The following is a 72,089-nucleotide window of genomic DNA, read 5'->3' on the forward strand; positions in this document are numbered from 1 at the left end:
CTTATTCAAGTAGGCCTTAATGCTGTCCAAAAGCTCTACATCATTTCCCATCAAAAGTATGTCATCTACATATAATATGAGAAATGCTACAGAGCTCCCACTCACTTTCTTGTAAACGCATGCTTCTCCATAAGTCTGCATAAACCCAAACGCTTTGATCATCTCATCAAAGCGAATGTTCCAACTCCGAGATGCTTGCACCAGCCCATAAATCGAGCGTTGGAGCTTTCACACCTTGTCAGCATTCTTACGATCGACAAAACCTTCCGGCTGCATCATATACAGTTCTTCCTTAAGGAAACCGTTAAGGAATGCCGTTTTGACGTCCATTTGCCATATCTCATAATCATAGTATGCGGCAATTGCTAACATGATTCGGATGGACTTCAGCTTTGCTACGGGAGAGAATGTCTCATCGTAGTCAACCCCTTGAACTTGTCGATAACCCTTAGCGACAAGCCGAGCTTAATAGATGGTCACATTACCATCCGCGTCTGTCTTCTTCTTAAAGATCCATTTATTTTCTATGGCTCGCCGATCATCGAGCAAGTTAATCAAAGTCCATACTTCATTTTCATACATGGATCCTATCTCGGATTTCATGGCTTCCAGCCATTTGTTGGAATCCGGGCCCGCCATCGCTTCTTCATAGTTCGAAGGTTCACCATTGTCTAACAACATGATTTCCAAGACAGGGTTGCCGTACCACTCTGGTGCGGAACGTGTCCTTATGGACCTACAAAGTTCAGTAGCAACTTGATCTGAAGTTTCATGATCATCATCATTAACTTCCTCTCTAGTCGGTGCAGGCACCTCAGGAACATTTTCTTGAGTTGCGCCATTTTCCGGTTCAAGAGGTAATACTTCATCAAGTTCTACTTTCCTCCCACTTACTTCTTTCGAGAGAAACTCCTTCTCTAGAAAGGATCCATTCTTGGCAACAAAGATCTTGCCTTCGGATCTGAAGTAGAAGGTATACCCAATAGTTTCTTTAGGGTATCCTATGAAGACGCATTTTTCCGACTTGGGTTCGAGCTTTTCAGGTTGAAGTTTCTTGACATAAGCATCGCATCCCCAAACTTTTAGAAACGACAGCTTAGGTTTCTTCCCAAACCATAATTCATATGGTGTCGTCTCAACGGATTTCGACGGAGCCCTATTTAAAGTGAATGCGGCAGTCTCTAAAGCATAGCCCCAAAAAGATAGCGGTAAATCGGTAAGAGACATCATAGATCGCACCATATCTAATAGAGTGCGATTATGACGTTCGGACACACCATTACGCTGAGGTGTTCCAGGCGGCGTGAGTTGTGCAACTATTCCACATTTTCTTAAGTGTGTGCCAAACTCGTGACTCAAGTATTTGTTGGGGAACGTAGCATAAATTCAAAATTTTCCTACGTGTCACCAAGATCTATCTATGGAGTCATCTAGCAACGAGGGAGGAGTGGATATACATACCCTTGTAGATCGCGCGTGGAAGCGTTCAAGAGAACGGGGTTGATGGAGTCGTACTCGTCGTGATCCAAATCACCGATGATCTTAGCGCCGAACGGACGGCACCTCCGCGTTCAACACACGTACGGAGCAGCGACGTCTCCTCCTTCTTGATCCAGCAAGGGCGAAGGAGAGGTTGATGGAGATCCAGCAGCACGACGGCGTGGTGGTGGAAGTAGCGGGATTCCAACAGGGCTTCGCCAAGCGCTGCGAGAGGAGGGAGATGTGTCATGGGAGGGAGAGGGAGGCGCCAGGGCTTAGGTGTTGCTGCCCTCCCTTCCCCCCACTATATATAGGGCCAAGGGAGAGGGGGGGCGCAGCCTTGGCCCTTCCTCCAAGGAAGGGTGTGGCCAGGGAGGAGTCCATCCTCCCCAAGGCACCTAGGAGGTGCCTTCCCCCTTTAGGACTCTTCCTTTCCCTTATCTCTTGGCGCATGGGCCTCTTGGGGCTGGTGCCCTTGGCCCATATAGGCCAAGGCGCACACCCCTACGGCCCATGTGGCCCCCCGGGGCAGGTGGACCCCCTTGGTGGACCCCCGGACCCCTTTCGGCACTCCCGATACAATACCGATAATGCGTGAAACTTTTCCGGCGACCAAAACAAGACTTCCCATATATAAATCTTTACCTCCGGACCATTCCGGAACTCCTCGTGACGTCCGGGATCTCATCCGGGACTCTGAACAACTTTCGGGTTACCACATACTAATATCTCTATAACCCTAGCATCACTGAACCTTAAGTGTGTAGACCCTACGGGTTCGGGAGACATGCAGACATGACCGAGACGTTCTCCGGTCAATAACCAACAGCGGGATCTGGATACCCATGTTGGCCCCCACATGTTCCACGATGATCTCATCGGATGAACCACGATGTCGAGGACTTAATCAATCCCGTGTGCAATTCCCTTTGTCTATCGGTACGATACTTGCCCGAGATTCGATCATTGGTATCCCGATACCTTATTCAATCTCGTTACCGGCAAGTCTCTTTACTCGTTTCGTAACACATCATCCCGTAATAAACTCCTTGATCACATTGTGCACATTATGATGATGTCCTACCGAGTGGGCCCAGAGATACCTCTCCGTTTACACGGAGTGACAAATCCCAGTCTCGATTCGTGCCAACCCAACAGACACTTTCGGAGATACCTATAGTGTACCTTTATAGCCACCCAGTTACGTTGTGACGTTTGGCACACCCAAAGCACTCCTATGGTATACGGGAGTTGCACAATCTCATGGTCTAAGGAAATGATACTTGACATTATAAAAGCTTTAGCATACGAACTACATGATCTTGTGCTAGGCTTAGGATTGGGTCTTTGTCCATCACATCATTCTCCTAATGATGTGATCCCGTTATCAATGACATCCAATGTCCATGGTCAGGAAACCGTAACCATCTATTGATCAACGAGCTAGGCAACTAGAGGCTTACTAGGGACATGGTGTTGTCTATGTATCCACACATGTATCTGAGTTTCCTATCAATACAATTCTAGCATGGATAATAAACGATTATCATGAACAACGAAATATAATAATAACCAATTTATTATTGCCTCTAGGGCATATTTCCAACAGTCTCCCACTTGCACTAGAGTCAATAATCCAGTTCACATCGCTATGTGACTAACACTCAAGGTCACATCCCCATGTGACTAACACCCAAAGAGTCTACTAGAGTCAATAATCTAGTTCACATTACCATGTGATTAACATTCGATGAGTTCTGGGTTTGAACATGTTATGCTTGTGAGAGATGTTATAGTCAACGGGTCTGAATCTTTCAGATCCGTATGTACTTCACAAATTTCTATGTCATCTTGTAGATGCAACTACTACGCTACATTTGGAGCTATTCCAAATAACTGTTCTACTATACGAATCCAGTTTACTACTCAGAATAATCTGGATTAGTGTCAAAGTTTGCATCGGCGTAACCCTTTACGACGAACTCTTTTACCACCTCCATAATCGATAAAATTCCTTAGTCCACTAGTTACTAAGGATAACTTTCACCGCTGTCTTGTGATCCATTCTTGGACCACTCTTGTACCCCTTGACTGACTCATGGCAAGGCACATTTCAGGTGCGGTACATAGCAGGGCATACCGTATAGAGCCTATGACAAAAGCATATGGGACGACCTTCGTACTTCCTCTTTCTTCTGCTGTGGTCGAGCTTTAAGTCTTAACTTCATACCTTACAACTCAGGCAAGAACTCCTTCTTTGACTGGTCCATCTTGAACACCTTCAAGATCATGTCAAGGTATGTGCTCATTTGAAAGTACCATTAAGAATTTTGATCTATCCTTATAGATCTTGATGCTCAATGTTCAAGTAGCTTAATCCAGGCTTTCCATTGAAAAATACTTTCCAAATAACCCTATATGCTTTCCAGAAATTCTACGTCATTTCTGATCAACAATATGTCAACATATATTTATCAGAAATTCTATAGTGCTCCCACTCACTTCTTTGGAAATACAAGTTTCTCATAAACTTTGTATACACCCAAAACTTTGATCATCTTATCAAAGCATACATTCCAACTCCGAGATGCTTACTCCAGTCCTTAGAAGGATTGCTGGAGCTTTGCATACTTATTAGCATCTTTCAGGATTAACAAAACCTTCCGGTTGTATCACATACAACCATTCCTCAAAATTGTCGAGGAAACAATGGTTTTTGGCATCCTATCTGCAAGATTTCACAAATAATGCAGTAATTGCTAATATAATTCCAACAGACTCTTAGCATCGCTACGAGTGAGAAAGTCTCATCGCAGTCAACTCCTTGAACTTGTCGGAAAACATCTTAACGACAAGTCGAGCTTTCTTAATGGTGATACCTACCATCATTGTCCGTCTTCCTTTTAAAATCCATCTGTACTCAATAGCATTACGACCATCGAGCCGTTCTGCCAAAGTCTACACTTTGTTTTCATACATGGATCCTCTCTCGGATTTTATGGCCTCGAGCCATTTATCGGAATCCGGGCCCACCATCGCTTCTCCATAGCTCGTAGGTTCATTGTTATCTAGCAACATGACTTCCAAGACAGGATTACGTACCACTCTGAAGTAGTATGCATCCTTGTCATCCCACGAGGTTTGGTAGTGACTTGATCTAAAGTATCATGATCACTATCATAAGCTTCCACTTCAATTGGTGTAGGTGACACAGGAACAACTCCCTGTGCTCTGCCACACACTAGTTGAAGAGATGGTTCAATAACCTCATCAAGTCTCCACCATCCTCCCACTCAATTCTTTCGAGAGAAACTTTTCCTCGAGAAAGGACCCGATTCTAGAAACAATCCCTTATTGCTTTCGAATCTGAGACAGGAGGTATACCCAACTGTTTTGGGTGTCCTATGAAGATGCATTTATCCGCTTTGGGTTCGAGCTTATCAGCCTGAAACTTTTTCACATAAGCGTCGCAGCCCCAAACTTTTAAGAAATGACAGCTTAGGTTTCTCTAAACCATAGTTCAAATGGTGTCATCTCATCGGAATTACATGGTGCCCTATTTAAAGTGAATGTGGTTGTCTCTAATGCCTAACCCATAAACTATCATGGTAATTTGATAAGAGACATCATGGTATGCATCATATCCAATAGGGTGCAGTTATGATGTTCGGACACACCATCACACTACGGTGTTCCAGGCTGTATTAGTTGTGAAACAATTTCCACAATGTCTTAATTCTGTGCCAAACTCGTAATTCAGATATTCATCTCTATGATCATATCATAGATATTTTATCCTCTTGTCACGACGATCTTTCAACTTCACCCTGAAATTACTTGAACCTTTCAATAATTCAGACTCATGATTCATCAAGTAAATATAGTCAACATCTACTCAAATCATCTGTGAAGTAAGAACATAACGATATCCACTACATGCCTCAGCACTCATTGGATTGCACACATCAAAATGTATTACTTCCAACAAGTTGCTTTCTAGTTCCATTTTACTGAAAACGAGGCTTTCAGTCATCTTGCCCATGTGGTATGATTTGCATGTCTCAAGTGATTCAAAATCAAGTGAGTCCAAACGGTCCATTTGCATGGAGTTTCTTCATGCATATACACCAATAGACATGGTTCGCATGTCTCAAACCTTTCAAAACAAGTGAGCCCAAAGATCCATCAACATGGAGCTTCTTCATGCATTTTATACCGATATGACTTACGTGGCAGTGCCACAAGTAGGTGGTATTACTATCTTTTGGCATGAACATGTTTATCACTACGATCGAGATTCAATAAACCATTCATTTCAGGTGTAAGACCATTGAAGGTATTATTCAAATAAACAGAGTAACCACTATTCTCTTCAAATGAATAACCGTGCGATAGACATAATCCAATCATGTCTATGCTCAACGCAAACACCAATATCGATGGTAGAGGGAGCGTACGATATTTGATCAACCTTGGAAATACTTCCAACACTTATCGTCATCTCACCTTTAGCTAGTCTCTATTTATTCCTTAGCTTTTATTTCGAGTTACTAACACTTAGCAACCGAACCAGTATCTAATACCCTGGTGCTACTAGGAGTACTAGTAAAGTACACATCAACACAATGTATATCCAATATACTTCTATCGACCTTGCCAGCCTTCTCATCTACCAAGTATCTAGGGTAATTCTGCTCCAGTGGTTGTTCCCCTTACTACAGAAGCACTTAGTCTCGGGTTTGGGTTCAACCTTGGGTTTCTTCACTAGAGCAGCAGCTGAATTGCCGTCTCATGAAGTATCCCTTCGTGCCCTTGCCCTTCTTGAAACTAGTGGTTTCACCAACCATCAACAATTGATGCTCCTTCTTGATTTCTACTTTTGTGGTGTCAAACATCGCGAATATCTCAAGGATCATCATATATGTCCCTGATATATTATAGTTCATCACGAAGCTCAAGCAGCTTGGTGGTAATGACTTCGGAGAACCATCACTATTTCATCTGGAAGATCAACTCCCACTCGATTCAAGCGATTGTTGTACTCAGACAATCTGAGCACAAGTTCAACAATTAAGCTTTTCTCCCTTAGTTTGCAGGCTAAGAAAATCATCGGAGGTCTTATACCTCTTGACGTGGGCACGAGCCTGAAATCCCAATTTCAGCCCTCGAAACACCTCATATGTTTCGCGACGTTTCAAAACGTCTTCGGTGCCTCAACTCTAAACCGTTTAACTGAACTATCACGTAGTTATCAAAATGTGTATGTCAGATGTTCGCAACATCCACAGACAACGTTCGAGGTTCAGCACACTGAGCGGTGCATTAAGGACATAAGCCTTCTATGAAGCAATGAGGACAAACCTCAGTTTACGGACCTAGTCCGCATAATTACTACTATCAACTTTCAACTAAATTTTCTCTAGGAACATATCTAAACAGTAGAACTGAAGCGCGAGCTACGACATAATTTGCGAAGACCTTTTGACTATGTTCAGGATAATTAAGTTCATCTTATGAACTCCCGCTCAGATAGACATCCCTCTAGTCATCTAAGTGATTACATGATCCGAGTCAACTAGGCCGTGTCCGATCATCACGTGAGACGGACTAGTCAACATCGGTGAACATCTTCATGTTGATCGTATCTTCTATACGACTCATGCTCGACCTTTCGGTCTCTTGTGTTCCGAGGCCATGTCTGTACATGCTAGTCTCGTCAAGTTAACCTAAGTGTTTCGCATGTGTTTCGAGGCCATGTCTGTACATGCTAGGCTCATCAACACCCCTTGTATTTGAACGTAAGAATCTATCACACCCGATCATCACGTGGTGCTTCGAAATGACGAACTTTCGCAACGGTGCACAGTTAGAGGGAACACCTTCTTGAAATTTTAGTGAGGGATCATCTTATTTACTACCGTCGTTCTAAGCAAATAAGATGTATAAACATGATAAACATCACATGCAATCAAATAGTGACATGATATGGCCAATATCATATTGCTCCTTTTGATCTTCATCTTCGGGGCTCCATGATCATCATCGTCACCGGCATGACACCATGATCTCCATCATCATGATCTCCATCATCGTGTCTCCATGAAGTTGCCTCGCTAACTATTACTTCTACTACTACAGCTAATGGTTAGCAATAAAGTAAAGTAATTACATGACGTTTATGTTGACACGCAGGTCATAAATAAATTAAGACAACTCCTATGGCTCCTGCCGGTTGTCATACTCGTCGACATGCAAGTCGTGATTCCTATTACAAGAACATGATCATCTCATACATCACATATATCATTCATCACATCCTTTGGCCATATCACATCACATAGCATACCCTGCAAAAACAAGTTAGACGTCCTCTAATTGTTGTTTGCATGTTTTACGTGGCTGCTATGGGTTTCTAGCAAGAACGTTTCTTACCTACGCAAAAACCACAACATGATATGCCAATTTCTATTTACCCTTCATAAGGACCCTTTTCATCGAATCCGATCCGACTAAAGTGGGAGAGACAGACACCCGCTAGCCACCTTATGCAACTAGTGCACGTCAGTCGGTGGAACCAGTCTCACGTAAGAGTACGTGTAAGGTCGGTCCGGGCCGCTTCATCCCACAATACCGTCGAAACAAGATTGGACTAGTAACGGTAAGCATATTGAACAAAATCAACGCCCACAACTACTTTGTGTTCTACTCGTGCATAGAAACTACGCATAGACCTAGCTCATGATGCCACTGTTGGGGAACGTAGCATAAATTCAAAATTTTCCTACGTGTCACCAAGATCTATCTATGGAGTCATCTAGCAACGAGGGAGGAGTGGATCTACATACCCTTGTAGATCGCGCGCGGAAGCGCTCAAGAGAACGGGGTTGATGGAGTCGTACTCGTCGTGATCCAAATCACCGATGATCTTAGCGCCGAACGGCCGGCACCTCCGCGTTCAACACACGTACGGAGCAGCGACGTCTCCTCCTTCTTGATCCAGAAGGGGGAAGGAGAGGTTGATGGAGATCCAGCAGCACGACGGCGTGGTGGTGGAAGTAGCGGGATTCCAACAGGGCTTCGCCAAGCGCTGCGGGAGGAGGGAGATGTGTCATGGGAGGGAGAGGGAGGCGCCAGGGCTTAGGTGTTGCTGCCCTACCTTCCCCCCACTATATATAGGGCCAAGGGAGAGGGGGGGCGCAGCCTTGGCCCTTCCTCCAAGGAAGGGTGCGGCCAGGGAGGAGTCCATCCTCCCCAAGGCACCTAGGAGGTGCCTTCCCCCTTTAGGACTCTTCCTTTCCCTTATCTCTTGGCGCATGGGCCTCTTGGGGCTGGTGCCCTTGGCCCATATAGGCCAAGGCGCACACCCCTACAGCCCATGTGGCCCCCCGGGGCAGGTGGACCCCCTTGGTGGACCCCCGGACCCCTTTCGGCACTCCCGGTACAATACCGATAATGCGTGAAACTTTTCCGGCGACCAAAACAAGATTTCCCATATATAAATCTTTACCTTCGGACCATTCCGGAACTCCTCGTGACGTCCGGGATCTCATCCGGGACTCCGAACAACTTTCGGGTTACCGCATACTAATATCTCTATAACCCTAGCGTCACCGAACCTTAAGTGTGTAGACCCTACGGGTTTGGGAGACATGCAGACATGACCGAGACGTTCTCCGGTCAATAACCAACAGCGGGATCTGGATACCCATGTTGGCCCCCACATGTTCCACGATGATCTCATCAGATGAACCACGATGTCGAGGACTTAATCAATCCCGTATGCAATTCCCTTTGTCTATCGGTACGATACTTGCCCGAGATTCGATCGTTGGTATCCCGATACCTTGTTCAATCTCGTTACCGGCAAGTCTCTTTACTCGTTTCATAACACATCATCCCGTAATCAACTCCTTGATCACATTGTGCACATTATGATGATGTCCTACCGAGTGGGCCCAGAGATACCTCTCCGTTTACACGGAGTGACAAATCCCAGTCTCGATTCGTGCCAACCCAACAGACACTTTCGGAGATACCTGTAGTGTACCTTTATAGCCACCCAGTTACGATGTGACGTTTGGCACACCCAAAGCACTCCTACGGTATCCGGGAGTTGCACAATCTCATGGTCTAAGTAAATGATACTTGACATTAGAAAAGCTTTAGCATACGAACTACATGATCTTGTGCTAGGCTTAGGATTGGGTCTTTGTCCATCACATCATTCTCCTAATGATGTGATCCCATTATCAATGACATCCAATGTCCATGGTCAGGAAACCGTAACCATCTATTGATCAACGAGCTAGTCAACTAGAGGCTTACTACGGACATGGTGTTGTCTATGTATCCACACATGTATCTGAGTTTCCTATCAATACAATTCTAGCATGGATAATAAACGATTATCATGAACAAGGAAATATAATAATAACCAATTTATTATTGCCTCTAGGGCATATTACCAACAGTATTCTCCTCCACGATCTGATCGCAGGAACTTGATTTTCCTGTCACATTGATTCTCAACCTCACTCTGAAATTCCTTGAACTTTTCAAAGGTCTCAGACTTGTGTTTCATTAAATAGATATACCCATATCTACTCAAGACATCAGTGAGGGTGAGAACATAATGATAGCCACCGCGAGCCTCAACACTCATTGGACCGCACACATCAGTATGTATGATTTCCAATAAGTTGGTTGCTCGCTCCATTGTTCCTAAGAACGGAGTCTTGGTCATTTTACCCATGAGGCATGGTTCGCACGTGTCAAATGATTCGTAATCAAGAGACTCTAAAAGTCCATCTGCATGGAGCTTCTTCATGCGTTTGACACCTATGTGACCAAGGCGGCAGTGCCACAAGTATGTGGGACTATCATTATCAATCTTACATCTTTTGGTATTCACACTATGAATATGTGTAGCATTACGCTCGAGATTCATTAAGAACAAACCATTCACCATCGGAGCATGACCATAAAACATATCTTTCATATAAATAGAACAACCATTATTCTCGGATTTAAATGAGTAGCCATCTCGTATTAAATGAGATCCTGATACAATGTTCATGCTCAAACTTGGCACTAAATAACAATTATTGAGGTCAAAACTAATCCCGTAGGTAAATGTAGAGGTAGCGTGCCGACGGCGATCACATCGACCTTGGAACCATTCCCGACGCGCATCGTCACCTCGTCCTTCGCCAGTCTCCGCTTATTCCGCAGCTCCTACTTTGAGTTACAAATGTGAGCAACTACACCGGTATCAAATACCCAGGAGCTACTACGAGTACTGGTAAGGTACACATCAATTACATGTATATCACATATACCTTTCGTTTTGCCGGCCTTCTTGTCCGCTAAGTATTTGGGGCAGTTCCGCTTCCAGTGACCACTTTCCTTGCAATAAAAGCACTCAATCTCGGGCTTGGGTCCATTCTTTGGCTTCTTCCCGGCAGCTTGCTTGTCGGGTGCGGCAACTCCCTTGCCGTCCTTCTTGAAGGCTTTCTTACCCTTGCCCTTCTTGAACTTAGTGGTTTTATTCACCATCAACACTTGATGTTCCTTTTTGACTTCTACCTCTGTTGATTTCAGCATTGCAAATACTTCAGGAATGGTCTTTTCCATCCCCTGCATATTGAAGTTCATCACAAAGCTCTTGTAGCTTGGTGGAAGCGATTGGAGGATTCTGTCAATGACCGCGTCATCCGGGAGATTAACTCCAAGCTGAGTCAAGCGGTTATGTAACCCAGACATAGTGAGTATGTGCTCACTGACAGAACTGTTTTCCTCCATCTTACAGCTGAAGAACTTGTCGGAGACTTGATATCTCTCGACCCGGGCATGAGCTTGGAAAACCATTTTCAGCTCTTCAAACATCTCATATGCTCCGTGTCTCTCAAAACGCTTTTGGAGCCCTGGCTCTAAGCTGTAAAGTATGCCGCACTGAACGAGGGAGTAGTCATCGGTACGTGCCTGCCAAGCGTTCATAACGTCTTGTTCTTCAGGGAGAACAGGTGCATCACCTAGCGGTGCTTGTAGGACATAATCTTTCTTGGCAGCTATGAGGATGATCCTCAGGTTCCGGACCCAGTCCGTGTAGTTGTTGCCATCGTCTTTCAGCTTGGTTTTCTCTAGGAACGCGTTGAAGTTGAGGACTACGTTGGCCATTTGATCTACAAGACATATTGTAAATATTTTAGACTAAGTTCATGATAATTAAGTTCATCTAATCAAATTATAATGAACTCCCACTTAGATAGACATCCCTCCTGTAATCTAAGTATAACATGATCCGAGTTAACTAGGCCATGTCCGATCATCACGTGAGACGGACTAGTCAACATCGGTGAACATCTTCATGTTGATCGTATCTTCTATACGACTCATGCTCGACCTTTCGGTCTTCTGTGTTCCGAGGCCATGTCTGTACATGCTAGGCTCGTCAAGTCAACCTAAGTGTTTGCATGTGTAAATCTGTCTTACACCCGTTGTATATGAACGTTAGAATCTATCACACCCGATCATCACGTGGTGCTTCGACACAACAAACTGTCGCAACGGTGCACAGTTAGGGGGAACACTTTCTTGAAATTATTATGAGGGATCATCTTATTTACTACCGTCGTTCTAAGTAAACAAGATGCAAAAACATGATAAACATCACATGCAATCAAATAATAATAGTGACATGATATGGCCAATATCACATAGCTCCTTTGATCTCCATCTTGGGGCTACATGATCATCTTGTCACCGGCATGACACCATGATCTCCATCATCGTGTCTCCATGAAGTTGCTCGTCAACTATTACTTCTACTACTATGGCTAACGCGTTTAGCAATAAAGTAAAGTAATTTACATGGCGTTTCTCAATGACACGCAGGTCATACAAAAAATAAAGACAACTCCTATGGCTCCTTCCGGTTGTCATACTCATCGACATGCAAGTCGTGATTCCTATTAAAATAGCATGAACATCTCATACATCACATATATATCATTCATCATTCATCACAACTTTGGCCATATCATATCACAAAGCACTTGCTGCAAAAACAAGTTAGACGTCCTCTAATTGTTGTTGCAAGTTTTACGTGGCTGATATAGGGTTCTAGCAAGAACGTTTTCTTACCTACGTGAAAGCCACAACGTGATTTTTCAACTTCTATTTACCCTTCATAAGGACCCTTTTCATCGAATCCGCTCCAACTAAAGTGGGAGAGACAGACACCCGCCAGCCACCTTATGCCACTTGTGCATGTTAGTCGGTGGAACCGGTCTCACATAAGCGTACGTGTAAGGTAGGTCTGGGCCGCTTCATCCCACAATACCGTTGAAGCAAGATAAGACTAGTAGCGGCAAGAAAGTTGACAACATCAACGCCCACAACAAATTTGTGTTCTACTCGTGCAAGAGAACTACGCATAAACCTAGCTCATGATGCCACTTTTGGGGAACGTTGCAGAAAACAAAATTTTTCCTACGGTTTCACCAAGATCCATCTATGAGTTCATCTAGCAACGAGTGATCGGATTGCATCTACATACCTTTGTAGATCACGCGCGGAAGCGTTCAAAGAACGGGGATGAGGAAGGCGTACTCGACGTGATCCAAATCACCGGAGATCCTAGCGCCGAACGGACGGCACCTCCGCGTTCAACACACGTACGGTCAGCGTGACGTCTCCTTCTTCTTGATCCAGCAAGGGGGAAGGAGAGGTTGAGGAAGATAGCTCCAGCAGCAGCACGACGGCGTGGTGGTGATGGAGCTGCAGTACTCCGGCAGGGCTTCGCCGAGCTCTATGGAGGAGGAGGATGTGTTGGAGAGGGAGAGGGAGGCACCAAAGGCGTGGTATGAGAGGCCCTCTTTCTTCTACTATATATAGGGAGCCTAGGGGGGGCGCCGGCCCTAGGAGATGCAATCTCCTAGGGGGGGCGCCGGCCAAGGGAGGAATCTCTCCTCCCCAAGGCACCTAGGAGGTGCCTTTCCCCTTTGGGACTCTTCCCTTCCTTATCTCTAGGCGCATGGGCCTCTTGGGGCTAGTGCCCTTAGCCCATATAGGCCAAGGCGCACACCCCTACTGCCCATGTGGCCCCCCGGGGCAGGTGGCCCCACCCGGTGGACCCCCGGGACCCTTCCGGTGGTCCCGGTACAATACCGGTGACCCCGAAACTTGTCCCGACAGCCGAAATAGCACTTCCTATATATAATTCTTTACCTCCGGACCATTCCGGAACTCCTCGTGACGTCCAGGATCTCATTCGGGACTCCGAACAACATTCGGGTTACTGCATATACATATCCCTACAACCCTAGCGTCACCGAACCTTAAGTGTGTAGACCCTACGGGTTCGGGAGACATGTAGACATGACCGAGATCGCTCTCCGGTCAATAACCAACAGCGGGATCTGGATACCCATGTTGGCTCCCACATGCTCCTCGATGATCTCATCGGATGAACCACGATGTCGAGGATTCAAGCAACCCCGTATACAATTCCCTTTGTCAATCGGTATGCTACTTGCCCGAGATTCGATCGTCGGTATCCCAATACCTCGTTCAATCTCGTTACCGGCAAGTCACTTTACTCGTACCGTAATGCATGATCCCGTGACCAGACACTTGGTCACTTTGAGCTCATAATGATGATGCATTACCGAGTGGGCCCAGTGATACCTCTCCGTCATACGGAGTGAAAAATCCCAGTCTTGATCCATGTCAACCCAACAGACACTTTCGGAGATACCCGTAGTATACCTTTATAGTCACCCGGTTACGTTGTGACGTTTGGTACACCCAAAGCACTCCTACGGTATCCGGGAGTTACGCGATCTCATGGTCTAAGGAAAAGATACTTGACATTGGAAAAACTCTAGCAAACGAACTATACGATCTTATGCTATGTTTAGGATTGGGTCTTGTCCATCACATCATTCTCCTAATGATGTGATCTCGTTATCAATGACATCCAATGTCCATAGTCAGGAAACCATGACTATCTGTTGATCAACGAGCTAGTCAACTAGAGGCTCACTAGGGACATGTTGGTGTCTATTATTCACACATGTATTACGATTTCCGGATAACACAATTATAGCATGAATAAAGACAATTATCATGAACAAGGAAATATAATAATAATGCTTTTATTATTGCCTCTAGGGCATATTTCCAACAACGTCGACGCTAGCTTCGACACAGATCTGGATGACTCTAAGTCACAAACCGGATACGTGTATATTTTGAATGGTGGGGCAGTAAGCTGGTGCAGTTGCAAGCAAAGCGTTGTGGCGGGATCTACATGTGAAGCGGAGTACATGGCAGCCTCGGAGGCAGCACACGAAGCAGTCTGGGTGAAGGAGTTCATTACCGACCTAGGAGTCATACCCAATGCGTCGGGCCCGATGACTCTCTTCTGTGACAACACTGGAGCTATTGCCCTTGCCAAGGAGCCCAGGGTTCACAGGAAGACCAGGCATATCAAGCGTCACTTCAACTCCATTCGTGAAAGTGTTCAAAATGGAGACATAGAGATTTGTAAAGTGCATACGGACCTGAATGTAGCAGATCCGTTGACTAAACCTCTCCCTAGAGCAAAACATGATCAACACCAGAATTCCATGGGTGTTCGATTCATCACAATGTAACTAGATGATTGACTCTAGTGCAAGTGGGAGACTGTTGGAAATATGCCCTAGAGGCAATAATAAAATGATTATTATATTTCCTTGTTCATGATAATTGTCTATTATTCATGCTATAATTGTATTATCCGCAAATCGTAATACATGTGTGAATACATAGACCACAATGTGTCCCTAGTGAGCCTCTAGTTGACTAGCTCGTTGATCAACAGATAGTCATGGTTTCCTGGCTATGGACATGGGGATGTCATTGATAACGGGATCACATCATTAGGAGAATGATGTGATGGATAAGACCCAATCCTAAACATAGCACAAGATCGTATAGTTCGTTTGCTAGAGTTTTTCCAATGTCAAGTATCTTTTCCTTAGACCATGAGATCGTGTAACTTCCGGATACCGTAGGAGTGCTTTGGGTGTACCAAACGTCACAACGTAACTGGGTGAATATAAAGGTATACTACGGGTATCTCCGAAAGTGTCTGTTCGGTTGACACGGATCAAGACTGGGATTTGTCACTCCGTATGATGGAGAGGTATCTCTGGGCCCACTCGGTAATGCATCATCACAATGAGCTCAAAGTGACCAAGTGTCTGGTCACGGGATCATGCATTACGGTACGAGTAAAGTGACTTGCCGGTAACGAGATTGAACGAGGTATTGGGATACCGACGATCGAATCTCGGGCAAGTAACGTACCGATTGACAAAGGGAATTGTATACGGGGTTGCTTGAATCCTCGACATCGTGGTTCATCCGATGAAATCATCGAGGAGCATGTGGGAGCCAACATGGGTATCCAGATCCCGCTGTTGGTTATTGACCGGAGAGCCATCTCGGTCATGTCTACATGTCTCCCGAACCCGTAGGGTCTACACACTTAAGGTTCGGTGACACTAGGGTTGTAGAGATATGAATATGCAGTAACCCGAAAGTTGTTCGGAGTCCCGGATGAGATCCTGGATGTCACGAGGAGTTCCGGAATGGTCCGGAGATGAAGAATTATATATAGGAAGTGCAGTTTCGGCCATCGGGAGAGTTTCGGGGGTCACCGGTATTGTACCGGGACCACCGGAAGGGTCCCGGGGGTCCACCGGGTGGGGCCACCCATCCCGGAGGGCCCCATGGGCCAAAGTGGGGAGGGGAACCAGCCCATAGTGGGCTGGTGCGCCCCCCTTGGCCCACCCCATGCGCCTAGGGTTGGGAACCCTAGGGTGGGGGGGCGCCCCACCTGGCTTGGGGGGGACTCCACCCCTTGGCCGCCGCCCCCCTAGGAGATCCCATCTCCTAGGGCCGGCGCACCCCCTAGGGGGCCTATATAAAGGGGGGAGGGAGGGGGCAGCCACACCCTTGAGTCTTGGCGCCTCCCTCTCCCCTGCAACACCTCTCCCTCTCGTAGTAGAACGGCGAAGCCCTGCTGCGGTGACCCCTGCATCCACCACCACGCCGTCGTGCTGCTGGATCTTCATCAACCTCTCCTTCCCCCTTGCTGGATCAAGAAGGAGGAGACGTCACGCTGACCGTACGTGTGTTGAACGCGGAGGTGCCGTCCGTTCGGCGCTAGGATCTCCGGTGATTTGGATCACGTCGAGTACGACTTCCTCATCCCCGTTCTTTGAACGCTTCCGCGCGTGATCTACAAAGGTATGTAGATGCAATCCGATCACTCGTTGCTAGATGAACTCATAGATGGATCTTGGTGAAACCGTAGGAAAATTTTTGTTTTCTGCAACGTTCCCCAACATGTTCCTCCGCGCAGTTGCTGCGCATGTTCGCCCTGTATCGGCGTGACAACCGCGACGCCGAATTCAAGTACCTCCATGTTTACAAGCGCATTGACAAGTGCGAGAAGTGGGCGGAAGTCCGGCGCACCCTCGACAAAGGCCAAGGAGACATACAAGCCGGACGCGCCGACACCGGGCGCGTCAGAGGGGCGGCCGGACGGCAACAAAGGGGCCAAGAAGGGGAAACACGCCGACGCGGCTACCACGCGAGTGCAGGAGTCTATCGAGCATTGCCTCGCCGATGCACAGGCCCGGGCCGTCCTGCATGAAGAGAAAACCGCGGCGCGGTGGTCGTCCTTGCTGACGAACAACGCCATCAAGCTCGACCTGCTCCGGACCAACGTCGCCGCGAAGAAGAGGAACACCGACCTGGCTTTTCTGATGGGCGGGGCGGACATGCTCCAGAGCAACGATGAGAAGCTCAAGGCGTGGTACATGGTGGAGCGCGGCCTCATCCTGAACCAGCTGCCGACGACGTCGACGCCAACTCCCTCGCCCACGCCCACGCCGACGCCAAGCCCGAGTGATGACGCCTCCACGACGCCGCCCAGCAGCACCGAAGCCGCGCCGACACCGCCCAGCACCGAAGCAGTTCCGACACCGCCGAGCCCGCGCAGGCCGACTCGCCGACGCCTGAAGCCGACCCCGCCGAGTGATTCGTTGCGCACGCGAACTTGCGGCGCTCTGTTTTTTTTTTACGCCAGATTACATCCGATCACCGAACTGTGACTTGTGATCGCTGAATTTATGGCGTCTTTTGTAATGAGCGGGAACGACCAAGTTTGAATTTTCCGCATCCTGGGGCTGGCACCTGGGGGCGTGACTGGGAGCTAGGTCGCCCCCAGAGGCCGAGCTAGCGCCGGTTCGCCCCCAGGCCGCTCTTTTTAGACGCCTTGGGGGCCGAACGGCTGGAGATGCTCTTACCCCACTCCTTCTTTATAGTAAAGTACGCACACTTGTGCGTATTTGAGAAAAAAAATAACCTCTGAGAACCCCAGAGTCACATCATACCTGGTGGAATAAATCTGTGTAAGTCTAGAAATCACACTAGATTTATTCTTTATATATACAAAATGTTATAAATTGCAGCTACATAACAACTTTGTAGAAGAATCTAGTGGAACAGTGATCTTGGTTTCTTTCCTCAAACTATCCCCGGCCACAAGCAATGTGCCAGCATCACCAACCGCAGTATTTGTTGCATAACAAACATAAGACAACCAAGATACTATATTTTCATAATAGCGATAATATACACTGGTGTGCAGGCAATCACTTATTCCATGCAGTATCACAGCATAAATGCCTAAGTATTACTTTGACACAAATAACGCCAGACCTAAAAAGCATGCAGTTGTGAGCAAATTTGTGCACAGCAGTAATATGATAATTAGTGTTCATTATCATTTTAGGAGGAACTGTATACGGTTTTTAGAGGACTCAGTTTTAGCGGATCACCTAGAGATGCTCTTACGCCGTGAGCTTCAACTGGTCACTCAGTTTGTTGCGCGAACGAGTGACGTTTCTTTCTTCTTCTTTTTTTGCGGATGAACGAGTGAGGTTTCTAGGTGACTCCTGGCCCAAATGGAAGCCGAGTCGAGGTACTCAGCTTATACATATGCCGTGCTCATCTCACGGGCAGTCGGCTTACTGTGTTGAGCGGGGTGTTTCCTCGCAAAATATTGGTACCGTCCAATTTTTTTAAATGGATTTGAATTTAAACACCCAGAACTCTTGTCAAATAATCTGTGTATGCACGTAATGTTTCAAGGCATCCCAGCTTGGTGGCGAAGCTCGACTGGGGATCAATTCCATCGGTCTGCGCCATCACTTTTACTTTTTCAATGCTACCCCAGCTTGGTGGCGAATCTCGTCAGGGAATCGATTCCATCGGTTTGCTCCACAGGTGTAATTACCACCATGTTTCAAAGGGTACTTTCCTTTCCTTAGCATGTAAGAAAACATGTACTCCCTCCATTTCATAATATAGTGCTTTCTTTATCCACGTGCTTCAATTTTGACCGTAAATTTAACTATCAAGACCGATTGCGGCGGGAGCAAAATTATATCAGTGAATTCGTATTTGAAAGAAGTTTTCAATTATATAATTTGTTTCTCCCGCCGCAATTGGTCTCGTTAGTTAAATTTATGGTCAAAGTTGAATCTCGAGAAGCGCGGGCGCACTATATTTTGGAATGAAGGGAGTAGTAGTTTCCAGCCTACTGTCTAGTACTCCCTCTGTAAACAAATATAAAAACGTTTAGATCATTAAAATAGTGATCTAAACACTTTTATATTTCTTTACGGAGGGAGTAATAGCTAGCTGTGTAGAAGTACCAGTAGATATTTTCTGGGATGCTAGTCGGTTCAATCTCCTATATAAGGAGCTGTGCTACTCTCGTTGTAATCATCCCAGCACCAGGAATCAATCGAGCCTCAAGTGTGGTTGTGTGTGTGCTGCTCCACTGAGTGTGTGCTTCGCTAGTGCGCTTGTTACTTGGCTAGTGTAGTTCGATCGGTCCTGTGGATACTAGCTAGCCGAGAGTTTTTGGGCTAACACATGTTCTTCAAGTTAGTGCATGTTTATTATTCACTGCCATGCTTTGTAAAAACTATGGCACTGCGTTGTTGGCCTCAATTTTTTTTTTTGAAAAGGGGATTCTCCGGCCTCTGCATCAGAAAGATGCATACAGCTATCTTATTAACCAAATAAAGTAGTGCCAACATGGTTTTAAAGATCTCCAAAAGTAATAAAAAACACAGAAAGCTCACATAGAGCCAATAAAGGCTAGAAACACCAACTAGCCAAGAAAAGACGCCATAACCGACTGGCTAAAACTAGATAGGGAAACTAATTGCCTATCATATTACATGACCGACATCCAAACCGGTTGAAGATATCCCGAGCTACCATCTTCCAGTGAAAAGACCCAGTAACCAAATGCTCCCTGGCCTCCGTCTGGGTGAGTAGCGACCACGAACGGATCAGAGCCGTAGTTCGGAATATGACCTGCAAAAAATGTATACATGATATTCTGTTAAAAACCAAATCATTTCTGCAAGTCCAGATAGTCCACAGCAAAGCACAAACTCCAACCCGAATATGTCTCGCTAAGTCAGGCTCAATCCCATTAAGCCATGTCCCAAATAACGCATTAACAGAATTCGGTGGATTGATATTAAAAGCAATGTGGACCGTCTGCCAAAGTACCTTGGCCAACGGGCAATCAAAAAAGAGGTGTTTCATAGTCTCATCCCGATCGCAGAAACTACACCTAGCAGGTCCTGTCCAATTACGCTTTATCAAGTTGTCCTTAGTTAAAATAACTTGTTTATGGACAAACCACATAAACACTTTTATTTTCAAAGGAACTTTGACATCCCAAACATACTTGGACGTAGGAATGGAGTTCGAATTAATAACATCAATATACATTAATTTAACCGTGAATACTCCAGACTTAGTCAATTTCCAGCGTAATTCATCGGGTTGTTGTGAAAGCTGGACCTCCATCAGTCTCCTAACTAGACGGAGCCATTCTTCCCAACGATTGTCCGCTAGCGTTCGTCGGAACTGAATATTAAGGGGGGTAGATTGAAAGACCGATGCGACGAACACCTCACGTCGTTGAACAATGCGGTATAAAGACGGATATTGGATGGCCAAGGGTGTCTCGCCGAGCCAAGTATCCTCCCAGAAACGTGTACTCGTGCCGTTTCCAATAACAAACTTCGTCTTATTAAATAAGGACTGTTTGACTTTCATTAGGCCTTTCCAGAAAGGTGAATCGGTCGGCCTGACTGTAACCTGGGACAAAGTTTTTGTCTGGAGGTACTTGCTGCGAAGGATTTGAGCCCACATAGCATCATTCTCCGATGAGAGCTTCCACAACCACTTGCTAAGAAGGCATTTATTCTTAACTTCTAGATTCTCAATACCTAGACCCCCTTGGTCTTTCGGTCTACAGGTGATATCCCATTTGGCAAGCCGATATTTTCTTTTAAGCTCATCACCCTGCCAAAAAAAACGCGATTGATAGAAGTCCAGTCTCTTCCTAACACCAACTGGGACCTCAAAGAACGATAGGAGAAACATTGGCATACTCGTGAGCACCGAATTAATCAGGATTAATCGGCCTCCGTATGACATGAGCTTACCCTTCCAGCAACTCATTTTCTTCTCAAATCGGTCCTCGATGCACTTCCACTCTCTGTTTGTCAGCCTACGATGGTGGATTGGAATCCCCAGGTAAGAGAAGGGTAACTCTCCCAACTCACACCCAAACAATTGCCTATAAGCATCCTGTTCGTCTTTGGCCCTACCAAAACAGAACAGCTCGCTCTTATGAAAGTTAATCTTTAACCCGGTCAATTGTTCAAATAGGCATAACACAAGCTTCATATTTCTCACCTTGGCCAAATCATGCTCCATAAAGATGATTGTATCATCAGCGTACTGAAAGATGGATACACCTCCATCAATAAGATGAGGTACCAATCCACCTACTTGACCATTTTCCTTAGCCTTTCCTATCAAAATTGCTAACATATCCACCACAATGTTAAACAGTATAGGGGACATCAGATCTCCTTGTCTTAGGCCTTTATGTGTCTGGAAGCAATGACCTATGTCATCATTAACTTTAATTCCCACACTACCTTTTTGCGTAAATGATTCAACCTGTCGGCGCCAGGCTTCATCAAAACCTTTCATACGCAATGACTGTTGGAGGAATGGCCATTTGACCTTATCGTACGTTTTCTCAAAATCCACCTTAAAAATTACTCCATCTAATTTTTTGGAATGGATTTCATGGAGTGTTTCATGCAGGACGACCACCCCTTCAAGGATATTTCTGTCCGACATGAAAGCAGTTTGGGACTGTTGCACCACAGAATGCGGAATCTGTGTGAGCCTGTTAGTCCCGACCTTGGTGAAAATTTTGAAACTAACATTGAGGAGACAGATCGGCCTGAATTGCTCAATTCTCACAGCATCCGTTTTCTTGGGAAGCAGTGTGATAGTCCCAAAATTCAAGTGAAATAATTGAAGTTGTCCAGAGAACAGATCATGGAACATAGGTAGTAAATCCCCCTTAATAATGTGCCAGCACTTTTTATAGAACTCTGCCGGGAATCCATCCGGTCCGGGAGCCTTATTGTTTTTCATCTGTGCAATAGCATCAAACACCTCCTTCTCCGAGAATGGGGCAACCAGAATATCATTATCGTCAGCTGATAGCTGGGGCACATCCTCAGTCCTGGACTCATCGAGGGACACACAATTATCTTCCGGAGCCCAAATAACTGCTTATAATAGTCGGTAATATATGTTTTTAGGTTATCCTGACCTAAAATAGTGCCCTCGTCTTGCTCAAGCTAAAAGATACACTTCTTTCTGTGCTTGCCATTAGCTATCAAATGGAAGAATTGAGTATTCGCGTCCCCTTGAACCACTTTGCGGACTTTAGCACGCAAAGCCCACTTCAATTCTTCTTCGCGGAGCAGTTATTTCAACCTCTTCTCCGCCTCATTTTTAACCTGAAGCTCAGCTGGCGATAAAATAGTGGATTCGGCCTGTATGTCCAGGGCCTGTATAAGAGTAAGGAGTCTATCCTTTTCAATCTTATACACACAACTGAGGTGCTTAGCCCAACCCCGTAAAAAATTTCTCAAATGCCTAATCTTATTCTGCCAACGCTCTATCGCAGTCTTGCCTCCTACACCTCTATCCCATTCCCTGGCGATCAAGTCCACGAACCCCTCACGTTCAAACCATGACATCCCGAAAGAGAAGGTGTTCTTGTTACCCACGTGGTTCGGCTCCCCTGAGTCCACGAACAATGGGGTGTGATCAGATATTCCCCTCGAAAGAGCTTGCACCGTAACCAGAGGGAACTTTTGTTCCCACTCCACGCTCGCAAGAACTCGATCAAGTTTTTCATAGGTAGGGTTTGGCAGAGCATTAGCCCAGGTAAACTTTCTACCAGAAAGCTCTATCTCTCTCAGATCCAAGCTTTCAATAATGGTATTGAACATAAACGACCATCTGCCGTCAAAGTTATCATTGTTCTTCTCCTCTCTCCTCCTGATGATATTGAAATCACCTCCAACTAAAATTGAAGCTGTTCTGACCCACAGATTCGAACAAGGTCCGCCAGAAACTCCACTTTAAGCTCGGGCTGTGCGGCACCATAAACCGCCACCAAAGCCCAGTTAAAACTATCTATCCTAGACCTGACTCGAAACTTCACCGCGAAGTCGCCCATCACTACACTTCGGACTTCAAGCGAATCGCATCTCACACCTAGTAAGATACCACCCGATCTTCCTCGCGGAGGGAGGCAATGCCAATCGAAATCAATACCACCCACAAGAGAAGAAAGAAACTGGGGCGCAAAGTTATCTCTACCCGTCTCCGATAGAACAACAAAATCTAACCTCTGCTCTAAAGCTGCCTCAGCTAAGAATCTTCTTTTAGCCAAGTCCTTCAGACATGGTGAACATATACGCAACCTGTTGACCATGAAGGTTGCCTATATGCTCACCCGGAGGCCAGCCAGCGTCGTTCCATAGTTTTTATATAGCAGAAGGCATACAGTGGCAACCTTTGACATTTCATCTCAGAACATAGAAGCTACACTTGCCCTTTCATCTCTGAACATAGAAGCTTCACCTGGACTCCCATCCCACGGCACTACGCAGCTGTCTCCCCGAAGTTAGGGATGGAGGGGCATCACCTATTCCGCGAGACCGCGACCAGGCACCGGGGGAGGCCGCCCCTACTCGCCCCTCCGCCTCGCAGGCGATGGGGGAGGAGGCCGCTGCTAAAGTTGGTGAGCCGCCGCAGCCCTGTTTGTTTCTATATCTCTCTCGATCCAGGATTCCTGGTTGGTGAGCTGCACCCCTGTTCGTTTTTCTCTTTCTATTCCTGCTTACGAATTTGTGTTTCTCTGTTGCCACCCCCGACGTCTGCTTCTGAGTTTGAGGCCACTAATTACTCTGCAGTCCTGCAAAAACAAGTATGCATCTGTGTTTTCTTCTTTCAGAATTATCAAAAAAGAGTTGTCTCCCATGCAATTCAAAGGATTTACACAAGCCATGTCAGAAGATTCTGCTAAAATGTTGCTAGAACAGCATTTTTTCTTTTCTTATCATACTTTGCTATGTTGACCGACCTCCTTAAAAACAGGTGACTGGTTGGGAGGTGAAAAATGAGGGTGACATTCTGAAGTTGCACAGGGCATGGAAGGTGAGGAACTTTGCGAAAGGGCTTGAGTTATGTTCTTCATATTCACATTGTCTTGTTGATCAGTATTCAATTTTCTTTATAAAAAAATCTGACGGAAGTAATGACCAATTGACTTCCCGTACTACCAGTCCCCTGTTGGATTTCAAGTACATCACTGTTACATACGGACCACAGCAAGTCGATGTTGGCAAAAAGTATTTCTGAATCCAACAAATTTTTACATTTCTAGAGGACATTACTCCTTGAATTGGTCAAGAAATTTTGTATTTCACCCAGAATCCAACAAATTTCTTGGCATGTTTTTTTTTTGTTTCAGTAACAATCTTGGCAAAGTAGGTTTAAATGGGTATGCTTTTCCAGGTCACCACCCAGATCTTCACCTTGTTGGTTGGAATAATGTGAAAATTGATGCGTGGACTCACTGAGTCAGTAAGCTTAAGTGTTCCACTGTTCCATATGGTTATTTTGACTTAAGATTTCACTCTAGGATGATTTCAAGTGTTACCTCTGTTAATTTCCGAGAAAAATGGAGCAGCATTAATATAGTATATTATTAAATCCCTTGGGACCTGGAAAACGAAATTTTGTATTGTGTTCTATTCCGAACGGTAGTGGTTCACTAGTTATTCATTTGCTGTTTAGGAACCCTGACGGGCTGACAATGATATGATGTAGACTAATTAGAAGTCGTTCGATCGAGCAAAATTGGCAGGTACTTGGGTGCTTGATGCCTACTGGTAGTTGGCCATTGTCGTGATTGAAACTTATTTTTCGTATAGAGGAATCCAATCAACTTAAATGAAGAGGAAAACGAGCGGCCATACAAAACTGAGTGAAAATACCAATTATAACAGTTCATTCATCGTCAACTGGTGCTTCAAACATAGGTAAAATAGAGGACTGATCGGCACGTTTGTGGTAACAGGGGGTTTAACAGATAAAGACTTCATCCTTGCTGCAATGATCAAAGAACTAAAGCCAGGAGGCCTTCTGAGCAAGATAAAAGCTACTACTACCCAGGAGTAGCGCTCAGGAATCAAGCCACTTGCTTCCATGCTCTGTGTGAACTTCTGATGTGCTGCCCCAAAAGCAGATACTTCGCATGTGATCATGTCCATTTGTCCTGGGTGACGCATTTCTTTGATGATACGAATTTGGGTCACCAATACTAGTCCGTATCTTAATATATTCAGTAGTTTGAAGACGCCATGCCTACTGTGTAGGCAATGGCATATACATGATGTACCGTGTGGCCAAACCATTTGAGCCTTTTTAGGCTCTGTATTGCATTTGTGGTGGCTTTTCGGATTCTGGGCTGTGGCCAAAATATCTCTACAACTAGTAAAGATTATCCTGACGTACTAAATTTTGCAATCCAACGCAGTTTAGCATAACAACGACACGACCGAGTTTTGCTACCAGAGCATTTTGAATCAGATAGACCACAAAAAAAAATTGTCGCAGTAGTTGACTTGCCTGCTGGGCAAGAAAAGAAGTGGTGAGAAGGTGTCACGCCTTGGTCACGGCGCGGAGGCGACCTACTATCAGGATGCGACTTGGTCACGGCGTGAGTGTGTGTGTCTGGCCAATGGGCCCTAGCTAGCAAAGTTGTTAAGTAGGCGCGGTGAGCTGTTGTAAGCAGACTATGAAAAGAAATGCGAATTCGCTCTCATCTCTCTCTGCATCTCACCTTCTCCCTCTTGCTCCTACCTCACCTCCGATCCCCTTCTTCCTCTCCCCTACTCCAATCCCCTCTTGTAAGAACTATTTCTTAGGGTCGTTACGGATTTGGTACTCAGAGCCTTTCAGCCCGCCGCTGCACCTCACTCCCTTGATCCGGCCGTAACACGCACCGCGAAGGGTGTCTGATTGTTCCGACGACTGGACGCGAAATCCCAATCGAGGTAGGTCTGATTTTGGGCGGCTGCAATGGCGCCATCGGCAACTCGATGTACACAGATGAAATTCATCCTACAAGTCATGGAGATGGAGGGAGTGCAAAAAACCTTGGACGATTTGCTTCAAAAAGAAAAAAAATATTCCCTGACCATGGAAGTGCAAAAGCTAGGCACGTAGGTGGCTGATTTCGGCAAGGGCCTTAACGCCGTCAAGAGTAAGCAGGCCACGCAGGACGTAACCGCCTATGCTGCACCCTCCACCTCCGCCACCCCCGCGGTGGCCTTCCTCGTCAGCCAGGGACCACTGCTTCTTCACCTACTAGCCCATCCACCACCTGTCCAGAATTGCTCCGCCCAGGACCGCCACGCCGACCACCGAGAGCGTCGGACTTCTCCTCCACCTTCCCAGTGCAATAGCTACCACCACAAACAACCCAAGCATGATTTGCCACACTTCAGGGGCACAGTGTCGCGTCTCTGGTTCGATTTGTGCCACACCTACTTTGATCTACCATACATCACCTAACAGAGGAGAGACGAGGAAGGTACCAGAAGGGGAAGCAGTCACCGCCCTTGGTGCCGACTTATCAGAGACGCAATTAGTAATGTCTTGTCTTGTACTCCAAGTCTCTACCCCACCATGTACTCTATATAATCCCTCACGAGGATCAGATCAATATAACACAAATATTACCCATCCTACCATTTCTACATGATATCAGAGCGGTTTGTCCAACGACGCCGATCTGAGGACCTCCCATCACTTCCGTAGCTCGCCGCTCCCGAGGAGTTAATCTTCTCTCCCCGAGGGCGCGGCAACCAATCGATCAAAAGATCACATCGGTTCCATAGAATAGATCAGTTTCATAGATTAGGTCAATTCCAATTTTCGGTGTTCAGTTAGATTGATTTCTTTTTTAGTAGCCAAATAAATTTGTATTAGATTGATCCCATCCGATGAAGAAAATCCAGCAGATCCGTGCGGCGACGCCGTTCGGCAGCCAACACATCGCCGAGCCATACAAGTCTTCCCCGAGCCATCCGAACGAACTACATCGAGCGCCCTAGTCTTCCCCGGGCCAGCCCCGCAAGCTTCATCGAGCAGACCGTGCCCGCATACATGGCGTAGCCTCCCAGGATGTGGGACGTGAAGAAACCAATAGGCCAGGTACATGCATGCATCAATATGAGCTTACACGTACGCGTCTACACACGCACCAGCGGCTTCGATCGCGATCGATCAGATCTCCCGTCGTCAGCTGTGCCTCGAGTCGCTACATCGACTTCTTCAGTTTCGGGACTACGCCAACAAACGATCGGCACCACTCCGGCAGACTGCACCGAGCGATAGAACCATCTGCACCGAGCCCAAAAACTACAATGTACATCGACTACACTGCACGCGCACGGACGCAATCCCCACCAGGCCGACTCCATCGAGCTCGTACGGCATCGACACGACCAGGTGTGCCATATGCTACGAACCGACTACATCAAGCCTGCGACGACAAACTGCACCAGCCGATCTGCACCTACACCTACATCTCCCGAGCCACGCCATGCTACATCGTGCCAAAGAAAAAAAAATCTTCGCCGATAACATTTATGAGAAGGGACATCAACATGCATCATCCACACGCCAGGCCGGTATGAAAAGCGTGCAATTCTTCATAGACTTCTCCGGTGCGACATGGCATCGACACTTCGTCGCCGTGAGGGACGCCTCCAAGCGAGCATCATCGTCGACAAGCCTCTGCAATGCCATCGCCGACACTACATAGCCAGGTTCTTCATCAAAATGGTCTTCATCAACATCATCGTTGACAAACCGCCGCCGCCTCGTCCACAAGATGGACAACTAGCGTCCTTTGACAAATTTTTTTGCAAGATGCGACCATGACGACGGCATCGACAGCTGTCATCCACGACAACACGGCTGCATCGAGACGACGTCACTACAGTGATGACCCCTACACGGCTACATGGTTCTGGCAAAATCGATGTGTGCTCAATGGGCTTCCTCCGGTCTTGGCAAAACCAATGGACTCATCATCGACGGCATCGTCTGACATCCGCAAGGTGTATCGTCCATGTCTGCAGCTCCGTCATAGCACTTTTTTTTTGCGCCTTCGGCTTTGTGCGGCTTCATCATCCACAACGACTACACCTCAACCACGAATACCTCGACCACGGCTACATCACAATCATCGGCTACCTCGACATAGACATTAATGGCTTGGTCTACAACAACTCATCAGCAACAACTCTAGTCACAGCGTCCGCGTCGTCACTAGCGTCCACGCCACTCCCGCTGTGACTGCGGGAGGGAACAGAGGAGAGACGAGGAAGGCACCCGAAGGGGAAACGGTCACCGCCCTTGGTGCCGACCTATCAGAGACAGAGTTGATGATGGCGCAGCAGACAAGACGACAGAAGCACAAGACTTCAAATTCAGTCGTAATCGTCCGATCAACTCCCGCTACAACTGAGGGGGAATGTTAAAAGTATAATGCGTTTGAGTTAGAGATAGAATTAGTAATGTCTTGTCTTGTACTCCAAGTCTCTACCCCATCATGTACTGTACACATGGCAGTGCTCTACATGGAGGGGCACGCCGCGTTATGGTGCCAAGGTTACAAACGAGTCCATTGACGACTCAGATTAGCCTATACCTTTTCGTAAGAAAGGGCATGATGGGCATATATTAGATCATAGTACCTCTATATCCCTCAACTACAAGTACTTTTATAATAGAAACCGCCGTGTACGGTGTAGACCTGTACAGCAAGCTGGCCTGCCAATAATTTTTTCTGACTGTAAGTCGGAAAAAGTGAGCATGGTAGGACTCGAAACAGGGACTTCCAGGTTCATATGTAGACGCAATAACCAAGCAGCCAGCAGCAACTGTTGTCTTCACATTATCATTCTCGTTCTTTTCTTCTGTCCTCTTTCCTCTTTCTTTCTTTTTATCTTTTATCTTTTTCTTCTTTCCATTTTTCTCTTTTTTTTCAAATGCTTTTGTTTGGTTTTTATTTTCCTTTTTGTTCTTCCTTTTCTTTTGCAATGTGAAAACCTCTTTAGTTTTATTTTTAAAACAAATCAATAATTTTTTTCAAAGTCATTGAACTTTATTCAAAAGCGACGAGCCTTTTCTCCCTAAATTGATGAACCTTTTTCAAAATGATTGACTTTTTCAAAGTTGATGATTTTTTTTATTTTTGAAAAATCATGGACTTCTTAAAAAGTTGATAAACTTTTTGCAAAATCGTTGAACTTTTTTAAAATTTGTGAAGCTTTTTAAATTTTGTGAACATTTTTCAAATCTATCATTTTTTTTCAAAATCCGTCATTTTTTTCAATTCATGGTATTTTCAAATACCCAATTAAAATTATGGACCTCTTGGATTACTTCACCAAATTTAACCAATTAGGACAACTAACTTGTTGTGTCTAATTACTTTTTTCATTCTTTTTTGTTGTGCATCTTCTCAGTCAGTTTTTTTTTCTTTTGGTTGGCCTTTTTTCTTTCTATTTTTATTTGTTTCTTCTTATTTTTCATTTTCTTAAATTCATGAACTTTTTTCAAATCTATGAACTTATTTTAAGGATGTCGAGAAAAAAGGCTCTTAGACGGAGCCTTCTGGCCTACCGGACATCCTTTCTCGAACATGATTGTCGGATTCGGGGCTCCGCAGACCCAAGATAGATTCGAACTCTGGGGTGCGTTCGAAGAACTCAACCTCCCCAGCCTGCCAACTCGTCGATCTCGCGGCCTAGCTCGATGAGCTGAAAAAGAACGAGACAAGGCAGTTTACCCAGGTTCGGGCCACCTTGCGGTGTAATTAATACCCTACTCCTGCTTTGTGCTAGACTAGCCTCGAGGTGGGTTGAGGATGAACTGGTACAAAGGAAGAACAACCTCAAGACTCCGTGCCTGCGCTTGTCTCTTTAGCACCAAAGAGGAAACATGTTGTACTGCGCTCGTTGGCGCGCTCCTGTCCTTGGTCGTCATGGCTTGCGTCATTCGAGCTCTCACGAGGTGAGGACTCGCATGGAAATCTCCGCTCCTGATCAGGAGCCAGCCTAAGGTGGCCACTCCTCTTGGAGGTCTTGGCATCGTCCGCCTCGTGAGGCTTGGCCCCTCGTGAGGGTCTTGTGTTGTTGCTGCTGGAGATGGGCCGTACCAGGCCATCGACGGGGCCACGCCGTGGCCCGCAGGCAAACAAGTCTGGATACCCCGGTTCCCAGAATGCTGACAATGGTCTAATTATGAACATCCTTCAAATGACACCAACTTTTGCAGGAATGTAGGCATTGCCCATGGTAGGCATTAGTGCCAGGTCTGAACGATTTTTAACACGGTATGCAAGTTGGGACACATCTGGTCATTTATCACTCTTTTTCAATGAAAAAATCTAGCAAATGCAAAACTTGTCGAAAATCCAAACAACTTGGCATGGTGCCTTGAATTGGTCATACGAGACCATGAAAAAAAATTGGGGTCATTTCAAGGATGTCAAGAGCAACGTGCTCAGAGGGAGCCTTCTGGACAACAGAACACCCTTGTTTAAATATGGTCTAGTTTTGGACATTCTTGAAATGACCCCAACTTTTGAACAAAGTGGACATGCCCATAGTAGGCACACATGTCAGATTTGAATGATATCTGACACCGTATGCAAGTTGCGACATGTTCGGCCATTTATCGACCTTTTTTGGCTGATGAAACTCCAAAAAATGCAAAATTCATCAAAAAATCAAAAACAACTTGGCATTATTCCTTTAGTTAGTCATACAAGGTCATGCAAAAAAATTAGAGCCATTTCATGGATGTCGAAAGACCACGTGCTCTCAGGCGGAGCTTTCTGGCCTACCCGAACAATCTCCGTTGAACATGGTCTATTTTCAGAAAAACTTCAAATGACCCCAACGTTTGCAAGCAGAGGGGCATGCACATGGTAGGCATCTATGTTAGGTTTGAACGATTTTCTGACATTGTAAGCAAGTTGGTACATCTTCGGGCATTTATTGGCTTTTTTCTACTGAGAAAACTCTAGAAAATGCAAAATTTATTAAAAATCAAAACAACTTGGCATGGTGCCTTCAATTGGTCATACAAGGCCATGGAAAAAATTAGGGCCATTTCAAGGATGAAAAACAATCTGCTCTCGGACAAAGCCGGACACCCTACGTTGAACATGGTCTATTTTTGTAGACGATTAAACTAACCCAACTTTTGCAAGCAGGTGGGCACACCCATGGTAGGAATCCCTGCTATGTTTGAACGATTTTCGACACCTGATGGAAGTTGCGACACGTCCGACAATTTATCGCCCTTTTTTGACCGAGAAAACTTCAGAAAATATAAAATTTATAGAAAACCAAAAAACCTTGGTATGGTGCCTTGAATGGTTCATACAGCTAATAAAAAAATTAAGGTCATCTGACGGATGTCGTCGAACAACATACTCTCAAACGGAGCCTTCTACTTACCCGGACACCCTACGTTGAACATGGTGATTTTCTCGAACGAAGCCTTTAGAAAATGTTTGTAGTTACAAGAAATGTTCTTGCTTTCAATTTTGCTCCTATTTTTTGAAATAAATTTTGAGATTCTGAAGATTGTTCACAAAAGGTTTGGATTTTTAAAAGTATGTTCACAAATTTTGAAAATGTCCAGGTTTCAAAAATATTTACTTTTTCAAAAAGAAATTCACATACGAAATAGGAAATAATCTTTTGGGGCTAGTGATGTTGAGCTTGTGTGTGAGATCCGCTCACGCATTTTAGTATTTGTTGATCGGTGTTTAAGTGCTGCCCCTTTCGTTGGTTGCTTTTAAGTGTGCCACAGCAAATTTAACACGCGAGGCACCTAGTTGAGTTGGCTAGCAACGAGAGCCATTCCTATCCGTGGTCGTGAGTTCGATTCCCGTGTATGGGGCTGTGCTATTTTTGTTGATTTTCCGGCGCAAATTGGCCGGCCCATGTTAGTTGTCTGCCTATGTCGTTACACGGACAATACATCATACATACAAAAAATGTATACGATATGTCAAATGTCCATATTAATCCTTTATACGTTTTGTGAGGGGGGTCTACCGAAGCGGGTTCTTGCCTTTGAGTCCATCATGTACTACCTGATCGCGCTGGACCCCTCTCTCAATAACAAGTTCTTCGTCTCTCAGTTTATCATCTGTCTATGTGACGACGAGCTCACAGGCGTGCACCAACACGCGCCCACGAGTGTGTCCACGGCAGCAGCTCTCGTGTATATCCAGGAAGACGAGATGGAACACGACCATCATAGGGAGGCGCCGCCGGTGGCACCATCCCTCCACCTCCAGTAATCATGTTAGTTGTCTGCCTATGTCGTTACACGGACAATATATCATACATACAAAAAATGTATACGATATGTCAAATGTCCATATTAATCATGGTCGTGCCAAGACCAGTGCAGCCACACATCAATGGTGCCAAGCACGGCCCTGACTACTTCGGCCGTGAATGGTAGCTCCGGTAGTTCATACGCACAAATGTACTTTGGTTCAAGTGCGGCGACAAATACAGTCGCGAGCACAAATGCAACTGTTTCGCACATCTGCTCACAATCGAGGTCGGCGACTATGGTGAGCTACTCTGGGGACGTAATTCATGCCCTCGAGCTGCTTGATGAAAAGCCTAAAGAGCCTACAGCATGTTACTTCATCATTGTGCACACGATCCCCGGTACATATACCAAGGGCACCTTGCGGCTACGAGCATTTTGTGGCAATCAAGTGCGGTTGCTCCTGGTGGACTCTGGCAACACCCACACTTCCGTCAACTCCACTTTCACAACACATACACTACTTGCTGCAAACTGCAGGATGTGGATCCAGAGACAATCCGGGTTGCCAATGGTGATATATATAGTTCAGTGGTGGTGCCAAGGCCACAAGTTCGCCATCGACATGCGTCTGCTCATTTGGGCGCATACGACATTGTTCTCGGCATGGACTGGCTTGCCCAGTTCAGTCCAATGCAATGCCACCAGAGACTCAATACTGTTGAGTAAATAGGCAATTTCTCGATTAAATTAATCCATGAGTAAATCACTAGTATGGCATTGACTAAGTTGATGACGTACTGATTCTGATCTAAACATGCACGTACTAAGCAAACAGTAGACAAATCTACACATACTGCTAGTACTATTAATATAAAAATAATCAGGAGCGGGATAAACGAGTTATACCCTCCAGTAGGCCACGCAGAGGCCGCGGCTTTGGTGGCAGCAGCGGCGTCCTCGGCGGCCTTCTTGTCGGCTTCAGCTTTCTCGGCGGCGGCACGGTCGGCATCGGTGGACATGGTGATGATGAAGGCGACGCGGACGTAGAGGAAGTAGACGATCGGAAGCGAGCAGTCGCGTAATCGCTGCCCAAAAACCTATTCGCCCCTCACCCCGTACAGGAACCAGAAGGGCGTGGTTTCGGAGACCTGCTCTCCCGTCGACCGTGTACGCGGCGGACGGGATGGAGTCACCGGCGGCAGCAGCAGCGAAGGAACGATGGTGGGCGTGCGCGTGAGCAGATGTGATCTGTTCATGGCAGATAGGGTTAGGAGACACCGCATACTTATAGGCGCAGCCGCGTGAAGAGACGTGGGCTCGACCCACGTCCGAGTCCGTGACAGCCCATGATCCGACGTCTTAGATCGTGGCCCAGCTGTCAGAGGCGCAGCCGCGTGGAGAGACGTGGGCTCGACCCACGTCCGAGTCCGTGACAGCCCACGATCCGACGTCTCAGATCGTGGCCCAGCTGTCAGAAAACTCTCCGTTAGTGACTGGCAAAAATAAGCGCGTAGGTGTGAGCTCGGCTCGGCTCAATCCCGCAACCCGCGGCGCGTAGTGACGAGGCGTGGCGTGGCGAGGCGGGCGGCAGAGGAGGAGTGCGCGAGGGCCTCTTCTCTTCTTAAGCTCCAATAGCATGTAGAAGAGAAACCCTTATAAACCACTCCAACTCTCCTTCCACTTCCGGGGTGGGACTAAACTTCCCACCACACCTAGTGCCATATAACCCACATGGGCCCTTAGAGATTTTTCAGAAATTGCAATATGGGCCTAGAGCCATCTCAGATTTTAGCAATCCCCCACCAGATCTCGAGGGCCCATTGTGTCCTCTGTTTCAATTGCTGTTTCGATATACCAGTGTTTCAGTAAAGACCTGTTAAGGTTGAACTTCACCTAGAACAAGTGGCTACACTCCTTCACAACTAAACAATGGACTATGCCTTGAATTGTCAGTTTGGCGTAAAGAAGTTTCACTACATGTCTTACTAGTACTAGGCTGCCGAAGGCTGACCCCTCGGGTGGAGCATATAAGTCACACTCCTGGCCTATTCATGAGCTTACTAGAGATCACCCCAACCTCATAGACTGTGAACAGCAGTCGGGCTCATATAGGTGTGTTCCTCCAAAGATCGCTCTGTAGGATAGCATCTTGCTTTTATAAGCTTTGGAACACATTGAGACCGTAGTCATCCTACCATACAGTATTGAGAGTATTGCATCTCCAACGGAGTGGGTTAGTATAGTTACTCTCCTCAGTTCACCACTGGCTTGTTTTCCCAGGTCCTAATTCACGGGATCTCCGATCACATAGATTGGGTTACCACCATGGCAACTCATGTGGGTCTCATACCCATCTCCCTCGATGCATTATCTATCACAACACGTGATAGCCCTTTTGTAAAGGGATCTGCCAGATTCTTAGCCGTATGGACATAGTCCAACGCTATCACTCCAGAGTTTCTTAATTTTTTGACAGCTTTTAATCTCATTCTTATGTGTTTGGTGGACTTCATGTTGTCCTTTGAACTCTTCACCTTGGTGATGACAGTCTGATTGTCACAGTTCATAAGGATAGCCGGAACCGGTTTATCAACCAATGGCAAGTCCATCAATAGATCTCGAAGCCATCTCGCTTCAACACCAGATGTGTCTAATGCCATTAATTCTGCTTCCATTGTCGATCTCGTTAAGATCGTTTGCTTGCAAGACTTCCAGGAAACAGCGCCACCTCCAAGAGTAAACATATACCCAGTTGTGGCCTTCATCTCATCAGCATCAGAGATCCAATTCGCATCACTATACCCTTCAAGTACCGACGGGTATCCGTTATAGTGAAGTCCATAGTTCATAGTACCTTTCAGATAGCGCATAACTCTCTCAACAGCATGCCAATGTACATCATCCGGTTTGGAAACAAACCGGCTCAGTTTGCTCACAGCAAACGCGATGTCAGGCCTCGTTGCGCTCCCTAGGTACATCAGTGAACCAATGATTTGAGAGTATCTCAATTGATCTTTAGCCATGCCTTTGGACTTTCGAATTAATACACTAGGATCATATGGTCTTTGAGATGGTGTGCAGTCCGAATATCCAAAACGACTCAACACCTTCTCAACGTAATGGGATTGCAGAAGTGTGATCCCACCCTCATTATCTCTCAGTAGCTTGATGTTCAAGATAACATCAGCCACAGCAAGGTCTTTCATCTCAAAGTTCTGAGATAGAAATGATTTGACCTCCTCAATGACTTTGAGGTTTGTTCCGAATATCAGTATGTCATCAACATACAAGCACAGTATAACTCCTTCGCCCCCACCATGGCGATAGTATACACATTTGTCAGCCTCATTAACAACGAAACCAACAGATGTCAGAGTTGTATTAAACTTATCATGCCATTGCTTAGGTGCTTGTTTCAGGCCATATAAAGATTTTATCAACCTACACACCTTTCTTTCCTGACCATCTATCACAAAGCCATCAGGCTGTTGCATGTAGATTTCCTCCTTTAGCTCTCCATTTAGAAAAGCTGTCTTAACATCCATCTGATGGACGAGAAGACCATGTGAGGCCGTCAACGAGAGTAATACTCGAATGGTGGTTAGTCTAGCCACAGGTGAATAAGTATCAAAGAAATCTTCCTCTTCTTGCTGGTCATAGCCCTTGGCCACAAGCCTAGCCTTGTACTTTTCAATCGTACCATCGGGCCTAAGCTTCTTTTTGAACACCCACTTACATCCCAGTGGTTTGCAACCATAGGGACGGTCAGTGATCTCCCATGTCCCGTTAGCCATGATGGAATCCATCTCGCTACGGACCGCATCCTTCCAGTAGTCAGCTTCTGGAGAGGCATACGCTTCTGAAATAGAAGTGGGAGTATCATCCACGAGGTACACGAAGAAATCATCACCAAAGGTCTTTGCAGTCCTTTGTCTCTTGCCCCTACCAAGGGTTTTCTCGTCATCCTCCTCAGGATTTTCATCATGTGTTTGCTCATAATATTCCATAGGGATGGCAGGTTCAGGAGTCTCCTCAGATTCCTGTTTAGAAGTGCTTTGCATATCTCTCATAAGAAAAATATCCTCAAAGAATGTAGCATCCTTAGACTCCATAATTGTACCGATCTTCTGGTCAGGTACCTCAGATTTCGCTACTAGAAATCTATAGCCAACGTTGTTCTTAGCGTAGCCCAAATTAATGCAGTCCACGGTCTTATGTCCAAGCTTACGCTTTTTGGGGATTGGCACGTTGACTTTCGCCAAACAGCCCCAAGTGCGCAAGTACGAGAGTGTCGTCCTTCTCTTTGCCCATTTCTCATAGGGAGTGATCTCACTATCCTTTGTCGGAACTTTATTCAGGACATGACATGCCGTCAATATAGCCTCCCCCCACCATGCCTTGGATAAACCCGATGTATCTAACATGGCGTTAACCAAATCAGTTAGAGTACGGTTTTTCCGCTCGGCAACCCCGTTTGACTGGGGTGAATAGGGAGGCGTCCTCTCATGAATAATGCCGTGTTCTGCACAGAAGGAATCAAACTCACTCGAGAAGTACTCTCCACCACGATCTGACCGGATTCGTTTAATTTTCTTTTCAAGTTGATTTTCAACTTCTGCCTTATAGATTTTAAAGTAGTGTAGAGCCTCATCTTTAGTATTTAACAGATACACATAGCAATATCTAGTGGAATCATCTATCAATGTCATGAAGTATCTCTTTCCACCTTTAGTCAACACACCATTCATCTCGCAAAGATCAGAATGTATGAGTTCTAATGATGCCAGGTGTCTCTCCTCCGCGGCCTTATGAGGCTTGCGAGGTTGCTTAGCTTGCACACATGAAAGGCACTTAGAACCTTTGGCTAAAGTGAAACTCGGGATTAAATCCAACTTGGCTAGCCGCGTCATAACACCAAAACTAATGTGACAAAGACGTGAATGCCAAACTTCAGATTCATTAACATTCGAATGAATATGGTTCACGACTTTATTACAAAAATCTGCGAGGGAAAGACGGAATATCCCTCCGCTCTCATAACCTTTTCCAACAAAGAGTCCATATTTTGTAACAACTAATTTATTAGACTCGAAAACCAACTTAAACCCTTCTCTACATAGAAGGGAGCCACTAACGAGGTTCTTCTTGATGGCGGGGACATGCTACACGTTCTTCAGCTGTACGATCCTTCCCGAAGTAAACTTCAGATCGACCGTGCCAACACCATGAACAGAAGCACTCGCGCCATTCCCCATCAATACGGACCCGTGACATGTGACCTGGTAAGAAGTGAACAATGAAATGTCAGCACACACATGAACACCTGCACCTGTGTCCACCCACCAATCGTTGGGTTGAAACACTGAAAAAACAGTAAATAAATTACCGTACCCAGATGCACCATTCTCATTGTTGCCCACAATCATGTTGACAGACTTGGAGTCCTGTCCTGACTTCTTGTACTTGTTTGGACACTTGTTGGCCCAATGTTCAACCGAACCACAAGTAAAGCAGCCCTCGTCCTTCTTGTTCTTCTTGAAGGTCTTCTTACCCTTCTTCTTAAAGTCGGTATTGTGTTGGACACCGTTCTTTCCCTTGGGCTTGTGGGAGTTGAAGTTCTTCTGGTTCACCATGTTGACAACAGAAGTCCCTTCGGCCCCTTTTCCGTGCGAGTCTTTTGCCCTCGAATTCTGCTCAACACTCAGATGGCCAATGACATCCTCCACAGAGAATTCACGCCTCTGATGTTTCAGAGTGGTGGCAAAGTTCCTCCAGGAATTAGGGAGCTTAGCGATTATGCAGCCCGCGACAAACTTGCCCGGTAACTCGCACTTGAGAAACTCAAGTTCCTTAACAATGCATATTATCTCATGAGCCTGCTCCAATACAGGACGGTTTTCAACCATCTTGTAATCGTGAAACAGCTCTATAATATACATCTCGCTCCCTGCATCGGCGGCCCCGAATTTAGATTCGAGCGCCTTCCACAAGTCCTTGGCGACACGCACATGTAAATATGCGTCGACCAGTTTATCTCCGATCACACTAAGAACTGCTCCGAGAAACACAACGGTAGCCTCCTTGAACGCCTTCTCCTGTTCAGGAGCAATCGTTCCCGTGGAGACACCGGTGACCCAGAACACGTTCATAGCAGTGAGCCATAACGTGGTCTTAGTCTGCCAACGCTTGAAGTATGTACCGGTAAACTTATCCGGTTTCAGTGCAGCGGCAAAGCCACTTGCCGAGAAATTCCTACACATAATAGGTTTTTGGATTGTTGAGTAAATAGGCAATTTCTCGATTAAATTAATCCATGAGTAAATCACTAGCATGGCATTGACTAAGTTGATGACGTACTGACTCTGATCTAAACATGCACGTACTAAGCAAATAGTAGACAAATCTACACATACTGCTAGTACTGCTAATATGAAAATAATCAGGAGCGGGATAAACGAGTTATACCCTCCAGTAGGCCATGCAGAGGCCGCGGCTTTGGTGGCAGCAGCGGCGTCCTCGGCAGCCTTCTTGTCGGCTTCAGCTTTCTCGGCGGCGGCACGGTCGTTGTCGGTGGACATGGTGATGATGAAGGCGACGCGGACGTAAATTCACGGAAATTCATGCAGATCGGCTTTACAAGTGGATCAAGGCAGACGAGGTATGGGCGTTGGTTGTTGTTGTTAAGGACCCGCTAGCAGAACCGAAAGTCGAGCAACTGTCACATCCAGAGGAAATCAGGGTGAGCAGCTCTCACCACCATTGCAAGTTCTCCTGGAGGAGTACTCACACATTTTCCAAGAACCCAAGACGCTGCCGCTACAAATGGTATTCAATCATGCAATTTCCCTGCAGCCGGGCGCGCGTCCTTATCGCTACTCTCCAGTTCAAAAGGATGAGATCGAGCGTTAGGTGGATAAAATGCTCAACGCTGGCCTAATCACTTCCAACCTGAGTCTATTCGACGCGCTCACGCCGCTCGTTCGCAAGAAGGACGGCACTTGGCATTTCTACGTCGATTATCGGCGATTGAACGACATCACCGTCAAAACAAGTGTCCCTTGATAATCATCGATGAATTATTGCTCGATGAGCTCGCCAGCGCCCACTATTTCTCCAAGCTCAACATCCGCGCTGACTATCATTATAAACGAATGTGCGTGGAAGATGACACAAACACTGTTTTCAAAACTCATCGAGGACATTTTCCAATTCCGTGTGATGCTCTTTGGCTTGACGAATGCACCGGCTATTTTCCAATGTCTGATGAACTTCATCTTCTACCCGATCCTGTGTTAGAAAAATGTAACTAGTAGGATATCTCGTTGAGAACGATACATATAGGTTATCCTCAAAGACCCAGGTGGCTAGCCCGTGTCCGAACAAGTGGAGAAGGGACTCCTGACAAGGATTTCTGGTTATACATGGGCGCTCATGCATGTACAAGAGTGGGATGCGTTGCAATCGATCAATGGGCGCAGGGTCGGGTAGTAGAACCTGGGAAGCGCACGTGGAGTCAAAACAAATTAGCCTTATGAAACCAAGAAACTAAATGAAGAAAAGTCTAAGATATCCATCCAATCAACGGTTGATCTTGTTTAGTTTAAAAAAATGTTGATCTTGTTTAATACCTTACTGCCCTTTTTTGATGTGAAATTAGTGTACTAGTATGCACTAAATTAAATAAAGATGATGAAAACACGCATGTAATCAGTGCACTGCGAGAGGTGAGGTGACAAGCATGGGACCGGAGAATAATGGCGAGACAAGTCATGTGTTGCAGCCATGTAACTTCATCTTCTACCGGAGAATAATCACTGAGAACGATACATACAGGTTATGCTCAAAGACCGAGGTGGCTGGCCCGTCTCAGAACAAGTGGAATAGGGACTCCGGCGAGGATTTCTGGTTATACATGGGCGATATGCATGTACAAGAGTGGGATGCATTGTAATGGATCTATGGGCACAGGGTCGGGTAGTAGAACCTGAGAAGTGCATGTGGAGTCAAAACAAATTACCCTTAAGAAACCAACAAATGAAAGGAAAAAAGTCTAAGATAGCCATCTAATCAACGGCTGATCTTGTGTAATACATTAGTTCTTTTTTTTTGCATTCATTACTGCTCTTTTTTAGTTGTAGTAATGATGTATTGAAGCTAATGAATGAAGATATGAAATTAGTACTAATATGCGCTAAAATAAAGATGATGAAAACACGCATGTAATCAGTGCAGTGTGAGAGGAGGGGTGACATGCATGGAATTGGAAAATAATAGCAAGACAAGACGCATGCAAAAGGAACACGAATAAAGCTTTGAGCGTCGATGTGTCGATCGACTCATGGAGATGCGTAGGTGCTCACTTTTATCAGTCCCGGAAAAAGCAACAGCGATTGTATATGTCATGTAGCTGCCTATACTAGTTAGTGCTACTAGTAGAATCGTGTCTTGTCGATCTCTACACGGTCGGTTGTGCAGATGAATTAATTTCCCGGGATAATTAAGATACATGCGCGTGGTCGGCGGACAGCCGGGTGTTTCCTTTCTCCAACCCACCCAACCCAATCTAGCATTACGGCGTGAGCTTCGACCAGTCACTCGGTTTATTGCGCCAACAAATGACGTTTCTGGGTTACTTCGGGCCTAAATGGAAGCCGAGACGAGGCACTCGGCATGGATCCGGCTCCTCTGCCGTTGGGCCACTGACATATGGGCCAGGTTCCTGGCGGACCCATGTGTCAGTCAGCGGAAGGCAGGGTGTCGAACAGCAGGGGATCCTCGTCCACTCAGCATACATATGTCATGATATTCTCACGGGGACTCAGTTTACTGTATTGACCTGGGTTTTTATATTCAGGCACGGGAAATCTGAAAACTGACCTAAAACCGGAAATCCCGGTGTTTTCCGAAAAATACTAGTACAGTCAAAATTTTAAACAGATTTGAATTCAAACACCCAGAACTCTATCAAATAATGCGTGTATGCACGTCATGCCTCAAGGCATCCCCTAGCTTGGTGGCGAAGCTCGTCACGGGGTCGATTCTATCGATCTGTGCCATTACATTTACTTCTGCAACGTTAGCTGTTTTTTCTGAAACTGGACCTCCGAGTCCATTAAACGTACAGCGACGCACTACTAGCAGAGTAGCATACACAATTAGGTTCTGGAGCACTAAATAGATATTTGTGCTAGTACTAGTACTATTCGTTTGAAAACTGTATACTACAAGTATATTATGATCGGCGTAGTTGTATCTGTACTAGTACTTTCTAACAAGTGTTTGTCCTGATCTATAACTGATTAATCCGCATGACTGACAAGGAAAAAGCGGCGCTTATCATTTTCCCTAATCCTCGATAATGATCTCGGAACAGTAACCTTTTTTTTTGGCAAGCCTGGATAGTAAAAATTATCAGTCTAAACGTGGAGACTCCGCTAAGGAACAGTGACACCGAGTAACCCAGCCCTCAATGAATTGACTGAAAGCAGCGCGGGAGCGTCTACAACCTTATTACACGCCCGTGAGCAATGAGAAATAAAAAACGAACTAAAAGTCTGAAAGCAAAGGCTCGAATATCTCTGAAAAGGACCCCATTCGGGGGTTAGATCGAACTCCGTCGATTTGATTGCATGGACAAGCTGCAATGCATCAGATTCCACCACCACAATGGTTATCCCCCATTCTACACGGAAAAAAGATAAAAGATGCAGCAGACTAGCGGAGAGACTCGAACTCGCAAACTCGGGCCTGGGGTATTTAAACACCCTAACAACCAGAGGGAGACCTCGACGACACTCTCTACCGACTCAACTCTGGGATATTTCCTGTTGTTGGAAGAATGTGGAAGGTATATATGGAGCGTATGTGGGGCAGTATGACACCTATTCCACGACATACTTTCTATTTTTCTTCCCACCACGGGAAATATGCCGGGGATGAATGTTTAGAAGCTACATGTCCTTTCATCTCTGAACATACAAGCTTCACCTGGACTCCCTCGGCACTGCGCCGCTGTCTCCCCGAAACTAGGGATGGAGGAGCGTACCCTATTCCGCGGCCAGGCACCCGGGGAGGCCGCCCCTGCTCGCCCCCCCGCCTCTCAGGCGGTGGGGGACGAGGCTGCTGCTAAAGTTGGTGAGCCGTCGCAGCCCTGTTCGTTTCTAAATCTCTCTCGATCCAGGATTCATGGTTGGTGAGCTGCACCCCCGTTCGCTTTTCTTTCTATTCATGCTTACGAATTTGAGTCTCGCTGTTGTGATATTATTATTAGGCCACCCCCTGATGTGTGCTTCTGAGTTTGATTGAGGCCACTAATTACTCTGCAGTCCTGTAAAAAGAGTACGCATCTCTGTTTTCTTCTTTCAGTATTATCAAAGAAGAGTTGTCTCCCATGCAGTTCAAAGGATTTACAAGCCATGTCAGAGGATTCTGCTAAAAGGTTGCTACAACAGGGTTTTTTTCTTTCTTCGCATACTTTGTTATGGTGAAGAAACTTGATTAAGACCGGTTGTTTCGTTCACTGAGCCCCTTACAAACAGGTGGCTGGTTGGGAGCTGAGAAATGAGGGTGACATTCTGAAATTACACAGGGCATGGAAGGTGAAGAAGTTTGCGAAAGGGCTTGACTTCTTTCAGCTTGTTGCTGCTGTTGCCGAGGAACAAGGTCTCCTTTCTTTTGCTAGCTATGTTCTTCATATTCACATTGTCTCATTGCTTAGTATTCAACTCTCCTTAAAAAATAATCTGATGGAAGTAATGACCAATTGACTTCCTGTCCTACCAGTCCCATGTCCTCACCGTATTGCATTTTAAGATTATCACTGTTACATACAGACCACAACAAGTTGATGCTGGCAAAAAATATATCTCAATCCAAATTGTTGTTACATTTCTAGAGGACAGTACTCCTTGAATTGGTCAAGACATTTTGTATTTCACCTGAATCCAACAAATTTCTTGGCATGATTTTGTTTGTTTCAGTAACAATCTTGGCAAAGTATGTTTAAATGGGTATGCTTTTCCAGGTCACCACCCAGATCTTCACCTTGTTGGTTGGAATAATGTGAAAATTGATGTGTGGACTCACGCAGTCAGTAAGTGTCCCATATGGTTATTTTGGCTAATTTATTTTGACTACACAATTCACTCTAGGATTTCATGTATTATCTTTTAGTCGAATCTCTCTTTTAAAACTGGAGTACTTGTCCGAAAATTCAGAGGAGTGCTCGTCCTCGCCTGGTCACGTTATCGTGCACCGTTCGACATCTATGAGATCTGACACAGCGTCGGTTGTGGGGCAGAGTTGCTTTTAATGCACTAACGGGTGGAGAACTTAGTGCCGTAATGTCGTTTGGATGGCCGTCTAGTGACCGGAGTTGCGTTTTGTACTGGCGACCCAGTTTGACGTGGGTTGCACTGGGGCTGTTTGGCCGGTCTGCAAAATCATTTCGAAAGCCCTGTTCCCACACATCGCCACTGGACATACTATGCCTCTTGAAGTTACACGTTTATTCAGCTAGCACAATCCCATAGTTACACAAATTCAGTTCTCAGGTCTCACACCACACAGGAAAATGTGATACAACAATTTTCTACAAATCATTATACCCTAATGAAAAAAGTCCATTTTACTCCCCTGAACAAAGTGGGTGGTTCACTTTACCCCCTGATCTATATTTTGGTTCCTTCCACACCCCAAACAAAACCAAACCGGACGAAAACCCCCCCGGCTGGTTTGTCTCCATTGGATGCTGATGTGGCACAGTCAAAGGGCGGTTTTGACCGCGGTGGGGCCTACTTGTCAGGTTGGACTGTTATAGAGCTGCCGTTCCCCGTTGCGATCTGGATCAGAAATCCCCCCCTTCCCAGTCCAAATCCCTAACCCTATTCTCCATGGGCGGCGGCAGCGTGAGCTCCACCACCGTGTCGCCGGACGCCATGAGCGCCGCCGGCGATGGAGGCGCGGCCCTGGTCGTCGCAGTAGCCCAGGCGAGCCGTAGCTTGCTGGAGCGCTGGTTCCCGCAGGAGGTGTGGCGGCAGGGAGAGCCGGAGCTCCGTCGAGAGGCGAGCCATGTCCTGATCTCCCGCACTCCGGCCATGGATGCGCTGGAGCTGGGCTTCGGGCGGCACGTGCTTCTGGCAACTGCGGTCGGAGACGGCAAGCAGACAGTGACGCCGGCAGCCATGCTGGCGATCTTGCAGCAGCATTGCGGGGTGGTGCCATCCGAGGTGGTCGTCGAGTTCGCGTGCCCACCACACGACCTGTGGCTGACCTTCTCGACGGAGGAGAAGTGCTCTGAGGTGCTCCTTTCGTCAATGAAGATCAAGTGTTGCCGGCGTTGGATTCAGTTTTCGCGTTGGTGCAGAATGATTCGATCTCAGCCAGGTGCTCTGAAGTACAAGAGCAAGCTCGGCTTTGAAGGCCTCCCAAACCAGGCCTGGACGACGGCGTCCGTGAAAGATGTTCTCAAGCAGCTGGGTGGCGAGCTGATCGAGATCCTGCCGTCGGCAAGCCGCCGCGAGCTTGAGGTCATGGCATGGCTTCGTGACCCTTCCTTTGTTGGCAAGGTGGTGACAGTGGAGATACCTGAGCCGAAGCTGACAAACAAGCCACCCGAGTCCATGGATGAGTATGAAGCAATGCAATTCGAATTGGGTGAATACGGACCGTCGTCGCCGAGGAAGAAGAACAGCTTACTGTATCCTGTCATTTGCCACATGAAGGAGGTTGTTGATCGTGGTCCTCTGCTTGCTGAAGGACTTCCTGATGAGTGGCTGCCAGGAGAAGGCGAGGACCTGACTCGCAGGCATATCTTCAAGACTGTGCTGGGCAAGATCGACGGCACTGACGGTGATGAAGGAGTTTGAGTTTGTGTCATGTTATATTTGGCACTTTGGCTTTCCACTTGGTTTGTTGTACTGTGTTAACAATCTGTAGTGTTGTACTGTGTGTTCAGTTCTATTTTATGCTTGTTGTTGTGGTGAAGCAACTGTACTGCCAAAATTGTCCCAAATATTTGTGTAATGTGCTGGTACTATGTTGTCTTGTGAAACGGTACAATTGTGAGCTTATTTGTTTGTGCCAAAAGTGAACATATTTTGCCAAGCTTCTATCAAAAGGAAATTTATTTCAAAAGAGAAAATAGTAAACAGTAGCATTCAACTAAACACAAATTCTGTAGCTTAGCAATAACAAACACTAGTTCCTCAAAAAAAATTATGCAGTTTAACAGCAACAAACACAAGTTCATCAAACAACAACAAACACAATTTGAAGGCTCTAAACAACAGAAATTTTCCTGCTTAACCCCTCAGTTCATCAAACATGCTAACCCTGGTAGATTTCCTCCTTCTCTGACTAGAACTAGCACCAACTGTTCTGTTTGCTTGCTTTGGAGGCCTTCCCCTTCTAGGCTGTGTTGTCCCTCCTGTAGCTTGCTGTGATGGCTGTGTTGTCCCTCCTGTAGCTTGCTGTGAAGACTGGGCTCTCCCTCCTGCAGCTTGCTGTGATGTTTGAGCTGCATGCTGTGAAGACTGGGATGTAGCAGTTTCATTTGCTACTCTTTGAGATGTCCTTGGAGGATTTTCCTACACAACACAGAAAAGTAACAGTTGTTAGGTGTTTCACATTGCTGCAATTTCACAAGTACAAAACATATAGAAATTAAACATATGTAAAAATCATTACACACTTTTGTTTCTTTTTTCCTCTTCCTATTCTTGTACTTTCCCTTGTTGGGGTTAGTATTGCATTTCCTCATGTTGTGCCCAGGATTTCCACATAAACTACACTTGATCTTAGTTCCAATCTTGGAGAGTTTGTGTGCATGCTTAGGAGGCTCATCTCCACCTCTTATTCTCTCTGTCCTGGGCCTCCCAGGCATTTGCACATAGCTTGGAACTAATGGTCTAGGTCTGTCAGATATTGGCCAGCTAGGCATGCCCTCCATTGGCATCATGACATGTTCATATGTCTTGTTGTAAGCTTCAATTCTATAACAAGATGCAATAAGTGAATCTATGTCATCAGGGCCACACTGTGAAGCTGCTAGAGCATGAACACATGGAATTCCTGACAATTGCCAGTATCTACAAGAACATGTTCCTGCTTGCAAGTCAACTTTGAATCCATGCTGTCCTAACTTCACCTCATATCCATCTTTTCCATTCCATATTGTCTCACACTTCTCAGTAAGTTGTATCAACTTGTTCACCTTTTTGAGGATTTTGGGACAAATTGTTCCATTCCAATTGGCAGGCATAGCTCTATTAACTTGAATCCTAACTGTCACCTTTGCTCTGATGGCTTCAAACATACTGATGATCGGAAGACCTCTATATTCCACTATCCAATTGACTTTCACACATATTGTTGTCGACTGAATCACAGAATGATCCTTCTTTGAACCATGCTCTACACCAATGTTCAGGCCCAGCCTGCATCATGTCTCTTGCTCCTTCTGGTGTGAGCTGAGCAAGCTTTGCCCTGTTCAAATTAAACTGAACTCTGTTAGAAGACTTTGCACAAGCCCAAAATCTCTTCTGGTATTTCTGGTCCCTATGTTTTTTCTTTCAGTTAGCATAAATGTGCCTAGCACAATTTCTGTGTTCAGCTCTTGGTACAACCTTTGAAATTGCATTGATTAGACCTTTCTGCTGATCTGATATAAACACCCAGCCTTCACCTTGATTTGAAATCTCCAAGTCTTTATTTAACAATGCCATAAACCAAAACCAGGAGTCCTTATTTTCCACCTCAACTGCCGCCCAAGCAATGGGATACATTTGCCCATTTGCATCTCTTCCAAGAGCACATAGTAGCTCTCCACTTTGAGCCCCCTTAAAGAAGCAGCCATCCAAACCCACTACTTTCCTGCACCCTTCTATGAAACCTCTCTTGCAAGCCTAAAAGCACACATACAATCTCTGAAAAACTGGTGCAGTTTCTTTTGGATTAAGCACAACTGCCACAGTGCTTCCTGGATTGCTCCTCAATATTTCTAGCTGATAATCAAACACCCTGGCATATTCTTCATGCATTGCTTCTCTAACTCTCTTTCTGACTATTGCTTTTGCTTTCTTTATTTTGGAAACATGCACATCTGCAAACATCTCTAATCTAACAGTGGCCTTAATAGATTTCACTTTCCATCCTGGATTTGCCTTCATAATTCTCTCATACTTGTCTGCAATTCTAGGTGCAGTAACCAATCTGTTGTCTCTCCTCTGTGGGCATATGTGGTTGTCAACAAGTGTTATGACTTGAAACCTATCATTTGAGCTCCTCTTTGCACCATAAATCAACCAAGGACACTTAGGCCAAGAACATTTTGCCCTAATCCTACCAGCCTCATCTTTTACAAAGCAAATATGCCTCTTCATAGCCAGGCCATACTTCACGAGTGCCCTCTTGAACTGACTTCTTCCTCTAAATGTCATGCCCAAACTGAATATTGGAATTGCAGCCTTGCTATCAAATCTTGGAAATCTTGATTTCATCCTAAATGAATTTCCATGCTCATCCTCATCATAACTGTATTCCTCACTGGAATCCATGTATGGAGTATCATTTCCTTCGTCCATTTCATCAAAAGGAATTAACTGTGTTGTACTTTCTTTCACTTCCTTCTCTTCATCAAGTGGCAACCCCATTCTGATCTTTCTGAGCACTTCCTTAGCATGCTTTCTGAGCTCCTCTGCCTCATCATCTTCACCTGAACTGTCTTCATCTTTAGGGCACCAATCAAGATCTGCACATTCATCACTTATTTCATCAGGTGCAACATCTACTTCAGGAACATTTCCATTTTTAGGTTGCAATTCATCTTGTACAGCATACTCAATCTTGTCAGGCTCATCCACATCTGCCTCTGAACTGTGCTTCAGGTCATCCTCAGCAGAGCAATTGTCATGCTCATCTTCCCAATCACTGTCACTCTTCTCTTCTGTCTTGTCTTCTTCAATTGCAGCATTAGTTTCCTCTTCCTCTTTCTCTCCAATATCAGACACACTGTTCTGTCCATCTTCATCAACATCATCTTCATAATTCACATACAAATCCACAACCCCACAATCTGTAATACACCTATCCATGAAGAACACATTTCTATCAGTGTCCAGTTGTCTCAACCCATCTCTAACATTTTTTCCAGGAAACAACCAGTAAAGCATGTGCTTCTCTGTTAGCTCTTCACCATGATAGGCCATCTTTATATCTGCTAACTGCTCCCTGATAGTAGCTAAGGATATATTGTACCTCTCAACAGATGTGAGTTGTATATTAGCACCAACATATGACAATTGCTTGTTTGACTTCTCAAATTGGCCATTGTAAAAGAAACGGATGCCTGACCAATCTAGTTGATCCATTGCTTAACCTACAGATTAAAACAACATTCAATCTTCAATTAGAACCTACATACAGCAGCTAACTAGAGCAGAGTAAGTACACCAAGGGAAGGGGATTGGAGGGATGGGACTCACCTCAGTTCGTCTGTGCCGCCGCGAAATCAGACAGACCGCAGCAGCAGCCGCCGCATCGACAGAGCCGTCGACCTAGGGTTTGAGGACGGGGGAGAGAGCGGCCGTGGGAGAAGGAAAAGGTCGGGGAAGATTGACGGGTTGCACCGCCGCCGCCGCCACCACCACCAAGACTCCGACCACCGTTGCTGGTCGGAGTTCAGCGCTGCCTCGAGGGAGCCATCGACGGCGACATGGGGGAGAAGAAGAAAGGGATTTCGATCTCTTTCTGATCCAGAACGCAACGGGGAACGGCAGCGTGTAACGGTCCAACCTGACGAGTAGGCCCCACCGCGGTCAAAACCACCCATTGACTGTGCCACATCAGCATCCAATGGAGACAAACCAGCCGGGGGGGGGGGGGGGGTTCGTCCGGTTTGGTTTTGTTTGGGGTGTAGAAGAAACCAAAATATAGATTAGGGGGTAAAGTGAACCACCCACTTTGTTCAGGGGAGTAAAATGGACTTTTTTCTACCCTAATCAATACGTTAGGATTGCTGCAAGTGTTCCTCCGGTGGCAACCTACATCACAACTGCTGCACGCCGGTTCTTTACTCAGTTTCTTTGGCGTCCCCCCTGTCCGGGCACGTCATGCTGTTGCGCCCTGGCTGCCCGCAGATTGTGCAGCACGAGTGCGCTTGCCGGTGCCACCATCATCTGCCTCGCCTAGGTTTTTCTTCACCTTAGTTTTTGAATGCCCCGTCATCGCTGCCCCCGGACATACATCACTGGGTACTTCATGCAACATCTTACAGAGGTACCACATTATTCTCAAGCCGGCCCTCCAGACCCAGCCCGTCCCTTGTAGGAGACAACGGGGAAAGTGCCTGCATTCCATTTTAAATATTTCAATGGCCTTCTCAATTCTCATACGCGCAGTGGTTTGCATCTCCTAGGCGGACAAGCACTAGAGCGTGTTTGTACAGGCTGCAGTGCCGGTATGTGATTGATACATGCAAAATCTGATCCTTTTGCAACTGCACCAAGTGCGCCTGCAGTAAATCTCTCTCATCTTTGGTCTACCTCTTCAGCAGCAAGTCGAGGACCCGACCAACCAGTATCACAATCAGCTATGCACCGAATGTCATGCAACGCTTAGGGCAAAAAACATGCCATGAGTGTCGTACCTTCACCTCATGGCAGCATAGCAAAAAGTATGCTCGAAATTGCCGCACTTGCAACTAAACTCTGATCCTCCACCGCGCACCTGAACCTAATACACCACGCGGCACCATTTGCAATGCCTCAGGTATTTTACGCCTTTCGCCTCTTCAACTTGTATCACACTGCCTCGTACAGCACATCTCCAAATTTCTCGAACATGGCACACGTGTAAACCTCACACCCATGCTGCTCCACTGGTGTTATTATCCTCATAACCGGCATGGTTTGCAAAATGTGTATGCAAGACATGAAAATGAGGACATAATACTTATGATTAGCCCGGATGTTAGTAGTCAGTGATGCTTGCTATTTTTGTCCTTTGTTTTTCGTAGTTTTCATTCGCGTTCCTGTCGTGCAGTAGCTGCTCATGTACTTATGGACAAATTGGTGCGTCACACAGCTTGCTGGGACGTACAATTTAAGCATGTGATTCATGCTCTCACTCCTATGTGTGCTAGTCATTTGGGCGCAGAACTTGCCCTTGAAATATGATTTTGCTCATTTTTCCCAAACCTCGAAAGTCTATGTCAAGTGTGGATGCTTCCATACGGGCGTATCTGCCGAGCAGGTCGTCTCAAGCCCTTTCGAATTCATCTATCTCTCAGCATGTGGTTCACAATCTTGTGAAAGTCTGCCCTGAACTGACTCCTTTTGGTGTACAGCGGCCCCAAATTCTCATTCGCTTTCTTCAGGACGTGCCATTTGCACTAGCGGTTAGTATCTTGATAGCTAACTCCATTGCACGGCACTGTTCTGTACATCGTATAACATTGGCTATCAGTTACACACACAAACAGGCTCTACAGAAACAGAAAACGCAACACAAGAAATTCAGTCCTCTCTCCCAACACGAACTCTGCATCAGAACACTGAAAAATTATGTCCTCTCTTATGTACTACAAGGTCAGATCGGGAGCACCCTTGCACATACATAGATCAACATATGCATTGCCGACGGAGAACTGACCTCCGAGTCCATCCTGGTGCCTGTGGGTGTCTTTCACGGTTTCATCGTCGATTGGCCGAGTCGTCAACTGTCGCGCTGCCGCTGTCGAGTGTCGACCTAGGACGTGTGACACGACGCCAGGGCGAACTTCTCCGCAAGAGCTACTCGCCGCCGCCGAAACACCGAACCACGGTGGAGCACAACCACACGTTCCCGGATTACCCGCTCGCCGACGGCATGGGGAACCTGCGACAGGAACCCACATGACCAGGGGCTGCAACGACAGGCACGGGGACTCCATGGATTCCAGTCGTCATAGACGCGTATCCCATTTCCAGTCGGTAGCGGCACGGCTTGCAAGCCCTGTCATGTACCGCTGGCACACTTTGCCCCCGTTATACTCGTAGTCACGGAGCCGTCGTTCCCACATCTGGTCCACTTGACTTCATACAGCCCTGGCGCGCCCTGCATACCGCCCTGACTGCCGCCGCACTGCTCCACCTGTACCTACATGCCACATAGCATGAGCAGGCGCGCCCGTCCGCCAAATCGCCGCACTCAGTACTTGTCTCATTACTTTCAAAATTGCAATCGTAATTACCTCTCTTGCTTTCCGAGAAAAAGAGCAGCATTGTTATAGTAGATTATTAAATCTTTGGGACCTGAAAAAAACCAAATTTTGTGTAGTATTATATGCCGAACAGAAATGGTTTACTAGTTATTCATTTTGCTGTTTTAAGAACCCTGACGGGCTGAGAATGATATGATTGTGGACTAATTAGAAGTCGTCTGATCATGCAAAATTGGTAGGTACTTAGTTGCTTGATGCCTATTGGCGGTTGGTCATTGTCATGATAAAACTTATTTTCATACAGGGAAATCCAACCAATTTAAATAAAGAAGAACGAGATATACAAAACTGAGTGATAACACTAAGTATAACAGTTCATTTATCGTCAATTGGTGCTAAAAAACATAAGCAAAATAAAGGACTCACCTGAATGTCTGTTTATAATTATTAGTTTATTGTGGTAACAGGAGGTATAACAGACTTCATCCTTGCTGCAAAGATCAATGAACTTGAGAGCTAGGAGGCCTATTGAGCAACAAAAAAGCTACTACTACCCAGGAGTAGCTCTCAGGAACCAAGCGAATAACCCTTGTTTCAATAGTCTGTTTGAACTTTTGATGTGTCGATCGACCGTTGAGTTTCACTTCGCCTGTGGTCATGTCTATCTGTCGTGGGTGATGCATTTCTCTGATGATATGAATTTGGGTCATCAATACTTGTCTATATCTTCTGAATATAATCAGTAGTTTGAAGGCGCCATGCCTACTATATATATGATGTACCCTGTGGCTAGACCATTTGAGCCTTTTTAGGCTCTGTTTTGCATTTGTGGTAGCTTTTCAGATTCTGGGTTGTGGGCCAGAAAACATTGCTACGACCAGTAAAGATTCTCCCGACAAACTAAATTTTGCAATCTAACGCGGTTTGGCATAACAACGATACCACGGAGTTACCGGAGCATTTTGAATCAGATAGACCACAATTTTTTTATGCAGTATTTGACTTGCATGATGGGCAAGAAAAGAAGTGGTGAGAAGGGTACCCACGCCTATCTATACTCAAATATTCCAGAATTCGATCTTGTGACAAGATATTGCACGGACTTGTCCCTGGGGCTCTTCTTGTTGCAGCATTAACTTTTTCATGGATGAGATTGTCATTAACTCGGTTGCATTCTCCTACATTTGATCAGGATGGAAAGCAGCAAACTGCTGGTCAACTTGAGTGGATTATGAACTGAGTGTATATATACATACGCTCTTGTCATTTGGGCTAATCTAGGCACTACTTGGATGACAATCTAGTGTTATCTCAGGTTATGAACCGCCACACGTCAACACAAATATATCACGCTCCCATGTCTGTTTTGTTTCACAGACCTGCCAGTGCGCAAAATACGACTTGATTTGCATAAACTTGCGTCAGAAGTACATTCTGTCAACTTGAATGCAGAGAAGTGAAACCTCCCCCCCCCCCCCCCCCCCCCACCGCCGCGCGCAGGGCTCCTCCGGAGATCGTGAAAGAAGTTTCCGAAACAACCAGGACCTTTGGGGAGTGACATCCCTTACCCTTGCTACCAACAGTAGAACATATGGACCTTTTGGAAAAGAGTAAAATGCATCATAAGTCCTGAAAATATTGAAGGTGTGTCTAGTCTCAAATCTATAAATCTGCACATTTGAGTCCTGAAACTATTCAAGTTGTTCACCGGAGGTCCTAGGCATCCCTGATCAGCCTTGATCTGCACGCGTGGTGAGTTGGCCACCGCCACATAGGCAATATTTCACACATAACTCCCTAAAAAATTGCAACCTCTAGTTTTTTGTTGATGTAACTCCTAAAACAGTAGATATTATTGGTAGAAGATGTAAAATTTATAACTTATGGGAGTATACAACAATATAAAAATAACTAACTTTCCAACTTGATTGCCAGTGCAGCGGAACTTGGATGTGAGATATTTCAATATTTCATCCAAATACAACTTGAACTAAGGCATTACATAGTGAGAAAAAAAAGTAGTACAATATTTAGTCATTTCAATATTTGTTTCTCCCGTTGCAACAGACAAGCAGTTTGCTAGCTTTGCATAAAATAAGTTTGGAGTATTTGAGAGTAGAATAAACCCTATAGAAAATTTTCACTTTCATGTATGGCAGTTTATTTAAGAGGTAATATCACTGCTAGTGCCTAAACTTGCCACGGATGTTCAGTTTAGTGCCTGAACTTAAAAAATACACCTAACGCGTGCTAAAACTTGGCTCGTTGGTTCAAAGGCGGTGCTAATCATGTTTGTCTATGGATGCGTAGCTGACTGGGCTTGACAGCATGGCGTGGGACCCACTGTCAGCCACTCGAGAGACGTGTGCCCGCGCAACCGCTTTTTTTCCCTCCAGAAAACACCCATGATTTAATTTTTTTTCTCACAGAAAAGCCTCTGGCTCGGCAGGACAGGGCAGCCCGCACATTTTTGTCCCCTGGCTCCAGCAGCCCGCACGTGCTACGCCAAGTTGAAGGCGCGTTGGCAACGACGCAATCAACGCTCGCTACCCTAACTTGGTGGGCATGCGTTGCTTGGAGGGCATGATCGAGCATTTACATGAAGATGCCGTCCATGGTTGATGGGGTTATTGTGGTGTGAGAAGCTGAGATTCACTCTTGAGACAGGAGCTATCTACCAACGACTTACCTATCTAGTCCCCCCACACAAAAAAAGTCGGAGCAAGTAGATGTGGATGAACAACAAACCGATTCCTTTCCAGCACACTCCTTAACTACAATATTTTCTTTATCTTGTGGCTGTGAATGGCGATGGTTAATTGAAGTCTGCCCTACATTGACAATCCTTGCTCATTTATTTCTGAAAAACCGGGCTTGTGTGCGTGCGTGTGTTGAGATGACTGGTTGATTTGCATTTGCCATTTGGAAGCCCGACATAGTTATGTGGGAAGGTTTGTAGCAAGTTGGATGGAGGTTTGAAGTCCAGCTGGAACCAAGTTGTTAAATATGTGGTGTCAACTTGATTCACTCTATTGGGATGATGGATGTAAAAGGTGAGTGAGCTTTCCGTCCAACAGAAGTCGATAAGAAGACAGTCAAATGATCTGAAAAGTTTTATATTACTTTACAGAGGGAGCACCTCTATTTTTTTGGCGGCCAGAGGTGAAAACCTCCCAAACAAAGTGGCTCAAACAAAAGCTAGGGGGTTCCTTCCTTTCTTTGGTGTCAACTCACACGCGGGCCTCCAAAGAAGAGCAGAGCGTGTTCTCTGATGCACAGAAAATAAGAAGAGACAAAGAATAAAGACATCATCAGTTTATTTTAGAGCCTTTTACAAACAAAGAATAAAGAAAGCAGCAAAGGGAGAGGAATCAATTAACGATATCACCTTCCAAAAGATCAAAGATACAATGGGAAAAGCTGATCTAGAGATAACTAACAAAAGAGTACCAAGAACAAAAAAACTCGCGACTTGTGCTCCAAAGGGGACGGTACGCGATGGATGCACCAGCGGATGGCGAGGCGGAGGGTGAGGCGGAGACGAGGCTACCAAAGGCGGCCGGATCACCGCTGTTGCTCCTTCTACCCTCGTTTGGTGGGCTGCTCCGGCGCATGAGATCCAACCGGCCTCTCCTAGTACCCTAGCGGCGGCGCTATCGGGTGGAACGGAGGAGCCGGCGGGATCGGATGGCGCTTGCGGCGATCTGCAGCCTGGTGAGATCGGACGGGATGAGCCGCGCTGGATGCAATGGCGGGCAAGCTTCTCCGAAGGGAATGATCCCGTCGTTTGGATCGAAGGACGACTTCGTTTCTCTCCACGTTCGAGATGGATGGTTCTCCTAGATTTGGACAACGACGTCCTCGCTGGCGAATATCTTCCGGACGGCGGCAAGATTGAGGTGGGTTCTAGATTCATTCTCGATTTATATGACGTAGTGGTTGGTGAATGTGTGCAGGTGGATGTTCAACCGAGGTCACCGGAGTTGATCGATCTTTCGGAGCCGATGGTTCATGCCAGACCAGGAGGGAGATTTTGGGTGCTTTCGGACAGCGACGGAGAGGAGCAGGTCGAGAGCCATATATCTATGAAGATCGCCGGCGGAGTGTCCATGGCCTCGCCGAGCGCTGGTTCTTCGCCGGAGCTTGAGATCAAGAACGATCGGCGTAGCCCTACTGTTCAAATCTCGAAGCCAGTGATGAAGCCGTGGAGCGGACCAATTCCAAAGGTTCTGAGAAAACCGGTAACGTTGTCTGATTTCTTGCCGGATAACTGGACTCTTGTGATGCGGAAGAAGAAGAAGGATCGGCGGCCGCCGGCGGCGCAGAGGCCGGAGCCGGCGAGTGATCATTCGTCCGTGATTAGGGCGGATCGGATCGTGCGTTTGAATGCGTTGTTGGGTTCTGACGGGCTGGGTGTAGTGGGCCGCTGTACGGGCACTTCCGAGACCGGGACGTCGGGCTCGGGTGGTTTGCCTATGTGTGGACCGGGATTAGCGGGGCTAAAGGCCCAGGCAAAACCGGCTACTGGCGAGAGGCCTGTCGAGGCGTTCGTGCATGTGATTGCGTCAGATCGTGTGCCATCGCATGCACGATCGGTTTCGCCCTGTCGAGGGGTTTTTCTCGCTAGGGTTCGCCGCCGCGGACGGGTGGGTTTTCCGTCTGCTGTGCGTGGCCGTGCGAGGCGGGCCTCGGGTGTCTCTGTCGATATTGCGACGTCGGCCGGAGAGGACGTGATGCCGCCCAAGCCTCCGCCGCCGGCGAAGAAGGCAGCGTCGCCCGCGGGTGCGGCTGCCATGGCTGCGGCGTTGCCTGCGCCGGGTGTGGCTCGAGTTGCGCCTCCGCCTACGGCAGCCATGAGGCCGCCCAGGGTGACAGCTCCGCCTCCACCTCGGGCGCCGGTTCCGAGGCCGCCAACTCCGACCCCAGCTGGGGCGCTGGCCCCGCTCGCGGCTAGGGCACCGGCTCCGTCTTGGGGGCCGATGCCCCCGCCAATGGCGCCTGTCCCCGGGTCGCGGGCTGCACATGCGCCGGCTGCTAGGCCCGAAACGCCGCCGGCACAACGTCCATGGCCGAGGCAGATGGCGGGAGGCCGAGGCAGTGGTGGTCAGGGTCCGACCGGCCTTGCGATGGGTGCGTCGGCGGGAGATGACCGTAACACCCCGCGCGATCAGTGGGGCGATGACGGGTATGATGCTTATGGTGCTGGTTTGCACCGGGGTTCTTCCTCCACCGGAGGGGCCGTGGTTATGCTTGGGTGGACAATGGCAATGATAACCGGGGTTTCCAAGGACCAACCGGAAATTTTGTCGAGGGCGTGGTCGGTCCTAACAACCGTGCTTTCCGAGGACGCTTTCGTGGAGGTCGGGGCGGGAACCGGAGGCACTATCAGCCTCGGCGTACTCAGACCGCTACAGTGACGGAGGTGGCGGAGGGTGCAGTGGATTTACCGCAGGTGGCGGTGGAGACGGTGCAGGCCTTGGCTGCAGTTTCTGTGCCAGAGCCATGCAGACTGGCGATTCTACTTCTGAGCAAGGTTCGGACAAGGCCGAGAGTGACAAGTTGTCTAAGTGGGCGGCTAAGAAGAAGAAGCTCAATTGTTTCCGTTGTGGGGAACGGGGTTACTTTTTGGTTCACTGTACTGCGGAGTTATGTGACCTATGCCGGAAACCTAAACACACAGCGGCCGACTGTCCTCTTATGTTGGGGCCTAAACCATCCGTTCAGATCTACGGAGTGTGTTGTTCGGAGTTGATGTTTTTTGAGTCTCCTTCTGCGGAGCCTTCTGCGCCCATAGTGGAAACGTCCTTCCCCGGTGTGGTGAAGGTGGTTCACGGGCCGTTGACCGAAGCTCAGATCATTCAGCAGTTAAGAGAGCTCGCTCTGGGTAATTTTCAATGGTCCTTACTTAAGCTCACCGATAACTCTTACAAAGTGGATTTTCCGTCTAAGGAGGATCAGGTGAGGATTCTCAAGTTCGGTATGAGCAGGGTCACAGGGACTAGTTATGTGCTTGAGTTTGATAAGTGGAACAAGAAAGAGCCACAAGGCACGCCTTTAACTCAGATTTGGGTTCGTTTCTCTGGTGCTCCCTCTGACCCTCTAGACAGCTTCTTGGTCACTTGGAGCCTGGGTTCTTTGATTGGCAGGACTGAGCAGGTGGATATGCAGTTCACTCGGGCTCATGGGGTGGCACGGCTGCTTGTCAGTGTAGCCAATGTTCAGTTCTTGCTAGACGTGGTGCCTTGGACTTACGCGGGTGTTCTATATCAGTTGGATGTTGAGTATGAGGATCCTGATCTTTTCAATGAGTTTGAGGATGATAACCCCATGGACACTTCCGAGGGAGGAGGGGGTTCGGGGAACCAGGATGATATAGCTAAGAGTGATGATGACAAGGCTAAGGGGCCTTCGGGGCAGTCTGATAATGGTGACTCCGCCCCTGTTGGGACTTCCAGCACAGTTCCGACTACCACTCTTCAGCTTGGCTCTTTTGGAGCGTTCTCGGCTCCGCCGAGGGTGTCGTGTGACAGGGTCCATTCTGCGACCCCGGTGCTCAGTTTGCGGGTGTCGAGGTCTGCTGAGGGCGGAGGTGCTTCGGGGCAGGATGTCCCACCCTCGGTTGTTTCCTCTCCTTCGGCACAGGCTGAGGCGGCCGAGCCGGTGGTCATGGGAGGAGATGGCGAGCAGGAGGCTCGGCCCTTTGGGCCTTTGACGCTGGCGGTCCCAAGGGTCGGCGCGGCCCCCTTGGTGAGGTCGCCGGTTTGCGGGGGAGCGGGCGCGCAGGAGGCCGTCTTTTCCTCTTCTGTTGCTCTAGAGGGCGGGCTGGGTGGTTTGGTTGCTGCGGCACCGGACTCCCTGGACCGCACTAGGCCGAGTTCACCGGTCGCGGGCGTCGGCGGGGTGGCCGTCGATGGGCCCTGGGAGCTCTCGTCGCCGTTGGATGTTGCTCCGGTGGCCCCGGCGTTGGTCACCGCTGTTGGGGGACGGGCAGGAGGCTCTTTCCCCAGCGCAGCTTCTCGTGAGGAGGTCATCGCTTTCGGTGGGATCCCAGATCCTGTCTCTGCAGGGAGACGGGTCAGTGGGAGACTGCAGGAGCAGCCGGATGTTGATGACATGCAGCTCAAGTGCACGTTGAGGGCGGCCAAGTTGCGTGACGTCGAGCTTTCTACTGGTATGTCTGTTAACAAGTCTAATTCTATTATGCATTTTACCAATGATGAGATTGTGCAAAATGCTAACCAACTAGGAGTATCTCTTGGTAATAATGATCTAGAGATTTCTAAGTCTGTTAATGATATGCTAGATTTGGAAGCTGAACAAGCGTTAGAATTGATTCGTAACATGGCGGCGGTTAGGCCGATGAATGAATCGGAGATTGATGCGCTTGGGGTTAGAGTTCTAGATGGTTTGTGTGCTGATCTTGATCCTGCGGTACAGGAGGCGGAGGAGGAGGATGAGTATGGCCTCCCTGAAACATCTAACCTTGAGGATGAGTCTTTGGTGGTAGAGGCTCGATCCGAACGTGCCGAACCTTCTGATGTTCGCGTTAAGCCTAAACGGACCTGGAAACGGAAGGTTTATCCGGCGTCGGCTGTGCGTAGAAGTGCTAGGATCCGTACCTCTAAAAAATTTCGTGATGAAATATGAGAGGCATCTTTTGGAACAGCAGAGGTCTTAAAGACTTGGCTAAAAGACGGTTTCTAGTAGAGGCTTCTCTTGAACATCATTTAGACTTTATTGCTTTGTCCGAGACTGGACAAGGTATTTTTTTCTCCACAATTTCTTAGTACCTTATCTGGGGGGGTTGATTTTGACTGGCACTGCCTCCCACCTCGAGGAAGATCCGGTGGGGTTTTACTTGGGGTTAAGTGTGAAACGTTGGAGGTTCGGAGTGTAGTGTTGGGTGAGTTTGCGGTAAAGTTTCGGGTCAGAACTAAAGCGGATGGTTTTGATTGGGCTTTGGTGGCAGTCTATGGGGCTGCGCAACCAGAACTCAAGCCAGATTTCTTGGCTGATTTGGTCCGTGTTTGCGGTAACGAGCAACTACCCGTCTTAGTGGGTGGGGATTTTAACATTATTCGAAGAAAGGAGGAAAAGAATAATGACAACTTTGACGGCAGATGGTCGTTTATGTTCAATACTATCATAGAAAGCTTGGATCTCAGAGAGATAGAGCTTTCGGGTAGGAAATTCACTTGGGCAAACTCGCTACCGGTTCCGACTTTTGAGAAGCTCGATCATGTTTTGGCGAGCGTCGATTGGGAACAGAAGTTTCCTCTGGTAACGGTGCAGGCGTTGACACGAGGTATCTCGGATCACACACCGTTACTAGTCGACTCTGGAGCCCAAACTCATATGGGTAATAAGAATATTTTCTCCTTCGAACTTGCCTGGTTTGAAAGAGAAGGGTTTATTGAGTTGTTAGCTAGAGAGTGGGCTAAAGACTCAGGGGGAAGGTCACCCATTGAGCGGTGGCAGTGCAAGATTCGTCATCTTCGAAGGTTCCTTCGTGGATGGGCTAAGCACACGAATGGGATATATAAGGCTGAGAAGGAAAGACTCCTTATGATTATTCATTCCCTTGAGTTAAAAGCTGAAACCTCTATTTTAGATACTTCCGAGCTGGAGTCTAAAGTGGAGGCCGAGTTAAGGTTGAAAGAGCTTCTCCGCGAGGAGGAATTGAAATGGGCTTTGAGAGCTAAGGTTCGTAAGGTTGTCCAAGGAGAGGACAACACTCAATTCTTTCATATGATTGCTAATGGAAAGCATCGTAAGAAGAGAATTTTTCAATTAGAACAAGATGAAGGGACGATAGTTGGTCAGAAAAACCTGAAAGTTTACATTACCAACTATTATAAGCAGTTGTTTGGATCTCCGGAAGAGAGTTTTGTGTCCCTGGATGAGTCAAGAATTGAGGATGTTCCCCAACTTGAGACGGAAGAGAATGAGATTTTGACTGCTCCTTTTACGGAGAAAGAGGTGTTTGAGGCCATTTCACAAATGAAGAACAATAAAGCGCCAGGACCAGATGGGTTTCCAGCGGAGTTCTACAAAAAGTGCTGGCATTTTATTAAGGGTGACCTGTTGCCGATGTTTCATGATTTGTTCAATGGTCAGCTTCATCTGTTCAAGCTCAATTTTGGAACGATAACTCTTCTTCCTAAGAAGGCAGAGGCTATTCGCATTGAGAAGTTCAGGCCTATCTGTTTGCTTAATGTCAGTTTCAAAATTTTCACCAAGGTTGGGACGAACAGACTCACGCAGATTGCGCATTCAGTTGTGCAACCGTCCCAGACCGCTTTCATGCCAGACAGAAATATCCTTGAAGGGGTGGTCGTCTTGCATGAAACGCTCCATGAGATTCACTCAAAAAAACTAGATGGTGTGGTTTTAAAGGGGATTTTGAAAAAGCATACGATAAAGTTAAATGGCCTTTCCTTCAACAGGCGTTGCGTATGAAAGGATTTGACAAGGCCTGGGCAAGACCAGATTGAGTCCTTTACGCAAAAAGGGAGTGTAGGGATTAAAGTGAATGATGATATAGGTCACTATTTCCAGACACACAAAGGACTAAGGCAAGGAGATCCCATGTCACCGATTCTATTTAACATAGTGGTTGATATGTTATCCACTTTAATAGGTCGGGCTAAGGATGCGGGGCAGGTTTCAGGCTTGGTTCCGCACCTAGTTGATGGTGGTATATCCATTCTGCAGTATGCCGATGATACTATCATCTTTATGGAGCATGACTTGGCGAAATCAAGGAACATGAAGCTTGTGTTGTGCTTATTTGAACAATTGTCTGGACTCAAGATTAACTTCCATAAGAGCGAACTGTTTTGCTTTGGAAGAGCTAATGAGGACCAGGAGGCGTATAAGCAATTGTTCGGATGTGAGTTGGGTTCGCTACCGTTTACATACCTAGGTATACCCATTCACCATCGTAAGCTGACGAACAAGGAGTGGAAGTGCATCGAGGATCGTTTTGAAAAGAAACTGAGCTGTTGGAAAGGGAAGCTCATGTCATATGGAGGTCGATTAATTCTGATTAATTCGGTCTTAACCAGTATGCCCATGTTTCTTTTATCCTTTTTTGAGGTCCCGGTGGGGGTCAGGAAGAGGTTAGACTTTTATCGATCTCGTTTCTTTTGGCAGAATGATGAGTTGAAACGAAAGTATAGGCTTGCAAAATGGGATATCATCTGTAGGCCGAAGGACCAAGGCGGTCTAGGCATTGAAAATCTAGAGATCAAGAATAGATGTCTCCTTGGCAGTGGCTATTTAAACTCTCGTCCGAGACAGAGGCCACATGGGCTCAGATTCTGCGAAATAAGTATCTTCAGGCTAAAACTTTGGCTCAGGTGACTGTGCGCCCGACTGATTCTCCATTTTGGAAAGGGTTGATGAGAGTCAAGCCCCTCTTCTTTAACAGGGCAAAAATCTTAGTCGGTGATGGGGCTAACACGAGGTTCTGGGAGGATACGTGGCTTGGGGAGACGCCTCTGGCACTTCAATATCCTACTCTGTATAACATTGTTCAACGTCGAGAAGCCTATGTTGCAACTGTCTTACAGTCCACGCCTCTCAATATTAGCTTCCGGAGGACGCTAGTAGGCCATCTTTGGGAGGCATGGCTTCATCTTGTACGAAGGTTGATGGATGTCCAGCTGTCTCAGCAGCCAGATAGATTGTTTTGGAAACTGACTAAGGACGGCAGGTTCTCGGTCAAATCCATGTATCTGGATGTCATAAACACTAGTGTCATTCCTTGCTCGAAGCACGTCTGGAAAGTTAAGGTACCTTTGCGAATCAAAGTGTTTATGTGGTTTGTGCATAAACAATTCATTTTGACAAAAGACAACCTGGCAAAACGCAATTGGATGGGTTCTGCTAGGTTTAGCTTTTGTGATTGTAACGAAACTATAAGGCACCTCTTTCTAGATTGTCCGCTGGCTAAGATTCTTTGGCGTTTGATTCATATTGCTTTTAATATTACTCCACCTACCTCTCTCAATATGTTATTTGGAACATGGCTTGATGGGGTTAACTTGGATGTAGCAAGACACATTCGTGTCGGAGTGTGTGCCTTGTTATGGGCAGTATGGAACTGCAGAAATGATTTGGTTTTTAACAGAAAAACGAACTTTCACTTTTTGCAGGTTATCTTCAGGGCCACAGCATTGATCCGTATGTGGTCGTTACTCACTCCGACGGAGGCCAGGGGGCGTTTGGCTACTGCGTCTACCCGATGGGAGATGGTAGCTCGGGGTATTTTCAACCGGTTTGGATGGCGGTCATGTAATAGGATAGGCATGTAGTGCTCCTATTTTATTTGCCAGCCGGTTATGACTTCTTGATTAGGCTCGCTTGAGCAGCTTGTTTTCTTTTCGTACCTTCAGATGTTGGAGATTTTTGTGACTGCTTTTGTTTTTTAATTTTGAGTCGTATGCATCTTTCTGATGCAGAGGCCGGGGTAATACCCCTTTTCTAAAAAAAATGATACACGCAACAATACCATCATCTGCCTGTTTTTTTTCAGAGCCTTTTACAAAAGAATAATACCTCAGCAGGTGAATTTATTATGAGCAGCGCAGACCTTGTGAAAAATGGCATCTTTTTGCACACACTATGGCAGAGCTTCGTATATATGACTGGCTGCTCTTGTACTAGTTGTCACTTGTTGAGGAAAAACAAAATCAAAGAAGGTCACATCTGTTTATGTAAAATCATTCGAGCTCTTGCGTAGTATCTGTCACCTCTAAGCCAAGTAGTTGAGGTATATATCAACAGGTTTGTCACACGGAAGCGACCACAACGAACATCATCAACTTCTACTTTGTCCGCAGTATGAACAAAACATGCTTTGGAGAACAAGGAAAATGGCGAGCAGTACTACTACATCCGGCTTGCAATTGATTACAGAATACTGTGTGCCTGTTCCATACAAGTAATACACTATCCAGTTTATGTTTTCTCAGTGCCCTTTATTGCAAAGTAAAAGAACACTAGTAATACGAGTGCGGCGAATCTGCACCCGGGCTCAGCTGCACCCGCGCTCACGGAAAAAAAATACTAGAAAAATTCCAAAAATTCCAAAAATATTTTCTGTGGTAGATAATTTGATGCATAAGGTTCGCTCCAAATTTCAACTCATTTGAACATTTGAGTAGCTCTGGGCAAAAAAGACAAAATCGAAGTCTGTAAAACAGTTTACTGTTCAGGAACTGTTTTGACCCGATTTGTCTTTTTTGCCCAGAATTGCTCAGATGTCCAAATGAGATGAAATTTGGAGCGGACATCACGCATCAAATTATCTACCACACAAATTGTTTTCGGAATTTTTTGAATTTTTCTAGTATTTTTTTTGAATTTTTTTCTGAGCGGGTGCAGCTGAGCCCATGCTCAGATGCAGATTTTCGCTAGTAATACTCATTATATTAGTAGTGTATAAAAGCATCTAGAACCAGACATACCAAATCCGTCACCCTATACATTTGCGGATGCGCTCGGGCACGTCCGCAGACAGTGACTGGACAATCCTCATACTTCCTCTTCCACAGACACATACCTCAGATTCAGAACCTCAAATCCATACTATCCACATACTCCCTCCATTTCTTTTTAGTCCGCATATAAAGTTTGGTCAAAGTCAAGCTTTGTAGAGTTTGACTAATTTTATATTAAAAAATATAAACATTCACAATATAAAATCAATATTACCAGATGCACCATGAAACATATTTTCATACTATACAGTTTTAGTATTGTAGATGTTCATATTTTTTATATAAATTTGGTCAAACTTTGTGTAGTTTGACTTTGACCAAATCTTATATGCAGAGTAAAAAGAAACGGAGGGAGTACCGCATACATATGAACTACATATTACTACTAATCATGTTGTTGCCACATGGAGCCACAAAGGTTTTGGGCTTTAGTCCCGACCTTTTAGTCCCGGTTCCAGAATCGGGGCTAAAGGGCCTCTAGAACCAGGATAAATGCGCCGTTTTCTACTAGTGATATGGCCTCCATGCCGGCGTTGACTGTTAGACTGGCCTCCTGCTTGTTGGCTGCCTCGTCCTCCTGCTCGGCGGCCACCTCGTCCACGGCCACGAAGAGTTCTCCATGTTTTGTTTTCGATCCAGCACATCATTGATTTTGCGAGAGCTCCTCGGTATCCAGGACCTGGGCGTATGCCGGGCTGATTTGGAACAATTTGTCCGGTCCACTGGACGCGGCGCCAACCTCTTGTTTGCCCGGGGTTGATCCCTGGGTGGCGGGAGTAGTTACTGCTTTGGTCGCTGGTGGCGCGATCGGCGTTGCCGGGTCTGAAGACAAGTTCGGCACAAAGGAAAAGTCCAATGACCTAGTGTTCAAGCCAGACGTACTGATCACTGGATCTATCTCCGGGGTCGGCTCTGGGACAAGGGAGGATCTGAGGATCCCATCATAGGCCGGCTCCGGGGTCATGGCGGAGGGTTTGTACCGATCCGAGCTCCACCCCGAGAGGACCAGATCTCCTCGAGTGTCCGCGATGTACTCTAGACTTCCGAACGTGATGAATTGCTTTGGGGCAAAATTCTTGACACGGCCTAGATAGCCGGTTGGATCGGCATGCAACACAATGCTGCCGAAGGCAAAAAGTCGGTCGGGGACGAAGATGTCACCAAAGCCAATACTATTGCCAATCTGTAGACGAGCCATCAATCCTAGGTGATCAAACAACATGCTCCTAATGAAAGCATCAATGTCAGTGTCAAAACCGCCAGACATCAAGTAGGGGGGCGAGCTGTTAGATCGGATCGATGGTAACAAGAGAAAACACACACGAAGTTTATCCAGGTTCGGGCCCTCTCTATGGAGGTAAAACCCTATGTCCCGCTCTTGCTTATATTATGAAAGTATCAAGGTACAACGTTGATCTACCTCGAGATCGTTAGTTGTGGTCTAAACCCTAGAGGTATGATGAATGAAGGAATGGGTGTATGGATGGCCTCTATTGACTAAACCCTCTGGTTTATATAGGCACCAGGGTTATCTAGGGTTACACATGGTCGGTTGCCATCTAAGAATTTACATGCCGAATCTAATCAGATATGCTTGAAGTACATGCCAAGTCTTCGGTTGCCGTACTTTGTAGGCCTCCGGAGTCCTCCTTCCTTGCAGGCTAGTAGTTCGGCGGCCCATACATTAGTCCGGCTGGGCTGGGACCCCCTAGTCCATGACATCATGAGTTGTCATGTCATTTTTTTGCCTCCTCAAACAAATGGATATAATAATGGTTCACCAGGAATTTATAATAAATAGACAAAGATATAATTGTCTCTATCCGTAATAGATAACTTGGAAAGGAATTTGTGCTACATGCGGTGTTGGTGCTTTACGTGAGATGTTATACTCCTGCTGCTATCGCTGGATTAGTACGGTTGGATAAATTCCTCCATATATATCTATCTATTCCCAAGTGAAACATATCTCCATTTAATGATGGAGCGACTAATAAGACTCTAACGATAGTATGTTTCTATAGATACCGTTCAACAGTAGTACCTATAACATACAATCCACTAACTAGCTGCATATTTAAACACCTCCTCCCTGGAATTCATCTTCTTCTCATCCGATAGTTCTCACCCTTTCCAACAACCCTCCTCCTGGATATTTCTATAGAAACATACCTTGGGCTCCTCCAACATGCAGTGCACTAGCTAGCTACTCGCCTATTTAACCACGTGCTCGATCTTCTTCTCATTCCATAGTTCTCTCCCACTCCATCAGTCCTCCTCCTTGATACTTCTCTCCCTCTCCCTCTGCATACCCAAATGAAAGTGTGCCTCTTCTATACATGGAGCAGAAGTTCGATTGCCTGATCTTTGGTAAGCTCTACTCCTCCTTGTTTCTGTTTGTCTTCATCACGAGTGACAAGGTTCTCACACACACGAAAGCACTGCAGACCTCCATGACACGCTCTACCCACTCTCATCCGGGATATTTCCTATTGTTGGAACGAATATATATGGTATCCTAGTGCCCCCAACCCGCGTATGCCTCCGTTTATGTTTTTAATTTTTTTTTCAAGTCATGTTTATTATTCACTGCCATGCATTTTGTAGATTACATGACGCAAAAGCTAGGCATTGAAAGGTCCAAGGTTTCCACCGTATGCCCTCTTATGTATAAAAATCATTGCACTATGTTGGATGACCTCCGCCGGGTGAGCATATACTCAACCTCCGTCACTCCTTTTTTTACTCACGTCTCACAACTCAATTTTGTTCTCAGTTCATCGGATACGATATTAATTACAACGACTTTTATAGCACGTACATGAGCGCACTAATTAAACACCCTTCCTCAATCCTCATAGCAATTTGACTCTCTAGTGCTCTGCTCTAACATCCGCTTTGTCCTGCTTCTCAAATAAATAAATCATGTTCGTGTCTAACAGCTTTGTCCATGGAAGTGGACTGCCCTCCAACAACATAGGCACGATGATCTTCTCAGGCACATGCTCAAGAACATGCGCATACGTTGTCATGCGACAAGTTCTTAAGAGGCTGGGTTTGGAGGTTTGCTTCGATGGGATCATCTGCTTCGAGACTTTGAACACCCGCTGGAGCCCGATCAGGTGGCAGGGTCGACAAGCTGCCTAGGACCCCCGTCAAGTGCAAGACAAAAATCAAGACCATGAAGGAAGCCCTAAAAATGTTCATCGTCGACCCCTCCAAGGTGGTATGTCTGTCGTCTTGCAACATTTCGGTCGATTTGTATTCTACTTGGTCGTTTGCCGACCAGAGGTGGATCAATATTGTTTGATAAATTTTGGAATACTAACAAGAGGTGTGGTCAGTATTCCGAAATCTATCCAACACTCTTGTTAGTATTCCGAAATTTATATCCAACAATACGGAGCCACCTCTGGTCAGCACATGGTCAAGTAGAATACAAATCGACCAAAATGTTGGAAGACGACAGACATACCGGTTGACGTTGAACATTTCTAGGGTTGTCTTCATGGCCTTGATTGCACTGGGTGGGGTCCTAGCTAGCTTGTCGACCTCGCCGACTGATCGGGCCAAATGTGCTGATGCCAAATATCTCAGGGTTGGCAGCCCCTTCCCATGGTTGTTGTTTTGTTTTCTGGGTGCATGTTGTTGAGAACTAGTTGGCATATATGAGATTACAGATGCACATTTTCTTAGGCATGTTACTAAGAAGATCGTCGCTCTTGATGCTGTTGTAGGACAGTCCACTTCCATGGACAAACCTGTCAGACACGAACATGGTTTATTTATTTGAGAAGCAGGACAAAGCGGATGTTAGAGCAAAGCACTAGAGAGAGTCAAATAGGCACAAGAATGGAAGAAGGATGTTTAGTGCTCTTGTATGTGTATACCTATGAAATTCGCCCTATTCAATGTCATATCCGATGGCCTGAGAAGAAAACTGAGTTGTGAGATGTGAGAAAAAAGGGGTAATTCAATTGGAACGAGTGATCGATGTTGCGTATAAGCTCATCCGATAGTGCCATAATTTTTATACAGCTGAGGGCATACGATGGAAACATTGGACCTTTTGATGCTTTTGCATCATGTAATCTACAAAACGCATGGCAGCGAATAATAGACATGCATTAACTTTAAAAAAGTCAAAAACATAAACGAAAGCATGCGCGTGGATAGCAAGACACCATATATACCTCTATGTTCGTTCAAACAATAGGAAATATCCCGAATGAGAGTGGGTAGAGCGTGTCGCTGAGGTCTACAGTGTTTTCGCGTGTGTGAGAACCTTGGCGCTTATAATGAAGACAAACAGAAACAAGGAGGACTAGAGCTTACCAAAGATCAGGCAGTCGAACTTCTGCTATAGAAGAGGCACACTTGTGTGTGGGTATGTAGAGGTAAGGGAGAGAAGTATCAAGGAGGAGGGTTGATAGAGAGGGAGATAACTATGGGATGAGAAGAACATGCAGGTGGTGGTTAAATAGGCGAGCAGCTAGCTAGTGCACTGTGTGCTGGAGGAGCACAAGGTACGTTTCTATAGCTATATCGAGGAGGGTTGTTTTTCTTTGCGAGGGAAGAGGAGAATGGTTGTTGGAGAGGGAGGAAAATATTGGATGAGAAGAAGATGAATTCCAGGGAGGAGGTGTTTAAATAGGAAGCTAGTTAGTGCATTGTGTGGTGAACATGCTGTCGCTAAACGGTAGCTATAGAAACATGCTAACGTTGGTGTCTTGTTCCTCGGTCCATCATGATATGTTTCACTTGGGGATAGGTAGATAGATACAGAGGAATTTAACCAGCAGTACTGATCCAGTGATAGCATCAGGAGTATAACATCTCACGTAAAACACCGACACCGCATGCAACACAGATTCCTTTCCAAGTTATATGCTATGGAAAGAGACAATTGCATTTCCGTCTATTTGTTATATATATATTCCCATTGAACCATTATTATGTCCATTCGTTTGAGGAGGAAAAGATAGACATGAGAGCCGGCACACTTTAACGCTTCAGTGGCTAGTTGTAACGACTCAGATTTGGTAGAATCCAAATCTTCGTGCCTATTGTGCTATCCCTGGATCGAAGCTGGCACACACAGTTACAAGAATGAATATTAGTAAGATATACATCATCATACTACAATGATAGATCTAGAGTAAAGCAAATACATACCATTGGCACAACTCAATGCTAGCGCGTAATACAGCAAAATAACATGCATGTCGCTAAGTTAGGGCTCCATCAACGCCACTTGGCTCATTGAGTGTAGGCCATAACCCTATCATCTCTTAATCTGTCGAGATCATTTTCTCCAACACTAAATATTAGTAAAACTTTCTTTGAAATCAAAATAGACATTTGGAAATACGCACCAAAGTTCATTTTCCAATGTAGGTAAAAACATACATAGGGTTGAAGTGAAACACATTACCAGTGCTCAATCCTCAACCTAAACCCTTAAAAACATATTTTTAGAAAGGAGAGGAGAGATTCTTCTTGAGTCCAAGTCTTCAGTTGCTCAAATTGCCATGGCTAATCGATTAATTTAGACTCTACAGAGCTAGTACACTTTACCGACATGACACAATAAACCCTATTTGTCCTTGCACCCTGTGGCACACGAGAGGGAGGAAATTGTGACAAAGTCTTTCAGACCAGCCCCCTTGACTTATTTCTAGCACGCCTGCTCCCTTGCAATTAAGGTCCATCATCAGTGGCAATGCCAAATCCAAGGTTTCCCGTTAGGAAAAAATGAAGACAGAGCCACAATAGTATGTGGTTGTACTCGTAAGCTACCTCGAACTGTACTTGGAAAATCCATTTTTTATTGGATGGCGGTCCCTACCTTAATCCTGATCAGGCGCAATCACTTGTAGAAGCCCATCCTTCCGTTCCGCCCAGGAAATAGAAGTAAAATAATATATAATTTGCTCCAAAAGAGAGCAAGTTTAATGTTGAAGACTTGTTTGATTTTCAACCCACCCATTTGTGCAAGTGTGGCCAAGCATAGATATAAAGTTTGAACCTAAGGCTCTAGCTAGCAATAACAATATGCAAAACTTTTGTAAAACATGCATAGTATTAAAATTTAAAGAGATATGCATAACATGAAAATATAGGTCAAAGCATGATCAATTTGCAACTTGCCTAAATTCTGAAGATGAAATATTCTACTCTTAGTCGTCTCTCCTCATTACGATTTATCTAACGATAAAATAAAGTACTTTAACAAATGAAATGTTCTACTCTTAGTTGTTTCTCCTTCTCGTTATGATTTATCTAACGATAAAATAAAGTACTTTAACACATCAACAACATCCAAATGAAGATCCAAATAAAAGATCCAAATTAACAATACAAATTATTTAGATATTACTATTACTAAGCTAGTTACTATGTCATGGTAGGGTTAAGATAGGATCAAGTTGGCTTGAATAAAAATATGACATAAATCATATTCTGGGGTTGGTTCAAATTGATACAAGTTAGGATTAAAGGTATGTTGAAGCTTGACTATAAAATAAATTGGATCGAGAGTGTCAAACCCTACTTGGTTTGATCATACGGATATTTGAGGAAATATTACACGCATGGATCGGATACTAAATGATCCGATAGGATTCGTGATGATCTTCTTGGGAAGATAGAATTATTTTCATAGTTAAATTTACAAGCAAAAGAAATATAACTAAATGGGAACTAAATCCAAGGTTTGAAGTCAAAATAGGGTCTTAACATGTTTGGAAAGATGTGACAAGTGTTCTAACAGAAAGGTATGCTCCTATGGAAATCTTGGTGAAGGAACATTTTCAAATAAATTATAGAATAAGTGGTATACCTAATATACTCAAATTAACATATTAAATTCGAGTTAACTTTATAATTTCTAAAAATAGAATATCTTAGTTCAATAATAAACTAAGCGTTCCAACGAATCCGGAGATATAAAATTCATCAAATTTGGACATACGGTTTAGGAGATATGAATTCCCGAAGTTTTTTTTTCTGGAAATGAATTTTGGGATTTAATAGTGAGCTGCCACATGTCATGCTGTTATAGGCGAATACTCCTTCATTTTTTTCAACAAAAAATATGTGACGCACAGTAGGGGGAGAGAGGAGAGAGAGTTTACCGGAATTCCGCCGGAGTTGGAGAAGATGGCATCTGGCGTCAACGAATGGTTGAACGGCGTAGAGGAGGTCGAAGGGAGTTCTGTAGACAAGTTCCCGGACTCGTCCTCGTTCTGTGGCGGTGGTGGAAGGCCGCCGGACTTGGCGGAGCTCCGGATGGACGCGACGCTCGCGGACATCGCGCTCCAGCTGCGAATTTGAATAAACCACCATCCATAAGGTGTAAAACAGAAGTGTGAGGGAGAGTGAGGGAGGAGTGCCCATATGATCATATGATGGGGCTTCGGACGAGGGGAAACTGGGCGTCACGGGGGCGGGTTTTATAGGGAGAGGGGGTATCCAGGTGCGTGCGGGAGCAGCGGCTTTAGGGCACCCTAATGGCGGCCATTACTGGAGCTCTAATGGTCATTAGGGGCGCATTAAGTTGCGGTAACGGGAGGGAGAGGGAGAGGGAAGGGAGTGGAGTCCGTTCAGAGAGATTTTGGGCGAGGGAGAGATGAGGAGGTTGTCGGTACTCGGTACAGCGGCGGCTCGCTGCCCGTTCTCTTCGTGAGACTTCACTAGGAAGAAGATGGTGGGGTCCAGCGATTGAAAAAAGGAAATAAAAGGAAAGATCTGCTACGTGAGAGCAAATAGAGAGAGAGGGAGAGAGTCAATGAGCCAAACCCAATAGGGAAGTTAGATTTTTTTTATTAGAATATAAGTGCACAAAAAGTTACATTTAAATAGAGAAAACAAATATTTACATGAACCGAAATATTATTTAGATCTTACCTAAAAATATTGTGCCTTATAATAAAACTATTTTTGTGAAACATTTTTAATAATGTGACAACAACTTAATATAATTC

General features: G+C 46.0%; 2 protein-coding genes, 2 long non-coding RNA genes and 1 pseudogene across 7 annotated transcripts; 3 read left to right on the plus strand and 2 right to left on the minus strand.

Annotated features, from left to right (window-relative positions):
* The first annotated feature begins 23,341 nt into the window (after positions 1-23,341).
* On the plus strand, positions 23,342-25,482 carry LOC125515250 (uncharacterized). Its single transcript, XR_007286906.2, has 3 exons — positions 23,342-23,941; positions 24,112-24,171; positions 25,097-25,482. It is a non-coding gene; the product is annotated as an uncharacterized LOC125515250 (long non-coding RNA).
* Positions 25,483-41,617: 16,135 nt separating this feature from the next.
* LOC125515252 (pterin-4-alpha-carbinolamine dehydratase 2, mitochondrial-like) lies at positions 41,618-52,608 on the plus strand. Of its 4 annotated transcripts, none has more exons than XM_048680691.2 (5): positions 41,618-42,588; positions 42,766-42,838; positions 42,989-43,062; positions 43,424-43,492; positions 52,066-52,608. In XM_048680691.2, exons 1-5 carry the CDS (start codon positions 42,432-42,434, stop codon positions 52,116-52,118), a joined length of 426 nt encoding a protein of 141 aa, XP_048536648.2. In that variant the 5' UTR covers positions 41,618-42,431; the 3' UTR covers positions 52,119-52,608. The 4 variants fall into 4 exon arrangements, 3 of the variants coding, with proteins under 3 accessions (XP_048536648.2, XP_048536646.2, XP_048536647.2); XM_048680689.2 differs by lacking the exon at positions 52,066-52,608 and adding an exon at positions 45,157-45,841 and having other exon boundaries at positions 41,620-42,588; XM_048680690.2 differs by lacking the exon at positions 52,066-52,608 and adding an exon at positions 45,157-45,834 and having other exon boundaries at positions 41,630-42,534.
* On the plus strand, positions 43,576-45,152 carry LOC147966533 (uncharacterized; the record flags this gene model as incomplete). The annotated part of the gene is made up of 1 exon (XM_087527681.1): positions 43,576-45,152. A coding segment is annotated over exon 1 (861 nt), but the record flags the coding sequence as incomplete, so codon positions are not given.
* Positions 45,854-48,767, minus strand: LOC147966534 (uncharacterized; annotated as a pseudogene).
* Positions 52,609-68,966: 16,358 nt separating the features above from the next.
* Positions 68,967-71,751, minus strand: LOC125515253 (uncharacterized). The gene is made up of 2 exons (XR_007286912.2): positions 69,280-71,751; positions 68,967-69,192 (listed from the first exon to the last, which is right to left on the minus strand). It is a non-coding gene; the product is annotated as an uncharacterized LOC125515253 (long non-coding RNA).
* Between the last annotated feature and the right edge of the window lie 338 nt (positions 71,752-72,089).

Source organism: Triticum urartu, chromosome 6A, assembly GCF_056163025.1.
Source record: "Triticum urartu cultivar PI428250 chromosome 6A, HENAU_Tu73, whole genome shotgun sequence".
NCBI classification, from domain to species: Eukaryota; Viridiplantae; Streptophyta; class Magnoliopsida; order Poales; family Poaceae; genus Triticum; species Triticum urartu.

Coding starts and splice junctions, on each gene's coding strand:
- LOC125515252 (XM_048680689.2), top strand. CDS start 42,432: ATGGAGGAGCGTACCCTATTCCGCGGCCAGGCACCCGGGGAGGCCGCC. Junction 42,839..42,988: donor TCAGAGGATTCTGCTAAAAG/GTTGCTACAACA, acceptor GAAATTACACAG/GGCATGGAAGGTGAAGAAGT. Junction 43,063..43,423: donor TGCTGTTGCCGAGGAACAAG/GTCTCCTTTCTT, acceptor ATGCTTTTCCAG/GTCACCACCCAGATCTTCAC.